This window comes from Neoarius graeffei, chromosome 2 (assembly GCF_027579695.1).
Source record: "Neoarius graeffei isolate fNeoGra1 chromosome 2, fNeoGra1.pri, whole genome shotgun sequence".
In the NCBI taxonomy this organism is placed as follows: Eukaryota; Metazoa; Chordata; class Actinopteri; order Siluriformes; family Ariidae; genus Neoarius; species Neoarius graeffei.
This window is the reverse complement of record NC_083570.1, coordinates 39,858,639-39,930,727: the sequence shown is the minus strand read 5'-3', so window position 1 is coordinate 39,930,727 and position 72,089 is coordinate 39,858,639. Positions and strand designations below refer to the sequence as shown.

At 44.5% G+C, this 72,089-nt stretch overlaps 2 protein-coding genes across 4 annotated transcripts; one reads left to right on the top strand and one right to left on the bottom strand.

Annotated features, from left to right (window-relative positions):
- The first annotated feature begins 16,324 nt into the window (after positions 1-16,324).
- On the top strand, positions 16,325-17,112 carry LOC132872681 (spermatogenesis-associated protein 45-like). Its single transcript, XM_060907662.1, has 2 exons — positions 16,325-16,562; positions 16,957-17,112. The coding sequence occupies exons 1-2, from the start codon at positions 16,331-16,333 to the stop codon at positions 16,974-16,976; spliced, it is 252 nt and encodes an 83-aa protein (XP_060763645.1). The 5' UTR covers positions 16,325-16,330; the 3' UTR covers positions 16,977-17,112.
- Positions 17,113-30,285: 13,173 nt separating this feature from the next.
- On the bottom strand, positions 30,286-48,085 carry nsl1 (NSL1 component of MIS12 kinetochore complex). 3 transcript variants are annotated; one of them, XM_060907641.1, is made up of 7 exons: positions 47,875-48,085; positions 46,275-46,356; positions 45,872-46,002; positions 42,683-42,737; positions 42,515-42,582; positions 31,057-31,291; positions 30,286-30,631 (listed from the first exon to the last, which is right to left on the bottom strand). In XM_060907641.1, the coding sequence occupies exons 1-6, from the start codon at positions 48,061-48,063 to the stop codon at positions 31,058-31,060; spliced, it is 759 nt and encodes a 252-aa protein (XP_060763624.1). In that variant the 5' UTR covers positions 48,064-48,085; the 3' UTR covers positions 30,286-30,631; position 31,057. The 3 variants fall into 3 exon arrangements, with proteins under 3 accessions (XP_060763624.1, XP_060763616.1, XP_060763632.1); XM_060907633.1 differs by having other exon boundaries at positions 30,286-31,291; XM_060907649.1 differs by lacking the exons at positions 30,286-30,631; positions 31,057-31,291; positions 42,515-42,582; positions 42,683-42,737 and adding an exon at positions 45,120-45,344.
- Positions 48,086-72,089: the final 24,004 nt, after the last annotated feature.

Sequence of the window (72,089 nt, the reverse complement as noted above, 5' to 3'; positions counted from 1 at the left end):
TAAAGCGGCTACAGATAATGAGATGATATATATATATATATATCTCATCTCATTATCTCTAGCCGCTTTATCCTTCTACAGGGTCGCAGGCAAGCTGGAGCCTATCCCAGCTGACTACGGGCGAAAGGCGGGGTACACCCTGGACAAGTCGCCAGGTCATCACAGGGCTGACACATAGACACAGACAACCATTCACACCTACGGTCAATTTAGAGTCACCAGTTAACCTAACCTGCATGTCTTTGGACTGTGGGGGAAACCGGAGCACCAAAGTTTACACATTATCATCACGCACAGAAATTGCAAAACTGCAAAACTAGTTTTAAAACCACTAAGTTCCAACTGTTAAACATAGCGAGAGGCTGGGCTACGTGTGTGTGTGTAAAGTGTAAACCAGTGCATCCTGACTTTCTAACTATGCCTGTGTGTTGCGTGAGCGGCAGTCAGTCAACAACTCTTCGCAAAGTTTCCTTATGAAACAATATGCTCGCTGAAATTATGGCAGGGAACGCCAGATTAAACATTAAAACTGCCTTCTGAGCACTGTATCTACAGGCTGCCACCGAAAGAAGGAGGCTACCAGAAAGGCATCTCTACTCCGTATGATTTTACTTTCACTACGACATTACTTTGAACAGACTATCAAAAAATTGCAAGGTGATATGATAAAGTAAGGCACAGTTTACTTACAGTCGTTTTTTTTTTTGAAAAAATGATGCAATCGTTTTCTGCCTTTTGGCACCCTTCATCATGCCATGTTGGGGTCCTGAACTAGGAGGCGCTGTCCCCGAGATGCCTGTCAAACTTGTTGTGGGTAACCATAGCAACCAAGCTCGAGCTCGCAACCTGTGCAGTCTGCGCAGTTGCAACTACGTCTGTACTGCTGTGCACCTCAATAAACCCAATGGTAATTAGTCTTTTGATTTTTCCGTGAGGTTTGCCTTATGCAAAGAAAGACAGCATAGACGTTTTTTCCTCCCTATAAGTGGGGGGGACCGAACAAGGTGAATTTAAATCTGGGTGGGACGAATCCCCCCCGTCCCCCCCTCTATCTGCGCCCGTGTTTCTGTATGTTGAACTAAAGTGGCTTAGTTACTGAGAAGAGATGTTTTCCACATGCTGTAATCGCTTTTCTGTGGCCTTGGTGGTAATGAGCAGGGTGCTTGAGTTCATCCTAACTACGCATCTTCTCATGATGTACAACCCCGATTCCAAAAAAGTTGGGACAAAGTACAAATTGTAAATAAAAATGGACTGCAATAATTTACAAATCTCAAAAACTGATATTGTATTCACAGTAGAACACAGAGAACATAGCAAATGTCGAAAGTGAGACATTTTGAAATTTCATGCCAAATATTGGCTCATTTGAAATTTCATGACAGCAACACATCTCAAAAAAGTTGGGACAGGGGCAATAAGAGGCTGGAAAAGTTAAAGGTACAAAAAAGGAACAGCTGGAGGACCAAATTGCAACTCATTAGGTCAATTGGCAATAGGTCATTAACATCTCATCTCATCTCATTATCTCTAGCCGCTTTATCCTTCTACAGGGTCGCAGGCAAGCTGGAGCCTATCCCAGCTGACTACGGGCGAAAGGCGGGGTACACCCTGGACAAGTCGCCAGGTCATCACAGGGCTGACACATAGACACAGACAACCATTCACACTCACATTCACACCTACGGTCAATTTAGAGTCACCAGTTAACCTAACCTGCATGTCTTTGGACTGTGGGGGAAACCGGAGCACCCGGAGGAAACCCACGCGGACACGGGGAGAACATGCAAACTCCGCACAGAAAGGCCCTCGCCGGCCCCGGGGCTCGAACCCAGGACCTTCTTGCTGTGAGGCGACAGCGCTAACCACTACACCACCGTGCCGTCCCGGTCATTAACATGACTGGGTATAAAAAGAGCATCTTGGAGTGGCAGTGGCTCTCAGAAGTAAAGATGGGAAGAGGATCACCAATCCCCCTAATTCTGCGCCGACAAATAGTGGAGCAATATCAGAAAGGAGTTCAACAGTGTAAAATTGCAAAGAGTTTGAACATATCATCATCTACAGTGCATAATATCATCAAAAGATTCAGAGAATCTGGAAGAATCTCTGTGCGTAAGGGTCAAGGCCAGAAAACCATACTGGGTGCCCGTGATCTTCGGGCCCTTAGACGGCACTGCATCACATACAGGCATGCTTCTGTATTGGAAATCACAAAATGGGCTCAGGAATATTTCCAGAGAACATTTTCTGTGAACAGGCGGCACGGTGGTGTAGTGGTTAGCGCTGTCGCCTCACAGCAAGAAGGTCCTGGGTTCGAGCCCCGGGGCCGGCGAGGGCCTTTCTGTGTGGAGTTTGCATGTTCTCCCCGTGTCCGCGTGGGTTTCCTCCGGGTGCTCCGGTTTCCCCCACAGTCCAAAGACATGCAGGTTAGGTTAACTGGGGACTCTAAATTGACCGTAGGTGTGAATGTGAGTGTGAATGGTTGTCTGTGTCTATGTGTCAGCCCTGTGATGACCTGGCGACTTGTCCAGGGTGTACCCCGCCTTTCGCCCGTAGTCAGCTGGGATAGGCTCCAGCTTGCCTGCGACCCTGTAGAAGGATAAAGCGGCTAGAGATAATGAGATGAGATGAGATTTTCTGTGAACACAATTCACCGTGCCATCCGCCGTTGTCAGCTAAAACTCTATAGTTCAAAGAAGAAGCCGTATCTAAACATGATCCAGAAGCGCAGACGTCTTCTCTGGGCCAAGGCTCATTTAAAATGGACTGTGGCAAAGTGGAAAACTGTTCTGTGGTCAGACGAATCAAAATTTGAAGTTCTTTATGGAAATCAGGGACGCCGTGTCATTCGGACTAAAGAGGAGAAGGACGACCCAAGTTGTTATCAGCGCTCAGTTCAGAAGCCTGCATCTCTGATCGTATGGGGTTGCATTAGTGCGTGTGACATGGGCAGCTTACACATCTGGAAAGACACCATCAATGCTGAAAGGTATATCCAGGTTCTAGAGCAACATATGCTCCCATCCAGACGACGTCTCTTTCAGGGAAGACCTTGCATTTTCCAACATGACAATGCCAAACCACATACTGCATCAATTACAGCATCATGGCTGCATAGAAGAAGGGTCCGGGTACTGAACTTGCCAGCCTGCAGTCCAGATCTTTCACCCATAGAAAACATTTGGCGCATCATAAAACGGAAGATATGACAAAAAAGACCTAAGACAGTCGAGCAACTAGAATCCTACATTAGACAAGAATGGGTTAACATTCCTATCCCTAAACTTGAGCAACTTGTCTCCTCAGTCCCCAGACGTTTACAGACTGTTGTAAAGAGAAAAGGGGATGTCTCACAGTGGTAAACATGGCCTTGTCCCAACTTTTTTGAGATGTGTTGTTGTCATGAAATTTAAAATCACCTAATTTTTCTCTTTAAATGATACATTTTCTCAGTTTAAACATTTGATATGTCATCTATGTTCTATTCTGAATAAAATATGGAATTTTGAAACTTCCCCATCATTGCATTCCATTTTTATTTACAATTTGTACTTTGTCCCAATTTTTTTGGAATCGGGGTTGTAACTACCTTTCCTGACCTCGGTGGTGATTAGCAGGGAGCTTGAGCTCTCCCTAACTCGCATCCGCCTGCACATACCAGAGCACGCCAGGTGCATGCTTTAACAAAGCTTCATAGAAAATCTTGAGCCAATCACCTGAAGACACAAGCAGTGAGCGAATGCTTTCAGAGTATAATAGATAACATTCCTAAAACACAACTCAGAGTGCGCGTACTCTCTGCATCATCAGAAGTGGTGTCTTCTTTTATTCTTCTCTTTCCTTTCCTATTTTATATATCTGTTATATGATCTACTATAATAAATGACTGAAAAGACAACTGTTAGCGTTCTGAAGTGTTTATTAGAAATTTCCATTACAATTTGGCATCCCTGGGTGGGCCCTATGCATCTGATCCTTGGACAACGGAACACTGCCAAGGCTACGGTGCAGAGCTGTGAACTCGGACGAGAGACCAGACCGTCAGAGCTCACCGAACCAGTAAGTGATAACTTTGCATTCTTGTGTAAAGAAATTAGTGGAAACAGTATTTAAAGAATGATACAAGAAATGGACAGAGATTTGTCCTAGTATTTAAAAAATGATATAAGAGATGGGGCGGCGTAGTGGTTAGCGCTGTCGCCTCACAGCAAGAAGGTCCGGGTTCGAGCCCCGTGGCCGGCGAGGGCCTTTCTGTGTGGAGTTTGCATGTTCTCCCCGTGTCCGCGTGGGTTTCCTCCGGGTGCTCCGGTTTCCCCCACAGTCCAAAGACATGCAGATTAGGTTAACTGGTGACTCTAAATTGACCCTAGGTGTGAATGTGAGTGTGAATGGTTGTCTGTGTCTATGTGTCAGCCCTGTGATGACCTGGCGACTTGTCCAGGGTGTACCCCGCCTTTCGCCCGTAGTCAGCTGGGATAGGCTCCAGCTTGCCTGCGACCCTGTAGAAGGATAAAGCGGCTAGAGATGAGATGAGTATTTAAAGAATGATACAAGAAATGGACAGAGATTTGTCCTAGTATTTAAAAAATGATATAAGAGATGGGGCGGCGTAGTGGTTAGCGCTGTCGCCTCACAGCAAGAAGGTCCGGGTTCGAGCCCCGTGGCCGGCGAGGGCCTTTCTGTGTGGAGTTTGCATGTTGTCCGCGTGGGTTTCCTCCGGGTGCTCCGGTTTCCCCCACAGTCCAAAGACATGCAGGTTAGGTTAACTGGTGACTCTAAATTGACCGTGAGTGTGAATGGTTGTCTGTAGGGGTCGACTGATAATCGGCCGGGCCGATATTCTGCATTTTTAGGGTTATCGGTATCGGCCATAATTTCCACTGATATGCCGATAACATGCCTTTTTGTAGCCATTTCGTTCCTAACGTGACTGTCACTGCACGTCCTTTCCTGCACTCGCCTCTCTGAGTTCAAGAACACGGTCCCGCCCACCACAACATCTGATTTGTTTAGCACAAGAGATATAGCCAATCAACACGTGTAGCTAAACGCTGTGAACTGTTTCAAGGCGGCCGTACGGGCACTCGGGCAGAAGCAGATCCCACTTCAAGGTAAGGACACGCTGCTTTTGCCGCAATAAGTCACAAACACACAAGTTGCAAAAGCACAACATCATTATATGTTTACATTCTTCATCTACTACTCGTTAAAATTGTCCATTTGCATCTGTGTAGCCAGGCAAACTTAGCTTACGGAAGGAAGCACTTGAATTAGCCTACAACCAACTAGTCTCGCTGAAACTACATGTAATGTAGTAAGCAGTCCCCAGCATAACGCAGGCTGCAGTCATTTTTAAATCCCCGTCTGGAAACGTTGTGAATGTGTCAGTAGTTCTACTCGAACAGTAGAATGACAGCCATACAGAGAGGTGGTGAAGGGAAGGTGAAATAAAACGTAGTGTTTGTGTTCTGTAGGCTACCGCAAGCCTACTGGCTATTTGTTATGGTGATGAGTAAACTTCATGACATGACTCGTGCTCAAAAAGCAGGAATCATACGTCACCACCGTGCCGCCCTCATTAATCAACATCTTTAATAAAACAGCACAGGTCTATAAAGATCTCAGAATTACGAATCGTTTATACATGAAAGAATTAGGAAACTCAGCCAAGCAAAGAAGTTTGATGGACAAATACTTTTAAGCACAATTCATTTCTCTCCTGCACTTTTATTTCCAGAATGAATTCAACATGTTAATTATACAGACATACATATACACACAAAAAGTTTGTACACCCCTACTCTACTCATTCATAGGTTTTTCGGCACGATAGCGTAAGTGGTTAGCATGGTCGCCTCACAGCAAGAAGATTCTGGGTTCAAGCCCAGCAGCCAGCGGGGGCCTTTCGTGTGCAGTTTGCATGTTCTCCCTGTGTCCGGGTGCTCCAATTTCCCCCAAAGTCCAAAGACATGCGGTTAGGTTAACATGAGATGGCCTTGGGCTGAGGTGCCCTTGAGTGAGGCACCTAACTACCAACTGCTCCCCGGGCACTGTTGGCATGGCTGCCCTCTGCTCTGGGTATGTGTGTGTGCTCATTGCTCACGTGCGTGTTCACTGCTTCAGATGGGTTAAATGCAGAGAGGAATTTCACAAGCGTATAATGAATAAAGTTGTTGTTGTTCTATTTTCTACATTGTAGAACAAAACTGAAGATGTCAAAGCTATGAAATAACGTGGAGCGTATATGGAATTATGTGGTAAACAAAAAAAAGATGTGAAACTCCCCCCAAAATGTTTTATATTTAATTTATATTTTAATTTGTACTAGGGGCGGCACGGTGGTGTAGTGGTTAGCGCTGTCGCCTCACAGCAAGAAGGTCCTGGGTTCGAGCCCCGGGGCCGGCGAGGGCCTTTCTGTGTGGAGTTTGCATGTTCTCCCCGTGTCCACGTGGGTTTCCTCCGGGTGCTCCGGTTTCCCCCACAGTCCAAAGACATGCAGGTTAGGTTAACTGGTGACTCTAAATTGACCGTAGGTGTGAATGGTTGTCTGTGTCTATGTGTCAGCCCTGTGATGACCTGGCGACTTGTCCAGGGTGTACCCCGCCTTTCGCCCGTGGTCAGCTGGGATGGGCTCCAGCTTGCCTGCGACCCTGTAGAAGGATAAAGCGGCTAGAGATAATGAGATGAGATGAATTTGTACTAGCAGTGCTGGTGCAAATTGTTACACTCACTCAGGATCATATTATTATAACATTTTGAAGATGCATTTATTTAAGTTAGCTTTTATAAATAAGATTTTATAAGACTTATTTTATCTTTTTTCTATATTATCATAGTTTTAGCCCATTTTTTTATATATGACTGTATATTTTTAGTTTTTAATTAGTAGATATTGTTTTATAGTTGTGTTATAGTTAATCTTTGTGATGTGCAGGTGATCATATATTCATGGAGCCTGCGCACTATAAATGTAAAATTATTATAATTAAATTATTACTGTTTTTTAAGGACACTATTTCTCCTTCAGTTTTCAACCAATCACCAAATTTCACATGAAGAATACCTCTGGACTGAATTACATTGCTATGACTTTTGGTGCTGATCTGGATCACTGATCCGGAATGATCCATGAAAAACAGGATTTTTTTTTAAATCAATCAATCACTTATAACTCTGTCACTTTTCATGATTTTGTTCAGGGCGGCAGGGCGCAACTTTTCCTCACCAAACGTCATTCTCTATCTCTTACCGTTCCGGATCTATAGGGTACGGGGACCAGACGTCCCGGTTTGTAACAGCTAGTGCAAATCACTGTGACTTTAGTCACAGTCTCTATCTAGTTTAGATTCTTGAAAGCATCCAGCGTTTACCTTGACACTTTGCACACTATTGGCACATTGTTAAATATATCATGCATCTTATTCCTACATCTCTAAATACACCTGTTATATAATTAAATTACAGTCTATTTAAAATTAAATGACAAAAAGTAGTAAATTCTGTTAAACTTAACTGTAGCTGCTTGCTCATGTTATCTTTTTAAAAAGTGTGAGCATAATAAATGTGGCACGATTGTATTAATTAGGTGATACAAATAAATCATGCACATGCTTCACAGTGTTGTAACCTTGACACTTGTGTTATATATTAATGAATACAGAGTGCAAAACAGAACACGAGGAACATCAGAGTGTCAGGGCGTAGATGATTAAATAATACTGGATGGCGTTGAGTGGTATATCAGATATATTCCATTCAGCTAGCATGATATTGAATGAGTTGAAGATGGGTAGCTGAATGGAATATATCTGATATACCATGAAAAAAAAACCCAGCCAATATTATTATTATTATACATTCCTTTTGGGTGTTCAACACATCTTTCTCTTTCAAAATTCTCTCAAAATTTTCCGTATTTAACAAAGCAAACTTGGCGGCCATGTTTGTTTACAAATTGTCACAGTCGCTTGCTAGCGTGGAAGTTTTACATCTCCGATGTGTGACGTCATGTCTTGACAACCATGCACTATCGTAAACCATATTCAACGCTCATTCTCCACTGGGTAGAGTGACGTAATACACGTAGGATAAGCGATATGCTAACAATATTGCATGCTGTTGAACCAAATGAATGAAACCTGCTAGAAGGGAATATAATATGTTTTTATTCCATCGAAAAAGTGTCCTGGATGTATGATAATACAGTTTAGCCTAGATCTAGATGGCACAGACAAGGCAGCACAAACACACCTCTATAATATCCAGAATAACCAGTTCACAGAGGCTATGGTCACGGAAGGTTTTTGTGAGGTGGGAGGAACTCGGAGGACATTGAGGAAACCCATACAGACAGAACGTGAGCTCAGGATACTGGATATTTCAGCATCAGAGTCGAGAATAAGTCTTGGGCATGTTTCTTTTCTAGAATGCATAAAGCTGACAAGCTATAAGGTGTGTACCTACTGACAATTTTTCATTCTCTAGGATCCTCGCAATCCAGTAAAGATGTGGAATTTTTCAAATCATACATGGCTGAAAAATAAGTCGCCTTTGTGTGCAAGGGAGCCATTGAGAATTTTTCACGTACTAATATTTTCAGACTTAAGACTATGGAATAACCCTCGACAGCATGGCCGTTAAGTGTGGGGTTTTTTGTTTGAAAAATGACCTTTTCCCCACTCTTTGGCTGTTATACACTAAAGTGCGCTTTGCCAAGCATTTCAGATGAGCCAAGGCCAAAGAAAGTTCCTCTTCGAGCAAACAGGAGCTGCATTCTTGTGGTTTAGAGAGTGCGTGTGTGTGGGTGAGGGGGCACTAGAAGAAGGAAACATGCGTCTGGCGTGAATAGAAGCCATAAATACTGTATGTGAATGCATATCACTTAGGTGTGTCGAACTGTAGGCTCACCTGTATAGTCTAGATGCGTACCGTTGATTTCTTTTTTCCCCTTTTACACCTATACAGCATCTGAGATGACTGATTGGGCGGTAGATGCAGCTGCTATTTACATTAACAGTAACTATAGTGATTACATCCATCCACTTGCCTGTAAATTGGCCCTTGAGTGGAGCAGCAATTTCTCCTTGTACAAACGTATGTGGGTTTTTTTTCCCCTTTAAAAGGGGAATCCCTCCCAACCTGCTTAACAGATTTCCACATGGAAGCCACCCAACCTACGGTACTCAACGGTTAGCTTATACGGCTTGGCTTTCGGTCCCGTAACACCTGGCAATGTCATCAGGAATCTTTATTAGCCTTACAGGACTGTATCCATGAGCAGCTAATGGAATTTCTGACATGCAGCCTGAGCAACAGGATTAACGGACCGCTCCACGTGAACACTGCCGTCCCTCATGAGCATCCAACTGTAGGCTTGCTTGACTTAAAATAACAACAAAAACACGCTTTTATTATTCCCTGACCAAGCCACAGTAAAAGAACTGAGAAAAATCATAAACCCGTTTAAGTTGGAGAACTGACAAGAATGTGCTGAGAGCTTTGGCGATATCAACAGCCTTTTTAGTTTTTTAGTGCTCACAACGGATTTCAAAGTCTCATTTGTAGCAGTGATTTACATGTCAGTAAAACGAAATGACTTCATTAGGATTTCTCACCGTTTCATACATCTATTATGAATTCAAAAAAAAAAAAAACCACAGCAGATACATTACTGATGTCTCTATGGACATTAAAGTGCATTGGAACGTTACACCAAAAGTGCTCACTTTTTTTTTTTTAAATACAGATTAAAATCAAATCTCACTTATGACTAGCATTAATGACATCATGCTAACTGGTGGATTTTTTTCTCCATTAATTTGTTTGAGCTCCGTTTCAAGAGTGCCGATATTTCTCATAGCGACGCCAAGATGTTTCACTCCACTCGTCTGTGTCCTGCATGGAAAATTCCACTTCCTAGTTCGAAACGGTTACTAGCGTTAGCATCATTATCAGCGAACGTGTCAAATGATACTTTTCAGCAATGTAACTTCTCATCTCATCTCATTATCTCTAGCCGCTTTATCCTGTTCTACAGGGATAGGCAAGCTGGAGCCTATCCCAGCTGACTACGGGCAAAAGGCGGGGTACACCCTGGACAAGTCGCCAAGTCATCACAGGGCTGACACATAGACAAAGACAACCATTCACACTCACATTCACACCTACGGTCAATTTAGAGTCACCAGTTAACCTAACCTGCATGTTTTTGGACATGCAGGTTCCACCCCTCCTAGAACTGCCACCTTATTGTGGTGGAGGGGTTTGTGTGCTTGAATGATCCTAGGAGCTATGTTGTCGGGGGCATTATGCCCCTGTCCAGAGGGGCTGTACTCTTCACTTCTCTGGAGTTGCCCATGGTGAGCGGCGCCAGGCTGGTGTGGGCTTGCTTATAACTCCCCAGCTCAGCCGCCATGTGTTGGAGTTTACCCCAGTGAACGAGAGAGTCACCTCTCTGAGCCTTCGGGTCGGGGAGAGGGATCTTGCTGTTGTTTGTGCCTACGGGCCGAATAGCAGTATAGAGTATCCAGCCTTCTTGGAGTCCCTGGGAGAGATACTGAGAGGTGCTCAGACTGGAGACCCCATTGTTCTACTGGGGGACTTTAACGCTCACGTGGGCGACGACAGTGACACCTGGAGGGGCATGATTGGGAGGAACAGCCTCCCCGATCTGAACCCGAGTGGCGCTTTGTTATTGGACTTCTGTGCTAGTCACAGTTTGTCCATAACAAACACCATGTTCGAGCATAGGGGTGCCCATAAATGCACGTGGCACCAGGACACCTTAGGTCGGAGGTCAATGATTGACTTTGTTGTCGTTTCATCTGATCTCCGGCCCTATGTCTTGGACACTCAGCTGAAGAGAGGGGCTGAGCTGTCAACTGATCACCACCTGGTGGTGTGTTGGATCCGCTGGCGGAGGAGGAAGCCGGACAGACCTGGCAGGCCCAAACGTATGGTGAGGGTCTGCTAGGAATGTCTGGCCAAGCACTCTGTTGGGGAGGTCTTTAACTCCTACCTCCAGGAGAGTTTCTCCCAGCTTCCGAGGGAGGCGGGGGACATTGAGTCTGAGTGGACCATGTTCTCTGCCTCCATTGTTGGCGTGGCTGTTCGGAGCTGTGGCCGCAAGGTCTCCGGTGCCTGTCGTGGCAGCAATCCCCGAACCTGGTGGTGGACACCAGAAGTAAGCAATGCCATCAAGCTGAAGGAGTCCTATCAGGCCATGTTGGCCTCCGGGACTCCTGAGGCAGCTGACTGGTATTGGCAGGCCAGGCATGCCACAGCTCGGGCAGTTGCGGAGGCAAAAACTCGGAACTGGGAGGAGTTCAGTGAGGCCATAGAGGAGGACTATCGGTCGGCCTCGAGGAAATTCTGGTAAACCATCCGGTGCCTCAGGAGGGGGAAGCAGTACTCTGCCAACACTTTACAGTGCGGGTGGGGAGCTGTTGACCTCAACTGGGGATATTGGCAGGCGGTGGAAGGAATACTTCGAGGATCTCCTCAATCCCACCATCACAACTTCCACTGAGGAAGTGGAGGCTGATGACTCAGAGGTGGACTCGTCCATTACACAAGCCGAAGTCACTGAGATGATCTGCAAGCTCCTCGGTGGCAAGGCACCGGGGGTGGATGAGATCAGCCCTGAGTATTTCAAGTCTCTGGATGTTGTGGGGCTTTCTTGGCTGACATGCCTCTGCAACATCGCATGGCGGTTGGGGACAGTGCCTCTGGAGTACCAGACCGGGGTGGTGGTCCCTCTTTTTAAGAAAGGGGACCAGAAAGTGTGCTCCAATTATAGGGGAATCACACTTCTCAGCCTCCCCGGGAAGGTTTACTACAGGGTACTGGAGAGGAGAATTCGGGCAATAGTCGAACCTCGGATCCGGGAGGAACAATGCGGTTTTCATCCTGGTCGTGGAACACTGGACCAGCTCTATACCCTTCATAGGGTGCTCAAGGGTTCATGGGAGTTTGCCCAACCAGTCCACATGTGCTTTGTGGATCTGGAGAAGGCATTTGACCGCGTCCCTCATGGTATCCTGTGGGGGGTGCTTCGGGAGTATGGGGTTCGGGGCTCTTTGCTAAGGGCTGTCCGGTCCCTGTACAAACGGAGCAGGAGTCTGGTTCGCATTGCCGGCAGTAAGTCAGACCTGTTCCCAGTGCATGTTGGACTCCGGCAGGGCTGCCCTTTGTCACTGGTTCTGTTCATAATTTTTATGGACAGAATTTCTAGGTGCAGCCAGGGGCCGGAGGGAATCTTGTTTGGGAACCACAGGATTTCATCTCTGCTTCTTGCAGATGATGTTGTCCTGTTGGCTTCTTCAAATCAAGACCTTCAGCATGCACTGGGGCGGTTTGCAGTCAAGTGTGAAGCAGCTGGGATGAGAATCAGCACCTCCAAGTCCAAAAACATTTATCTTGGTCTCATCACTCCAGAGTATAGAGTCCCAGTAGTCTTCATCTTTGTCAGCATGGGCCCTGGCAAACTCTAGGCAGGCTTTTTTGTGCCTGGGCTTTAGGAGAGGCTTCTTTCGTGGACAGCATCCATGCATGCCATTCCCCTGCAGTGTACGCCGTATTGGGTCATGGGAAATAGTCACCCCAGTTTGGCTTTCTACTTCTTTAGATAACTGCAGTGAACTTGCATGCTGATTTTCTTCAACCCTTCTCATCAGAAGACACTCCTGTCAAGGTATTAACTTCCATGGACGACCTGGACGTCTCTGTGAGATGGTTGCAGTTCCATCTTTCTTAAATTGTTGTACCACTTTTGCTACAGTATTCTGACTGATAAAGCTTTGCTGATCTTCTTGTAGCCTTCACCTTTGTGGTGTAAAGAAATTATTTTCTTTGGGGAATTCTGAAGAGACAAGTTGAGCATCACTCTCCATCCAGTCACTAAAAGAGGTCATTGTTGAAGAATGGAAAAAGATTGATGTTGCAAAATGTCGCCAACTTGTTCATTCCATGCCTAGAAGACTTGGTGCTGTCATTAAAAATCATGGAGGCCATACAAAGTACTAGATGTAGTAGTTTTTGTTGGGGGTGTCCTCATTTTTGCACCACCCTAATTTGAGTAAAACTGAAAAAAAATGTGTAATATAAGTTATATTATTAACCTTACTTTTTCCCATTATAAGTTAAACAGATGTTATATTAAACTTTGTCTTGTCAACATTTTGGAAATTGTTTGTGTTCATTGAGATATTGTTTAAAATGGTACTTTTCAAAGGGGGTGTACTCATTTACGCTGAGCACTGTAATCCATGTATGACGAGACTGAATGGAATAACTGGTTTATTCTACCCACATTCAATGGATTTTGAGAAAGAGCATTTTTATTTTTAATTCTGCAAATGTGATAACTAAAAACTTTATACAAAACGTCTGACAAAATCATTTCCGCTAAGGATGTAAACAAACCGGCGAAATGACAGGAGCAATTTGTGGAAAATACTATGATAATTCTTGGGGTGGGGGGGGAGAGATGTTCTTATTATGAAATACTTTTATTCCATATTTTGTGGGGGGTTTTTTTGGGGGGGGTATTTTCGAGTAGAGTTTTTATTTCGGCCTCGGTTGGTTCAGCAACACGCTCCACCATTTTGTTTTTCTCTACTCACGGTATATGAGCTGATAACCTAGTAGTAGAGTAGCCAATCAGAGCGCGCAACTGCTCATATCTAGTGAATGTGGATAGAATTTAATAAATAAATAAATAATAATAAGCCATCACACTCAAGGTCGTGCTGTTGTACTGAATATCCGCACGGCTGTGATTAACTACAGCACTCGCTCTGCGACCAAATCACAGCCATGCTGATATTCAGTAAAACAGCGCTCCATATCATATTGCTTCTACAATATTCACTGCTGGCAAAAATTACATCATTGGCCGACCCGTCTCTCTAAACATCCATGCACTTGAATACAGATCATCTTCGCTAAAACTTTAAACTTCAATACACTAACAAACCAAATCCTTCTGGACTGAATTCACGACTTTGTTTAGTTTGCTCTAACAAACATAACAACAGGGATGTTGTCTCGAGAATTAAAACACTTTGAAGTTGATTATTTCACAATAAAACCACAAACCAAAAAGTGTTTTAATCTTCTTATGCCATGGTGATTTGCCAATGATTACATTTTAAAAAGTAATTAAAGAGCGTACTTCATACCTTTCTATGCAAACAAAACAGCCACAAAACAAGTTAGTCCCTGTTAAGATTTACATCACAGCAGTTAGAAACAGTTCCATCATCAGGCTCTTTTTTTTTTTTGTCTTAGAAAACAAAAACACCACATCATGCCATGTTACCATGAGAACACTTGTGTTATTTTCTGTGTATGTACACTACCGTTCAAAAGTTTGGGGTCACCCAGACAATTTTGTGTTTTCCATGAAAAGTCACACTTTTATTTACCACCATAAGTTGTAAAATGAATAGAAAATATAGTCAAGACATTTTTCTGGTCATTTTGAGCATTTAATCGACCCCACAAATGTGATGCTCCAGAAACTCAATCTGCTCAAAGGAAGGTCAGTTTTATAGCTTCTCTAAAGAGCTCAACTGTTTTCAGCTGTGCTAACATGATTGTACAAGGGTTTTCTAATCATCCATTAGCCTTCTGAGGCTACATCCACACGACAACGGCAACGAGATTTTTTTTTTTTAAATATCGCATCCACATGGGCAATGGATCAGTAAAATTTCAGGTACATATGGCAACGCAACGCTTGCTGAAAACGATGCAATACACATGCCACACCTCTAGGGGCGCTGTAAGACGGTCCCTTCGGAGACACCAGAACAATAGAAGAAATAAGGACGCATGCGCATAAACTATTATGCGCGAGACTTCATATTAGCCACAAAGTCAGGAAAATCTGTTCGTAAAATTACATTATAATGACCAAATACAATGAAAAGTATTTTTCCAGTCTCACCTGTGAAAGGTAATCCCATGTGATCTCGTTTGGACGGCAAACCTGTTGGTACAGTTAAACGCAGCTAATCTTTATTCTCCGCTTTGAACTATCCAATATGGCGGCGAGGATGACGTATGATTCTACGCGGAAGGCGGCGTCTTTAATGGTCCGGAATAAATTGAATGCTACACGTTGATGGATTAATTTGTTGTTTCTCACTTGTGAAAGGTAATCCCATGTGATCTCGTTTGGACGGTAAACCTGTTGGTACAGTTAAACGCAGCACATGAATCTTTATTCTCCGCTTTGACCTATCCAATATGGCGGCGAGGATGACGTATGATTCTACGCGGAAGGCGGCGTCTTTAATGGTCCGGAATAAATTGAATGCTACACGTTGATGGATTAATTTGCTCTTCTACGCCCTTTTTGAGGAATGTATTGTAGGACTTAAACCAATATCTGAAGAGGTGAGATCGCTCCTTTTTTTCCCTATTTTTGCTGGCGGGATTGACTCTGCCCTAAGGGCAGAGTCTCTCTCTCTCTCTCTCTCTCTCTCACTTTGCACCATTACACGATAAATATTCACAGTGAAAATATTTTGTAAGCGCGTTTCATGAACCAAGTTATAGGATTTGTTGACAACTCGCATCGAGTTCGTTACACTTCTACCCGGCGTGAAGCACTCACAGTCATGTGGTTGTGACGTCATCGTAAACAAATCCGTTCTACTCATCCAGACGACTTCACAACGGCAACGTTGCCAGATCTTTCCACTCTGGAACCCATTCTCAAAAAGATTGCGTTTTGGGCACCCAAAACACCGGTGCCATGTGGACGCCAGGCCTAAACGATAAGCAATTGTATCGGAGTCACCTGAATCCGTTGCCGTGTGGACAGGGCCTCAGTCATCCTGTAGGTGTTTGGGTCACTGGAGGCCGGGTGTGAATGGTGTTAGCAGCCTAGAGGGTCGTTAGGGTGATCTGTGGGCCGTTGGCTCTCTCTGCCATTATTACAGTACAGGACTCCAATGACCCACAGATCACCCTTGCTTGTTTGTGAAGTGATCTGATGGACTTTAAGACAATCTTGTTTGCCTGTGACCAACATGACATACAGTAGTGGAAATAAGAGAAAATCATTGCATTCAAGTAGTCTATGTCTGAGGATGCATCAACTGTCAGCTAGTTCGTAATATATCTAAAATTAGACATATTAGAAGTTTTGATTTTCACTTAAACCAAACATTTCTACCCCACACCAGCTGAGCACTGGGGTGTTCTGTTATTCAAATGAACTCATTTGTTTGAGCGTTGCCAGGGAGGTCGAGTATCGGGTTACCGTTGTCAAGGCAACTAGAAATTCAAAGCGAGCCGGTTTTGCACTGACTGAAAAATGGCAAAGCTGAAACAGGAGCAGCTACACGAGTTAAATATGCGCAGAGAAACGTGGTGTTGTGTAGAAGTGAAAGGCAGGATCTGGGATCGTCCTGAAAGGAGACATTTTGCTTGTCAGCACCGAAACACCTGCGACTTCAGCGCCATACTGACGGTGAAACCCGAAGAGCGATCTTCCTGGATGACCAGCCAGGCGAGTTATCGCGAGAAGAGGCACGTTAACGAGAGCTGTAAGCTGAAAGGCCTGATGTTAAACTGATGTTAGCATTCCCAGTTAAAACATGTAAACACTATTGTTTAATATAGGTTTTATTTTCATTAATAACTCATACAGACCATGATTCACTAATACAGACTTTATTTATGCACAACACAGTTCACAAAGTGCCGATTTGTAGAAGATTTTCCTTTTTAACCTATTCCATTCCCCTGGGGTTTTACAGAACAAACACATCACAAAATTTAACATAATTAATATGAACAAATGAACATAATTAAGGGACATTAAAGGATCAAGAGGACTACTGCTCTACCACTGAGCAGCTTATGGAAAAAACTTTATCTGTCTGGTCCCTTTTTTTCCCTAAAATATATATATATATATTTTTTTTATTTCCCTTACAGATGAATCTCATTTCATGTGAACAACTTCAATCAAGCTCATCTCTTCCAAAACATATGACAATGCTGCAGTAAATGCATGTAGCTACCATTTGAATGAGTGTTTGGAGAAATTCTTTGTGACATTATAATGGTTTGTGTCCTATGAAGTGATGTTGAATATCTGTACAATCCAAAACACTGAAAAAAATTCAAGGATCAAAATAAAATATGTTCAACAAAATCAAATAGTGACATCAATAATGACAGGTTAATATTCGTTTTCTTTACACCCCTGTTAATATGTATAGGGTGAGCCATCAGTGTTTCTAGCTACTGAAAAGACCAGGGGCGAAATCAAGCTTTCCTGGGGCTTGTATTTTTAAGGATGATTGGCATAGATAGGTTGGCAAGGTTATATCTAACGTTTCAAGAAATATTATCAGCCACACACATTCAAAAGTTATGACATCTTTATGACTGATTTTTGCACTGCTCTTTTTAAATGTATGTAGTTCACTTCAGTTTCTTTCTCATTATTATTAAGTTATTATCAACACCCATAATGTCTCAGGAAACTGAGGCATGCGTCAATTGAGTATTAAAATTTATCATCAGTTTAATAAAAATATAATTTTTCACTCGCATATCTCTCCTTTAGGACCACAAAGACAAATTTGAAGCTACATTGTTATATTACTACATTCAAAATCCCAGATGACATCCTATCTCACAAAACTATGATCATATAAATATGTCTTCCAAGTTTCTCTCACACACTGTCATGGTGCAGGCACTTACGGATGTATGCGCAGAAGAGTGACAAGGAGCAAACAGTAACAGAGCCAAAACGAGAGACGAGACTCAGAGTCGTAGAACTAGCGAGGGTCAGGCGATCGGCAAACAGCATTAAGGGGGAAAGACAAAGAGCGAAAACGGAAAATAGAGAAGCAAGAGTCGGAAGAACGAGAGTCAGTCAGAAACCAACAAGGCTTGGTATGAACTGATATAGGCAGAACAATACTTTGCCATGGAGTGGTGTGAGAGAGAGGTTTATATAAGTAGGGGCACTAATTGGAATGATGAGCGACAGCCGAGTTCAATAATCGGGAGACAAAGGGTGCTGTGAGTTCTGGGGAGTGTAGTCCACAGTGTCCATGTTTGTAGTTTTGTCATGCTCCGCCCCGGACATCCACTCTGGAGATTATGGATCTCTCATGCCAGTGCTGATCCGGATCCGGGACAGGAATTCCTTCTCCCCTGAACTCACGCCCTGGTTTTCACTATGGTGAATAAATAGGCCGTTCTCTGACTCTGTTTTTGCCAGAACGTCTCGTTTGTTTTCCCTAGCCATTTCTGTGCCTTAATGCTTTTTCATGTTTTTTTTTTCTCTCCAGTGTTTTTCCCTTGTTCATGTGTTTTTGCACTAGGTTTTCTCATTTATGGCTTTTTGCACTAGTGTTTTTTTCTTGTTCATGTTTTTTTGCACTTGTTTTTTTCTTGTCCTTGTCTGCCTCGTTTGTTTTGTCAAGTTTTTGTCTCCTTTTTTACATGGACTATTTTTGCTACTTTTTCCCTGGATTAAAACCACCTCATTTATTGGATTACTGTCTGAGTTGTGTTCTGCTTTTGGATCCTATTTCATCACACCTCCACCACCCCTAACAGTACATTCTGGCCAACATGGATCCAGCAGAACTGACCCATCTGAGAACGGCTATACAGCAGCAAGGGACTCTCCTCGGGACCCACCAACAAGACCTACAACAAATTACCCAGAACCTCGCCACCCTGTCCAACGCACTCAACCTTCTCACCACGCAGATGCAGCACTGTCAAGCCATGCCTACCCCTGCTCAGCCGTCTCCGACTTCAGCTCCTGCCACCACCTTTCTCCACAAACCGAGACTTCCAGCGCCTCAGCCCTACAATGGAGAACCAGGTACTTGCAGATCGTTTTTGTCTCAATGTTCATTGATCCTAGAACTGCAACCTCTGGCCTTCCCCACAGAATGCTCCCGGGTAGCATATACAATAACGCTCCTCACTGGCAAGGCCAGAGAGTGGGGAACAATGGTCTGGGATGCCAATGCACCCTTTTGTTCCAGTTTCAAGGATTTTTCCAAGGAGATGAGGCAAACTTTTGACCGCTCTCTGTCCGGCTGTCCACTGCCAAGCGTCTGGGAATCCCACTACTTGCTCTTGACGTCTGTCTCACTGTCCTGACACTCAATGGCACTGGCTTGACCAACATCACCCATCTTACCGCCCCACTCACCCTAAAGATTTCTGGTAACCACTCAGAAACCATCCAGCTTCACATCATGAACAACCCCCACGGACCCATCATCCTAGGATTACCATGGTTAATGCAGCACAACCCCCACCTTAACTGGGCTGACAATACCATCCTAGGCTGGAGCCAGTCCTGCCTAGCTTCCTGTCTGAACTCCGCTCTGCCTCCTGCCAAACCACCGCAGCCTTCAGCCAGCGACTTCCCAACCTCTCTCACATGCCTTTGGAATATCTGGATCTCAAACTTGTTTTCAGCAAGATCCGAGCAGTGTCCCTCCCTCCTCACAGACCCTATGACTGTGGAATCAACCTCCTACCCGGGACAGCGCCACCCAAAGGACGACTCTACTCTCCCTCTCTTCCGTCAAAAGGCAAGCCATGGAGAAGTACATCTCCAAATCTTTGGCAGCTGGGATCATCCGTCCTTCCTCTTCCCCAGCAGGGGTGGGATTCTTCTTCGTGGAAAAGAAGGACAAGTCACTCCGCCCCTGTATTGACTATCAGGGTCTCAATGCCATCACAGTCAAGAACCGCTACCCACTACCACTCATGACCACGGCCTTTGAACTACTCCAGGGAGCCAAGGTATTCACCAAGCTAGATCTACGCAATGCATACCATCTCATCAGGATCAGGGAGGGGGATGAGTGGAAGACGGCCTTTAACACCACCACTGGTCACTACGAGTAGCTCGTGGTCCTTTTTGGCCTGACCAACGCACCCACAGTCTTCCAGGCACTCATTAACAACGTCTTAAGGGACTTCCTAAACATCTTCATTTTCGTGTACCTGGATGACATCCTGATCTTCTCCCGCTCCCTGGAGGAACATCGAGGTCATGTCCGGCAGGTCCTCCAGCCCCTGTTAGAGAACAAGTTGTTCGTCAAGGCGGAAAAGAGCGAACTTCACCAGAGCTCTGTCTCGTTTCTGGGATTCATCATCTCCCTGGCAAGGATCCAGATGGACTCCCTCAAGCTCAAGGCAGTTGCTGATTAGCCCACCCCATCTTCGAGACGAGAGCTCCAGCACTTCCTAGGATTTGCCAACTTCTACAGGCGCTTCATTCGCAACTTCAGCACGGTGACTGGACCTCCCTCAGCCCTGACCTCGACCAAGACCCAATTCAAGTGGGGGGAGGAAACAGAGAAAGCCTTTTCCATGCTCAAGCACAGGTTTACCACAGCACCCATTCTCACCATACCCGATCCTACCAAGCAGTTTATTGTCAAGGTTGACACTTCCGAGTCAGGGGTCGGAGCTATACTATCCCAAAGGGCCAGTGACGACAAGGTCCACCCATGCTCCTTATTCTCCCGCTGGCTATCCCCAGCCGAACGGAATTACGGCATCGGTGACCAAGAATTACTGGCTGTTAAACTAGCCTTGGAGGAGTGGAGACACTGGCTCAAGGGATCGGAGTTCCTCTTCCTAGTCTGGACCAACCATAAGAATCTGGAGTACCTCAAGTCCACCAAATGCCTTAATTCCCGTCAAGCCCGTTGGTCTCTCTTCTTCTCCCGGTTCAACTTCACGGTCTCCTACCGCCCAGGCTCCAAAAACGTCAAACCCGATGCCCTGTCCAGGATGTTCTCTTCCCACTAAGAGGAGTCTAAGCCACCTGAAACGATCCTTCCTCCACGCTGCCTCGTGGGAGCTGCCATTCTAGAGGTTGAGACACTCATGCAGAAGGCCCTGGAGCAGGACCCCGGTGAAGGTAACCCCAACAACATTCCTCCTAACCATCTGTTTGTTCCCTGTCCAGTGCAAACCCAGGTGCTGCAGTGGGGTCATGGCTCCAAGCTGGCCTGTCATCCGGGAGCCGCCCGAACCCTGGCACTCATTCAGCAGCGCTTCTGGTGGCCATCCATCAAGGAGGATGTCCAGGAGTTCGTGGCAGCCTGCAACACATGCTCCCAGAACAAGACAACCAATCAACCCCCTGCCGGCTTGCTAAGACCCTTCCCGACTCCACATCGACCTTGGTCTCACATCGCCCTGGACTTCGTCACAGGACTCCCCAACTCAGGTGGCAACACATGCATCCTCACTGTCATTGACTGTTTCTCCAAGACCATCCATTTCATTCCTCTGCCCAAGCTCCCCTCAGCCAAAGAAACTGCAAAATTACTCGTCCACCACGTTTTCCGCCTTCATGGACTACCCACCAACATCATTTCTGACCGGGGTCCTCAGTTCACTGCCCAGTTCTGGAGGGCTTTCTGCAAACTCATCGGAGCCACCTGTAGTCTCACCTCAGGCTTCCACCCACAGACCAACGGCCAGGCAGAACAGGCGAACCAGGCTTTGGAGGTTGCACTCAGGTGCATGGCGTCCAGGGATGCCAGTTCTTGAAGTAAGTACCTACCCTGGATCGAGTACGATCATAACGCTCTTCCTTCATCTGCCACAGGTCTCTCGCCCTTCCAGTGCTCCCTAGGTTACCAACCACCACTCTTCCCCAACCAAGAGGAGGAGGTCGCCGTACCCTCAGCCCAGATCTTCATATGCCACTACAGGAGGACATGGGCATTGGCCCGGAGAAGACTCATTCACTTCGCCCTAGCATCCAAGAGGCAGGCTGACAAACACCGCTCTAAGGCGCCCACTTACCGGGTGGGGCAATGAGACATGCTCTCCACATGCCATATGCCACTCAGAACTGTCTCCCGCAAGCTGGCTCCCAGGTACCTAGGACCCTTCCTCATCAAAAAGGTAATCAACCCATGTTCCGTCAGACTGGCACTACCACTCACCATGCGACGCATCCACCCCATGTTCCACGTGTCACAGCTTAAACCTCTGGTCTCTAGTTCCTTGCTCCCACCCTCCAAACCCCCTCCTCCTCTCAGGCTCATCGATGGCGGTAAGGCCTACACAGTCAAGAAACTGCTGAAGGTGCGGCGGCGAGGCAGAGGACTCCAGTACCTGGTGGACTGGGAAGGTTACGGTCCCAAGGAGAGAAGTTGGGTTCCCGCCAGGTTCATCTTGGACCCAACCCTCATCTCTGACTTACACCGGCAACACCCCGACACTCTTCCTAAAGCGGCTTCTTGTTCATGTTTTTTTGCACTAGTGTTTTTCTTGTCCTTGTCTGCCTTGTTTGTTTTGTCAAGTTTTTGTCTCCTTTTTCCCCTGGATTAAAACCACCTCATTTATTGGATTACTGTCTGAGTTGTGTTCTGCTTTTGGATCCTATTTCACCACATCTCCACCACCCCTAACAAGTTTGGACAGTTTCAGCGAGTTTACTGACACACACACATAAATATAATCTTCTCCAATGCATCCAGGCTCAGTGGCCTGCAGCAGCTCATTTGTGATGTCTGGACAACACAGTTTTATGTTGACATTAATATTCCGTAGCAAAACAAAAAATTTTTATCCCAATATGTGAGTAATATGCCAAAGGCTGGCTATGGGATGGTCGGCTGGTTGGTGCTACATGTAGCATTAAACCATATGATTAAATTATATCAGAGCAACTATTGGTGTCTACATGAACACACATTGTTGTTGACCTGATAAATAAACTTAGTCGGGGCAAATAGACCCCCACTGTAGATATTCATTAAACCACTGGAACTTCTGAGCTCGCCTGCACACTAATCATACAGACCCTACGCTGTAAATTCAACAAAACCAGGCTACACGAAGTGGGTTTTGTGCATTAACATAATCTGATAGGTTACATTGTTGAGACATTCTATATATACACCCACGGTCGATGACTTACCATCTGTTTTCATCTTGAAAAATCCAACAGTAGTTGATTGTTTTTTGAAGAAGTCTTCCAACCAGTTCTGAATGTTCTTCTTCTGTTGGTGGTTACTAACATTTTGAATGTGCACCATGCAGTGCTCAATTATGTCCCCCATCACCGCTTCCCCCATGTTCCCCCCTCTATCTTCGGATGTTGCAAGTCAAGTTCTGATCTGTTTAAGTCAGTTGTCTTCTATTAATCTCTTCCTTTTTTTGAGGGCGACAATACCCAGGGCTAGGCTCAAAATACCCGGGGCTATAGCCCCGAGTCATGGGCCTAACAACACCACCAGGGTGAGCCAATAGGGTTAAGGGCCTTGTACAAGGGCCTGATGGTGGCAGCTTGGTGGTGCTGGGGCTTGCAGCCTTGACCCACTGATCAGTAACCCAGAGTTGTGGAAATTTTGCCGTTAATTAAAATACGTCGCTCCACGAATTTTTCAGTGCATGCTGTCACTATTCTGTCAGTTTTTCAGCATGAGTAAATGTTTGTGAAAGTGACTTAGTATTGACTTTACACTGTACAATTTACAGTCTGTTGCACACACATCGTCATCACACATCGTCAAAGAAATATTTGGTCCTAAGTTGAAGCCAACAGTCTTACTAATGTGCCAATGATAAAGTTCTAGCAGTTTTTTTTTTCTGTAATACTTGATGAGATTGAAGAATACAAAGCAAGAAATCTGAGATGATTCCTCTGGGCAGAAGGTCGCCAGATCCTCCAGGGTCCTACATATTGAATTAAGGGTGTGAAACAGCTACACAAAAGCCTGAACACTGATTTACGTATTTGTCTTTATGAAGACGCCATGGTGTCTTGGCTGGGAGTGCGTACTTGGTGGCTATGGTGTCCTTGGAAGCACAGCAAGAATTCCTTGTTTAAAGGAAGAGATGTTTTATTGAACAGACATGGTAAACAGATCTGTTCAAAAGCGGCCAAAATCTCTTGGCTTGGCTCCATGAATGAAGATCAGGTTGTCTGTGTTGACTGCAGCCCTCATGGTCAGCGACTAGGGCAAACCAGTGGCAAGGGTTGATGTGGAAAGTATTGAGAGATACTTTGAGAAGGTCTTTGGAACAATAATATCCCGCCATACCTAAGAATCTTCAGAGACATGTTTTGTTTTAGGGACTACAAACCAAGTGATAGCCTGTACCTTGGTATCAAGGGGCTTAACCCTACTGTGGCCAACATTTTTTCCAAGGTACCAGATTACACTGTAGTCATTTATCTACATTTATCTAGATTTAACACGAGCATCATATAGTCAGCTGAACACCTTTTCTAACAAGTGCAGGTGATTGTGTCAGAATAAACATCATCATCATCCAGGTGCACAATTTGGTATAATCCCAGAGTACACAGTTCATTAGCCTTTGAAAGATAGCAGAGGCATTTGGGGGCCAAAAGCCATGACCATGTACTGGAGAAAGCTGTCTGGCATGCCAAAAAATGGAAATCTCAAAGCTACGTAGAACCTGAAAGTACCCTTTAAGCAGGTCAACTTCTGTCAGTTTTTGCACCATCTACGCAGTATTCCATTCAGGGAAGAGGAAAAGCAATAATTTTTCAATAACCAGGACAAAAATGAAACAAAGAATCAGGCTTCAGCACTAACAAACATAGAGAACACCACATTCTATGACTAGGAACGACCAGGCCACGTTTGACAAGTTTCTGCACATATAAAGTGAGAGGGCCTTTCAATTTCATAAAATCGGTGAAATTTAGTTCCCTCTGAAATTTGGTCATTGTGATATATATATATATATATATATATTTATTTATTTTTGTAATATCTAAAAAAAACAACAGGAGATTCTGTGGCTGGGAACTTATTTAATTTGAGCTGATTCCCGAGCATGAAATGTGCATGAAATCACTCGCTTTGCGCAGTCAAGCAGACAGAGGAAGTCCATGTACACATGCACAGATTTACATTCTTCTTCTTCTTTATCTTTTGGGTTTTACAGCAGCTGGCATCCACAGTAGGGCTGCACGATTCTGGAAAAAATGTGAATCACAATTTTTTTGCTGAGAATTGAGATCAAGATTCTTTGGCACGATTTTTTATACAAAATGTTTATTGCACTATTTATTGCACAAAACAAAAAAAAAACATTCAAATGGTCATTCAAGTAGAGTATCAAACGTTTGAACAATAGGCTTGTTAGCAGGAGCTGCAGGAACTTTGCTTTGGCAGAGGTACAGTAGTAGTAGCAAAAAAAAATGTAGATATGTGGCTGATTTTTATCATTTATTATTATTATTATTATTATTATTGTGACTTTATAAAGGAACTTACCTATTGCCAGATGGAGTCGATGTCCAAAACACTGGAGCCTGGTCCAATCGTTGAGGGAGATGGCTTTTACTATGTTTTGACCATTGTCTGTTGTGATGCAGGTCAATTTATCCTTGTTCAGACTCCAAGATGCGAGGGCATCTTTTAATCCCTGTTCTAGGGCCTCGCCTGTATGGTCTTTGGGGAAAAAAGCTGTCTGTAAGCACCAACTTTTGATAGTGAAATCAGGCGCTATAAAATGAACCGTCAGGCTCAAATACGGTTCCATGGTCCGACTGGACCATAAATCAGACGTAGCGGAAAAATGATAGATTTCCCGCAATTCTGCCTCGACCACTGCCCGCTGTTTATTGTACATATCGGGGAGTGCAACGTTTGAAAAGAAGTTGCGGGAGGGGATAGAGTACCGTTTGTCGGGAGTGTTTATCACCTTCCGAAATCCCTCATGTTGTACAGTGTTTATCAGTGCCATATCTTTTGCCAGGTGATATGTGATAGCTGCTGTGATCTCCTTGTGTCTACTGGAGTTTGGTGGGTATGGTGTTGCATTGTACAAGGTCCTGGTTATTGTCATCTGTTTGTTTCTTGCCTTGTACGGCTTCATCATACTCTACTTTGTGGTGATGTTTCAGGTGATTGTAGAGATTAGTGGTGTTGCCGTGCGGTGCTGCAACGAGGGCAGAACACACTTTGCAATGCACCTCAGACTGTTTGTCATCGTCTGGCTTAAACCCAAAATACTTCCACACCGCCGAATGCGAACCCTTTTTGGGCATGAGCTCGATTCGGGTCTTTGGGTGACTCTCGCCACTACCACCTGGGGTTTCTTCGCAAGCCATTTCTTCTGCTTTTCTCCCTCACTGTTTCCACACACTCAACTGCAGGCGGGCTTCCTCCACTGACTGAATCACGTGTTGTAAAGACGCTTTACCATAGGTCGAGGGAGGACTCAGCGGCAGTGCTGCCTTTAGGGGCGCTTGTAAAAATCCGGGAAGAAATGGGAGCATTTGTTTGTGATGCCGCTCGTGAAATAAAATGCTTAAGAATCATTGTGTTTCGAAATGAGATCACGTGTATGTGTGAATCGAGATCGCGATTTTTTTAACGATTTATCGTGCAGCCCTAATCCACAGTGTTGCATTACTGCCATCTACAGGTTTACCTTGACTGTGCAGTGACAGATACATCATTCTGTCGCTAAACATACAGCTGATCACACCGAGGTGCTAGCTGAGCGCCAATATTTTTTAGTTTGGTCCTGCATTTCCTTTCAAGTCGAGTCAAGTCAAGTCAACTTTATTGTCAAATGTGCTATACATGCTCGACATACAACACAGATGAAATTTCAGTCCTCTCTGACCCACGGTGCAAACAGGCAATGCAATAAATAAAAATAGAACAATTGAAATAAACAATATAAACAGTATAAACACTCTAGATAAGAAATAGACATAGACTAAACACTCACAGGTAGGCAGGTAGGTATATATATATATATAAATATTGGGGCGGCACGGTGGTGTAGTGGTTAGCGCTGTCGCCTCACAGCAAGAAGGTCCTGGGTTCGAGCCCCGGGGCCGGCGAGGGCCTTTCTGTGCGGAGTTTGCATGTTCTCCCCGTGTCTGCGTGGGTTTCCTCCGGGTGCTCCGGTTTCCCCCACAGTCCAAAGACATGCAGGTTAGGCTAACTGGTGACTCTAAATTGACCGTAGGTGTGAATGTGAGTGTGAATGGTTGTCTGTGTCTATGTGTCAGCCCTGTGATGACCTGGCGACTTGTCCAGGGTGTACCCCGCCTTTCGCCCATAGTCAGCTGGGATAGGCTCCAGCTTGCCTGCGACCCTGTAGAAGGATAAAGCGGCTAGAGATAATGAGATGAGATGAGACATATAAATTGGAACAAAAGGACATAAAATAAACAGTCAAGGGCACTTGAAGTATAGCAGGTAAACATGAAATAAGCAGTATAAACAATAAACTAATAGCTGTTAAGGTGAGGTAGTGCAGAATAGTGCAAATGAGCGAGGTAAAGTGAAATGTGCAGTCCCTGAGTTCAGTGTGTGAATGAATGTTGAGAGTATGTGTGTGTGTGTGTGTTGGGGGGGAACTGTGAGGGTGACATGATGTCAGATGCTGAAGAGGGGGCAGGGGGGTGTACGGGCAGAATCTGTGGCAGGGGGCAGAAGGGGGAGGAGTGGCAGAACAGGGAGGGAGTTGAGCCTCCTGACCGCCTGATGAAAGAAACTGTCCTTGAGCCTGCTGGTTTTGGCTCAGAGACTCCGCAGTCTCCTCCCCGACAGCAGCAGGCTGAAGAGGCTGTGAGATGGGCGGGTGGGGTCACCTGCAATCCTGATGGCTTTGCGGGTGAGGCGGGAGTTATAGATATCCATAAGAGAAGGGAGAGAGACACCAATGATCCTCTCAGCTGCTCTCACGATGCGCTGCAGAGTCTTGCAGCAGGACACGGTGCAGGAGCCATACCACACGGTGATGCAGCTGGTCAGGATGTTTTCGATGGTACCTCTGTAGAATGTGTGCATGATGGGGGCCAGGGCTCTTGCTCTCCTCAGTTTGCAGAGGAAGTACAGACGCTGTTGGGCTTTTTTGGCCAGTTATGTGTTGTTGTTGCTCCAGGACAGGTCTTCCTTCACAACATAATGTCTTTTCTTCTCGCTTTCCGTTACTGTAGTCGTTCTTTCCAGTTTCATTCGCGTCCTCCATTTTCCTCTCTTGTTTCAAATTTGTATCCCACACTCATCTCATCTCATTATCTCTAGCCGCTTTATCCTGTTCTACAGGGTCGCAGGCAAGCTGGAGCCTATCCCAGCTGACTACGGGCGAAAGGCGGGGTACACCCTGGACAAGTCGCCAGGTCATCACAGGGCTGACACATAGACACAGACAACCATTCACACTCACATTCACACCTACGGTCAATTTAGAGTCACCAGTTAACCTAACCTGCATGTCTTTGGACTGTGGGGGAAACCCACGCGGACATGGGAAGAACATGCAAACTCCACACAGAAAGGCCCTCGCCGGCCACGGGGCTCGAACCCGGACCTCCTTGCTGTGAGGCGACAGCGCTAACCACTACACCACCGTGCCGCCCTGTATCCCATGCTGCCTTGTGCAAACAGGGAAAGCCCACCACGTGATGCATGACATAGTATCTTGTATTGCGTCATGGTGAAGCAAGAAAAACTAGCGGAGAATTTAGGGCCACATGGCCTTAAATTCATTAATTGTTCTTTAAAACTGGAAGTCTGTGATTCGAATTCAGTAGCTTTCGGTCCACTAAACAAAAACAATTAGGTATCAGGGAAAATTCTTTTTATGACCTAAACTTGAAAAATCTGAAAGGCAGTCTACCTTTAAAAAGGGATATTGTTGGATCAGAGAATGGTCACCTATATTGTTATCATGTTCAGGTTACATAATGCGAGAGGGAACATCTGAAAACAGTGACTGAGGAATTTCTCAATTAATAACCCTGTTCAAATTACAGGATTTTTTATATTAAAAAATTAATCTTGCATAAATTAAAATTCAAAATTCTCTCAAAAAGTTCTGGGTTTGAGCCCCATGGCCGATGGGGGCCTTTCTGCGTGGAGTTTGCATGTTCTCCCTGTGTCTGTATGGGTTTCCTCCGGGTGTTCCAGTTTCCCCCACAGTACAAAGACATGCAGGTTAGGCTAACTGGTGGCTCTAAATTGACCGTAGGTGTGAATGTGTGCATGAATGGCTGTTTGTCTTTATGTGTCAGCCCTGCAATGATCTGGTGACTTGTCCAGGGTGTACCCCGCCTCTCCCCCATAGTCAGCTGGGATAGGCTCCAGCTTGCCTGCAATCCTGCACAGGATAAGTGGTTACGGATCATAGATGGATGGATTTTATCGTAAAAAGATGCAACAAGCACTTTTTTTTTAAATAAAGATGTTAGAAATCAATGGCTTTTTTAAAATATAAAAGCACTATCTTTTTGTGCTGTATATTGCATGGATTTGTTTTTATATTAAAAGTGACGTAAATATTAGGACATATAAAACCTGAAACTGATGTGAAAATGTACTTTGTGTGTGATATTGTGTAATATTTCTTAAAATATTACACCCAAAATCTTTAATTTGGAATGTTTTTTTCCCCCCACTACTCTTAATAAGTTACCTGTTGTATACAGTACATTGCTGTTTTCAAATTGTACTTGTAAAAATCCTGGGTTTTATTTACAAAGAAGATTCAAAGGGGTTGAAAATCAATCAGGGCTTTGCCCTCTATTCCTCCCCTGTCACAAATCAAATAAACTAAACAGTAGGCTAGCCCTGCGATGACCTGGCAACGTGTTCAGGGTGTACCCCGCCTCTCACCCATAGTCAGCAGGGATAGGCTCCAGCTTCCCCACAACCCTGTACAGGATAAGCGGTTACGGATAATGAATGGATGGATGGATAAACAGTAGGCTGATAAATAATTAACTGATATGATAACTCTAAGTTGTGTTTAAAAAAACAGCAGTACATTATCACTAACCTGATGAACCACTTATTAGTAGTGATATTTCTGCATGGCTCATTCATTGAAATGGAAGTGTTCAAAATCATAGCAGTGTGGAGTTTGAGAGAATTCATTCATTTTGTGAAAAAAAAGTGCCATGAATTGCCCTTTATTAAGAAAGAAAAGAAGCAAATGTTTCATACATTATTATAAAATATATTTCCTTCTGAACTATTAAGCAAAATGGGCCGTTCCAAACATTGTTCAGAGAGTTGATTTGATCAATCAACTTTTTAGAGAGGGGAAAACATCAAAAGAAGTACAGCAAATTATAGAATGCTCAGCTTAAAAAAATAAAATAAAAATAAAGCCTAATTCGTCCAATAGAGTGTTGTTGGATGAATTAGGGTTTATTTGTTTTGTTTAAATGGACAAACGTTTGAGAAAGAATGTGTCTTAATACATCCATTTAGGAAGAGCATCAATTACCACAGAAAATTATTTTCGTAACTTTTAATACAAAAGAGATCCATAGCACCCACATACACGCTGAACATTCAGTTTGAAAGCCATGACATTAATATCGAGTTATTCCCAGTTATGATAAGTTCCACTCTTCTGGGAAAGCCTTCCACTAGATTTTGGGGTGTGGCTGTGTTCATTCAGTTCAGCTACAAGTGCATTAATGAGAACAGGCACTGATGTTGAGTGAAGAGGCTCCAGTGGGGTTGAGTTCAGTCAGGGCTCTGTCCAGGACACTCGAGTTCTTCCAGTCCAACCTTAACACAGCATGGAGTTTGCTTTGTGCACAGGTGCACTGTCATGCCGGAACAGGTTTCGGTTTCTTAGTTTCAAAACAAAATGGTAATGTTACCACATACAAAGATATTTTATACAATTGTGTGCTTCAGACTTTGTAGAAAAATCACACACAGGCATGATGGTCAGGGGTGCACTTACTTTTGGCTATTTAGTGTATATCTGCAGTGAGTGTTAGGCGAGATGAGTAAATTAGGCATATATTTTGAGGAATGGAAGGAAACTAAGGAAAGAATCAACAGGAAACCCCATCTAAACAGAGTGAAACGTTTTCAGCCATCTTCTAGATACAAATATCGGCACATGACCAGCTCCACCTGAGAAACCAATCAGCTTTGAAGTGATTATGAAACCAAGAGAAGGTTAGTTTAGAACTTTTATAGACATGTTTACAGACCAGTAAAACACACCGCAAAAGAACAAGCCATACAAAACACCACACATGCACACCTTATTGCTCTTGAATGGGTGGAGTCATAGGAGCATATTGCATGCTGTATTCTCTCTCAGACGCAGCCCTTTTGATGGAGTGTCTGTTAGCAGACTCCTCGCTGCTGCACCGGACTTCAGAATGTTTTCCATCACAACAGAACACATCTCCGTAGGCCTCCAGAGTCTCAGCTGACGGCTGTGTGTTCAGCACCTGGTGAAGACCTTCTGCCATCTGCTTCACGTCTTTCAGAGACTGCAAACCAAAGGACAGACACAAATTTGCTTCATTGTATGTTTTATACAACACCATTATGCCACTTAATTCATAAACTAGAGATGAAAGTGGAGCAAAGAAAAAAAATCCTGAACTTTTGAAAGTCAAACTAAGATGGGGGGGAGGCCCCCCGAAAAATTTTTAATAACAACATGCAAAACCCTGCATTCTAGTGCATTTTAGTACTTATTTTCACTAAAACAAGTTAGAACTTTTAAGCCTTTTTCTTTCATGTACATTAATGATTAACATGTCAAAAATATCAAATTTAATTCCCCTAGTTAATGAGTAATTTTCAGGAGTGCATTTAGAAAACGCGGTGATTTTCCTGGCTACACAGTTCATTACTTTGAAAAAAAAAATCAGACAGTTGAAGGTGTGAGGGAAATTTAATGGATGAACATTACTATTCTCTGTGTTTCTGCATGTTGAGCTAAAGTGACTTAGTTACTGAGAAGAGATGATTTTCCACATGCTGTAATCGCTTTTCTGTGGCCTTGGTGATAAGCAGGGTGCCCGAGTTCTCCATAACTATGCATCCGCCTGCACATACCAGAGCACGCCAGATGCACGCTTTAACAAAGCTTCATAGAAAACCTTGAGCCAATCACGTGAAAATGCAAGCAGTAAGCGAATGCCTTTAGAGTGTAATAGATAACAGCCACTAAAACACAACTCAGAGCGCGTACTCTCGGCATCATCAGAAGTGGTGTCTTCTTCTATTATTCTCTTTCCTTTCCTATTTTATATATCTTTATATGATCTACTATAATAAATGACTGAAAAGACAACTGCTAAGCGTTCTGAAGTGTTTATTAGAAATTTCCATTACAAAGGTAAACTCAGCAAAATCCCAAAACAGTACTGTTAAAAAGTAAAGGTCTGCTAGAGTTTCTAAAGCTTTCAGGTTTCAACGTTGGGGACAATGAGCCTCGTTTATCAATCTTTTAGTAGAGTTGTGTGTTTGCATAAGCTAAAGTGAACTAAACATTTCAGATTCATATTTATGCGAGTTGAAGCCAATTGTTTACATTAGTTCGTATTGTCTGTAAATTTAAACACACCAATGAAAACCAAATTTCTCATGTAAATCAGGGGCATAGCTAGGATTTTTCAGTGTGTGTGTGTGTGTGTGTGTGTGTGTGTGTCACGCACTGACTGGCAGGCTGAGTACATAACAAAAAATAAATTACCATTGCTAGTTTTAGGCAGCTTTGAAACCGGCTCTTCCACTATTGCGGTTCCTTCCACGTTTTCTTGATGTTGTGTTCTAGAAACGGCACTAAAACTTAGCTTCGAAGCCACAAAATGCAACTTTGGTGGTATCCATGTCATCCTCAAGCTCGGGTCCTCTACCAGAGGCCTGGGAGTTTGAGGGTTCTGCGCAGCATCTTCAATGTTCCTAGGACTGCGCTCTTCTGGACTGAGGCTTCAGATGTTGTTCCTGGGATTTGCTGGAGCCACTCTCCCAGTTTGGGGGTTACTGCCCCAAGTGCCCCCACTACCACAGGGACCACGCAACCCTTGACCTTCCACATCCGTTCCAGCTGCTCTTTCAACCCTTGATACTTCTCAAGTTTCTCATGTTCCTTCTTCCTGATGTTGGCGTCAGCTGGGATCGCTACATCTATCACCACCACCCTCTTCTGCTCTTTGTCCACCACCACTATGTCCGGTTGGTTAGCCAGGATCTGTTTGTCAGTCTGGAAGCTGAAGTCCCACAGAACCTTGGCCCTGTTGTTCTCAGCCACCTTCTGTGGTATGGCCCATTGGGACTTGGGTACTTCTATTCCATACTGGTTGCAGATGTTCCTGTATACTATCCCAGCCACTTGGTTATGCCTCTCCATGTACGCTGATCCAGCTAGCATCTTACACCCTACTACTATGTGCTGGACTGTTTCAGGGGCTTCTTTGCACAGTCTGCATCTTGGGTCTGATCTACTCTGGTAGATCCTGGCCTCTATGGCTCTTGTGCTTATGGCCTGTTCTTGTGCTGCCATGATTAGTGCCTCTGTGCTGTCTGTCAGTCCTGCATTATCCAGCCACTGGTAGGATTTCTTGATATCAGCCACTTCCTCTATCTGACGGTGGTACATGCCATGTAGGGGTTTGTCCCTCCAGGTTGTCTGTTCCTCCTCCTCCTCTGCACTCTCATCAGGGTTCTGCTGCCTGAGACATTCACTTAGCAGTTCATCCTTTGGGGCCATCTTTCTGATGTATTCTCAGATTTTCGATGTTTCATCCTGGACCGTGGTCTTGACGCTCACTAGCCCTCGGCCTCCCTCTTTCCACTTAGTGTATAGTCTCAGGGTGCTGGACTTGGGGTGGAACCCTCCATGCATGGTGAGGAGCTTTCTAGTCTTGATATCTGTGGCTTCTATCTCCTTCTTTGGCCAGTTTATGATACCAGCGGGGTATCTGATGACTGGTAGTGCGTACATGTTGATGGCTCGGACCTTGTTCTTACCATTCAGCTGACTTTTCAGGACCTGCCTTACTCTCTGGAGGTATTTGGCTGTGGTTGACTTCCTTGTGGCCTCTTCATGGTTTCCGTTAGCCTGTGGGATGCCAAGGTACTTGTAGCTGTCTTGGATATCACCTATGTTGCCCTCTGGTAGGTCAATCCCCTCAGTCCGGATCATCTTGCCTCTCTTTGAGACCATCCGGCCACACTTGTCCAATCCGAATGACATCCCTACGTCATCGCTGTAGATCCGGGTGGTGTGGATCAGCGAGTCTATTTCTCGCTCGTTCCTGGCATACAGCTTGATGTCATCCATGTAGAGCAGGTGGCTGATTGTTGCCCCACTACGGAATCAGTACCCGTAGCCGCTCTTCGTAATGATCTGACTGAAGGGGTTCAGGCCTATGCAGAACAGCAGTGGTGATAGCGCATCTCCTTGGTATATGCCGCACTTGATGTTGACTTGGGCAATGGGTTTTGAGTTGGCCTCTAGGGTTGTCTTCCACATTTCCATTGAGTTCTGGATGAAGGTCCTTAGGTTCCTGTTGATCTTATACAATTCCAGACATTCCAGTATCCATGTGTGTGGCATTGAGTCGTAGGCTTTCTTGTAGTCAATCCAGGCAGTGCACAGGTTGGTCTGTCTCTTCTTACAGTCTCGGGCGACTGTTCTATCGACCAGTAGCTGGTGCTTGGCTCCTCTGGTGTTACTGCCAATTCCTTTCTGTGCCTCGCTCATGTATTGAGCCACATGCTTACTCATTTTTGCCGCAATGATGCCTGACAGGGCCTTCCATGTTGTGCAGTGACAGGTAATTGGATGGGATGGGTCCCTTCTGGGGGTCCTTCATGATTAGGACTGTCCTGCCTTGGGTTAGCCATTCTGGGTGGGTCCCATCCCTCAGCAGCTGGTTCATCTGTGCTGCTAGGCGTTCATGGAGTGCAGTTAGCTTCTTCAGCCAGTACGTATGGATCATATCGGGGCCTGGTGCTGTCCAGCTCTTCATCTTTGACACTCTTTCTTGGACATCTGCCATTGAGATGGTTACTGGTTCTTGTTCTGGGAGGTTGCTGTGGTCAGCTCTTAGGTCCACTAACCATTGGGCATCGGTGTTGTGTGATGCCTTTCTTTCCAGTATTTTTCCACCTCAGCTCTTGGTGGGTCTGACCAGTTGTTGTTTCCCTGCCACTGAGAGTACACCTTGGCTGGTTCAGTGGAGAACAGCTTGTTTATTCTCCTGGCCTCTCCCTCCTTGGTGTATCTCTTCAATCGGGTGGCCAGAGCTGTTAGTCGCTGTTTGGTAGTTTCGAGTGCCTCTGGTATGGAGAGTGAGTTGTACTTCCTGGGTGCCCCTTTATTCACCATGTTCCCTTTCTGTAGTTCAGCTAGCTGGCTAACTTCTCTCCGTGCTGCCTTTATCTTGGCCTCTAATCGTCTTTTCCATGGTGGATACTGTTTGTTATGTCCCGAGCCCACCTTGTGTCCAAGCATCTCCATGATTGTGGGGATGATGATGATGACCTGTCTTCCTGGCTCCCCCTTGCCGTAGCATCGTTGTTGTATTTCATTAATCTCTAGTTGTGATAGTAGATTTCGATTACGGATGTTGGAACACTGGGCTAACTGTTAGCCTTGATTGTGGGTTTCGAAGTATCCAATGGTCCCACATTCGCTGCATGTATCCCCTCTCTCTGGGACTGCTTGTATAGTAGCATTCCAGCAATTCCGTATTTTCTGTCCTCGTCAATCAATGTCTTGTTCCAGTAGCCCACTTCATCAGTTTGCCCTGGTTCCCTAGCAACTGACGCAGACCTTGTTGACCCGGGCGACATCTGAGCCGGTATGACTATCAGTTATGAAGGAGGAAAGGTTTGCTTGTTTTGACATGGCGAATTATTAACACAAGAGGAAATACTTGCAATTCGCAACTAAAAAGACTGCAGCTACACTGGCAGCTTGAACATGCTTTCTAGTGTGATCGTGTTGCGCTTGCGTGCAATTCCATGTAAATGTCAACCTCACCATGCAAAAATAAAGCAACATGTAATACATCAAAACCACTCCCAGAGATATCACCTAGGCCTGTATTTTACAGATGTGAATAAGTTGAACCAATTTGTAACCAACCTAATGTGTCACTGTCAGTCTTTCTTTCTTATAATGTAAAACCCAAGCTAAAATCAACTTTGATCATGTACAATTCTATATTATTGCCACAAGCCACAGAAATGTATGCTAAAATCCACAAAACAATAGCCATCCTAAATATTATTTAAGAACTTTGATAGTTTTAGCTAATATTTAGAGAGTTTTTCAAAGGGTTATGGTGGTTAAATTGCTGATTTTCTAAACATATGCCATGTCTATTTCAGACGCGTCACATCCATAACGGAATTTCGTCACATCCATAACACTGACTTTTCCTTCCGAAACTCTGCATGAAATACAAAATATTTTAAACAAAGATTTTTTAATATTCACCTTGGATCCCTCTATCAAATGGATATCTCCATTTCGACATTAGGTTTACAATTTCACAGAGTTTGATAAAAATGTACAGTCACCCAAGAAAAGTGATACTTTTTCTGTCACGTCCATAACGCATCTTTTATTGGCGTTTTCTGGCATGCCCTAGATGTACTATGGGAATTGTTCTTGTTCTATCACTTCTCCAGTATGGTACAGCCTTAAAATATGCAACACCTGTTTAAATACTGGGAGACAATAAAACATGCATTGGGTCATTTGTTGCCATTTTGAGTTCAAGTGTCACGTCCATAACGCTGGAATTGCTAGTGCGTGCGCCTAACGAGCTCCGGCAGGCATGCCGTTAACAAAGAACACCTGTCTTTAATCAATGAACTATGTTTGGGCTATTTAAGGACTGCGCCCATGCAAGGACGATGCGAAGTATTACGCCGCGTCTAGGAACGCAAAAAATCCGAAAAATAAATTTCTCCATTCGGGAAACCGGAGATTTTCAAGAGTTTTGTCAAATATCCGGATTTCCAGGTAAATCCGGAAGACTTTCATCTATAATAAACTCATCAATCCTGTAGAGAGAGACAGAGCACAGTGCATAGAGTATAGACCCCTTGCGCGTAACATCACGCATCACGTCAGGCATTGCGTGATAATTACACCTGGGGGTCAAACAGACACCGTCTTTCGTGTAAACAAGGCTTTATCTGTCTTCAATATGGCTCATTTTTGCACCTGGTTGTTCAAATAGAGGAAAAGATAAAAGGAATTACCGTCTCACCGCTATCAAGAAAAATTTTAACAAAGAGAAACAAATGCTTCAAGAACAACGAAGAAATGAGAGGTTAAAGAGAATACGAGGAGAGGAGCTAAACCTGAAAACTCCAGAGAAATTCGTGATTGTATTTAAAATGTATTAAAAAAATAGAAAGTCAGAAGTGAGTATGGAAGAGTTTGCTTAAGAATCTCATTTTATTTTTTTCTGCTTGCATTGGAGTTAGCTTCTTCATGAAAGTGTTTGATTTTTCTTAAAGGTGCAGCAGCTTCCTTATTCAACATGGTAAACCCAGATTGGTTTCAAACAACTTGGACATAACTCGGTAAAAAACCCAACAAGGAGTGACATGCACGATATATCCTGAAAGAACAGAAAAGATTAAAAGATTAAGAGCAGAGAGAGCTGAAGCTTTCTGTTATCAGAGGAACTCATTCCTGTGTAAAATGTCACCAGGGAGTCAGAGTGCAGTAATGAACCGACAGTTTGAGAGAGTTCTACACAAACACATTGAACTTTACAACAGCTGCACACATGTGAAATGGAAATAAATCAACTAAGGCAGGAAAAACTACTTTGGATAAAATTGTTACTGTCCGTTACACACTGATCAACCTGTGTGACTCAGCTGTGCCTTTTGAATCGAGAATAAATGAAGAGGATAAAGCAGCTAGAGATAATGAGATGAAATGAGAACTGAACATTAACTGTTTATTTAAATTATCATCACAAGGGTGATTTGTATGACTATAGCTACAACTGGAATGTGCTGGTTCTGTTAGTGTTTGTAATTACTGTACCATCCACTATTCGATAAAATAAAATCTTACAATATTGTTTGAAAGTCTAGAGGAAGATATTTTGTCATTTTACAAATAACACTTCAGATATTGTTTTAACAATAATAAGCATCACTGTATAAACGATAGAGTGTAAATAGCTGTGTAAGTAGATGTCCTTGGGGTTGTTAGACATGGAGGGGTGGGAATAAGATCTAGCCCACAGTTCAGGTCGGAGTCCTTTGAGAGTAAATACTTTAGCTTTCGCAACATTCTGTTCCCAAAAGCTGATGTCGGGAAAAAGCCTTTACACAAAAGATTTTCTTGCTTTTGTAGTTTTTTTTTTTTAAAATAAAACTGTTCTTCCGTGTCCGGACTCTTCGGGAAAAAGAAGGTATATTCCAACATGTAGCTAACGCTTGGTCACAAATCTGCACCGTCACTCCAGTCATTTTGAGGAATTTTGTATGGATCATAACTGCTAATAAACTAATTTCCACATATCTGTAATTCGCTTCTTTCTGACTAAGATTAGCCAAGTAATCCAATAGGAGAGCTATTTTTAGCTGTAGTTTTCTTCGGACAACAGCAACAGACGCCGCACATCTTTGCTTGGCTTCAGTATGTGAACAGTATGTAAACAAAGTTTGCTTGTCCCCCAGGTAGCGACGGTTGCTAATGTAAATGTGACGTCAGTGCAAGGGGTCTATAGCCAAACAATCCCAGGGACCCATTAAAAAATTGATTGTCATCCTCTCTCTAATATATGACTGTTGTTTCTTTTCCCCTTTGTTCATTGTATATTGTTATAATATATTGGGAATGTTTTTTTTTCTCATTTATCCTTTTATGTCGTGTCAGTTTGTCATGTCTAGATATTTGTATTATTATGTTGTGTACGGTTACTTTATGTATTCTGTTTTTTGCATCAATAAAAAAAAAAAAAAATCCCAGGGACCCGCTGAAGGTGCTGCAGCACACCCTACTGTCAAGACTGAGTTACTGCATCTGCTACCAAATCTGAAGAAAGTTGCAGTGTACAGTTGTGCTCAGGCGTTTACTTACACACACGAATATCATGGCAATATCAGACTTAATGAGTTCTCTGAACTGTTCCTTTTCTCTCACATTTTAATTTGAAAATCAACACAGGGTCAAAATTAAACATACAGCACACTTAATACTTGGTTACAATGTCCCTTACAAGGTTTCATCTTGATCAGATGCTTTTGGTCACCACCAACAAGCTTCTGGCAGATTTCTGGTTGGATGTTTGCCTGCTGCTCTAGGCAGAATTGGTAGAGTTCAATTAAATGTGCGCATTTCCTGGCACAGACCTGACTTTTAACCACAGTCCATATATTTTCAACAGGGTTGAGGTCAGGATTTGTTTTGAGCTTAATGTCACTCTGCTTTATCCATTTCACAACCAGCTTTGAGGTGTGTTTGGGATCGTTGTCCTGTTGGAAAACCCAACTGAGTACAAGTTGATGGCTTGAGGTTCATCTCATCTCATTATCTGTAGCCGCTTTATCCTGTTCTACAGGGTCTCAGGCAAGCTGGAGCCTATCCCAGCTGACTACGGGCGAAAGGCGGGGTACACCCTGGACAAGTCGCCAGGTCATCACAGGGCTGACACATAGACACAGACAACCATTCACACTCACACTCACACCTACGGTCAATTTAGAGTCACCAGTTAACCTAACCTGCATGTCTTTGGACTGTGGGGGAAACCGGAGCACCCGGAGGAAACCCACGCGGACACGGGGAGAACATGCAAACTCCGCACAGAAAGGCCCTCGCTGGCCACGGGGCTCGAACCCGGACCTTCTTGCTGTGAAGCGACAGCGTTAACCACTACACCACCGTGCCGCCCTGACTTGAGGTTATGCTGAAGAATTTTGAGATTCATTATTCCATCCACTTTGTGCAATATACCAGTTCCGCTGGCAGCAAAACAGCCCCAGAGCATGATACTACCATCATCATGCTTTACAGGTGGTAGTGTTCCTCTGCTCATCGTGACCAAACAACTCAATCTTTGTCTCATCTGACCATAAAACTTTCCTCCAGAAGGCTTTTTTTGTCCATGTGGTCAGCTGCAAACCTGAATTGACCTTGAAGGTGTTGCTTTTAGAGCATGGGCTTCTTTCTTGGATGGGAACCTCTCAGTCCATGGTGATCTAAAATTTGCTTGACTGTACACAGTAACGCTGGTGTTCCAGCAGCTTCCAGTTCATGGCAGGACTGCATCTTGGTGGTTTCTGGGTTGTTCCTGAACATGCAAATCAATTACCTCTCAGCTGAGGGTGACAATTTGGGTCTTCTTTCAGAAAAAAGTGACTTGGCAAAGTGGCTACACCTCCCAATAATTTATACTTGCATAAATTGTTTGAACCAATTATGTTAAAATCTGCAGTTGTTTAGAAATAGCTCCAAGAGACTTCCCTGTGTTGTGTAACTCTGATCCTCTTTCTCAGAACTGCACTGAGCTCCTTGGACTTTTCCATTGTATTGTGCACTGGTCAAAACAATGAGTGCTATCAAACAAACTATGTTGTGCACAGAGATGCTACTAGCTGTAGTCAATCATCACTAACAGGAAGTTAAGAGGCCAAGACCTTGGCAAGTTACGACTTTCTGGAACTGTCAGCACCACTGAGGTAATAATAATCTAAATGGGGGTATGTAATTTTTTTTTTAACCTGAACGTATAATTTTGACCCTGTGCTGATTTCCGTAAACCCTAAATAAATTAAAACTCGTGCACCAAGTTCTTGCTTTTTTCTATTAAACATGCATGTTGTACAATCGGTCTACCACAGAAAAAGAACCGCTCAAAGAGATCACCGAAAGCCCAATATTGCCATGATGTTCATGTACGTGTATGTAAACTTCTGGCTGCAACTGTATGAGATTCTGTGCATTAATATGTTCAGAGTAAAGAGTAAACACTGGCAGCTGGGAGGATGATCAGGGATAAGCACAGGACAGTGTTTATGATTACAGCAGCAACTCTAAGAAGCTTACAGTGGTGCTTGAAAGTTTGTGAACCCTTTAGAATTTTCTATATTTCTGCATAAATATGACCTAAAACATCATCAGATTTTCACACAGGCCCTAAAAGTAGATAAAGAGAACCCAGTTAAACAAATGAGACAAAAATATTATACTTGGTCATTTATTATTTATTGAGGAAAATGATCCAATAATACATATCTGTGAGTGGCAAAAGTATGTGAACCTCTAGGATTAGCAGTTAATTTGAAGGTGAAATTTGAGTCAGGTGTTTTCAATCAATGGGATGACAGTCAGGTGTGAGTGGGTACCCTGTTTTATTTAAAGAACAGGGATCTATCAAAGTCTGATCTTCACAACACATGTTTGTGGAAGTGTATCATGACACGAACAAAGGAGATTTCTGAGGACCTCAGAAAAAGCGTTGTTGATGCTCATCAGGCTGGAAAAGGTTACAAAACCATCTCTAAAGAGTTTGGACTCCACCAATCCAGAGTCAGACAGATTGTGTACAAATGCCGGAAATTCAAGACCATTGTTACCCTCCCCAGGAGCGGTCAACCAACAAAGATCACCCCAAGAACAAGACATGTAATCGTCGGCAAGGTCACAAAGGACCCCAGGGTAACTTCTGAGCAACTGAAGGCCTCTCTCACATTGGCTAATGTTCATGAGTCCACCATCAGGAGAACACTGAACAACAATGGTGTGCATGGCAGGGTTGCAAGGAGAAAGCCACTGCTCTCCAAAAAAAACATTGCTGCTCATCTGCAGTTTGCTAAAGATCACGTGGACAAGCCAGAAGGCTATTGGAAAAATGTTTTGTGGACGGATGAGACCAAAATAGAACTTTTTGGTTTAAATGAGAAGCGTTATGTTTGGAGAAAGGAAAACACTGCATTCCAGCATAAGAACCTTATCCCATCTGTGAAACATGGTGGTGGTAGTATCATGGTTTGGGCCTGTTTTGCTGCATCTGGGCCAGGATGGCTTGCCACCATTGATGGAACAATGAATTCTGAATTGTACCAGCAAATTCTAAAGGAAAATGTCAGGACATCTGTCCATGAACTGAATCTCAAGAGAAGGTGGGTCATGCAGCAAGACAACGACCCTAAGCACACAAATCGTTCTACCAAAGAATGGTTAAAGAAGAATAAAGTTAATGTTTTGGAATGGCCAAGTCAAAGTCCTGATCTTAATCCAATCGAAATGTTGGGGAAGGAACTGAAGCGAGCAGTTCATGTGAGGAAACCCACCAACATCCCAGAGTTGAAGCTGTTCTGTACGGAGGAACGGGCTAAAATTCCTCCAAGCCGGTGTGCAGGACTGATCAACAGTTACCGGAAACGTTTAGTTGCAGTTATTGCTGCACAAGGGGGTCACACCAGATACTGAAAGCAAAGGCTCACATACTTTTGCCATTCACAGATATGTAATATTGGATCATTTTCCTCAATAAATAAATGTCCAAGTATAATATTTTTGTCTCATTTGTTTAACTGGGTTCTCTTTATCTACTTTTAGGACTTGTGTGAAAATCTGATGATGTTTTAGGTCATATTTATGTAGAAATATAGAAAATTCTAAAGGGTTCACAAACTTTCAAGCACTGTTGTAAAGTGCTGCCTGATTTTCTTGTATGTTAAATGTATATATGGGCACGAGTGCTGCGTACCTTCATGACTGTAGACGCTTGTGTGAACATCCTGGGTGCAGCAGCAGAAACACTGCTCATTACGGTGTCTGCAGAGGAACAGATTCTGCATGAATAGCCAAGAATGCTTTTTTTTCATGTGGTTGGAACGAACAGCATCAAGAATTGTGAAACGAAGTGAACACTTACCCTGAACAGGATCTCGCTTCACTTCTTGTGGCTTCACTGCAGTTTCAAACAAACTCTAAAACAAACATGAACAATATGTTAGACTGTGGAGTAAATTTTCTGTTTCCCCTTCAATAAGGATTTGCAAGCAGGCAACAAGACTAAATGAGAGAGAGATGTTGTTAAAGAAGCTTCATGAATATACACCAGCGAAATGTGGGAAATGAGGAATTTTGACAGACAAGTCTGAAATGTTGTCTGTCCATCCAAATTCCAGCCTGTCTGAATGATGGGCCAAAGGCCTGGAACAATGCAGTCGGGGGTCCAGAGCCCACCTTAGGGCCCTGGAAGCTGAAGGGCTTTAGATGCCTGGAGATGTCCTCTCAGCTATTTCCAGGCACATTATTATCTCGCCCGCGATGGAGTAAGCAGGGCGAGGTATTGTAATCAGTGCAGTTTGTTTGTGTGTGTCTTTTAACAATCCAGTGTCTAGACGGTTGCATCGATTGACTTCAAATTTTCAGGGTAGGTGGGCAACGGTCTGTAGATTATCTGATTAAATTTTGGGGGTAATTGAGTCAAGGTGAAGGTCACTGGAAAGGTCAACCTTCTGGTCAAAATAACATTTTCCGTTATAACTCAAAAACGGTTGCCGATAGACAAATTTTTACTATTATGAGCATATTGGAACTCCCATATGGCCTTTCATTTGGCACCATGATCTTTGACCTTGAAAAGTCAAACTCAAGGTCACAGATTTTCAGAGGGCTGTAACTTGAAAACGGTTGATGGTCGACAGATATTTACCATTATCAACTTATAGGAAGTGCCATTTGGGCTTTCATTTGGCACCATGACCTTTGACCTTGAACGACACTGAAATGTCAAATTCAAGGTCATGGATTTTCATAGAACTATAACCTGACAGCTGATGATTGAGAAATATTACCATTATCTACATATAGGTATAAAATAAGTGCTGCCAGGTGAGGTTTGGTTTGCCTGGCAACACTTCTTGTAATCTTCAAAGGCCAAATTGCACTAAACGTTAGTTGCTAATCACACTACAAATTAAATATAAATTTACAAGAAAATGTCCGAAGACTCAAGAAAAACATGCTTAAAGTTCTACCCAAGAAAACAGTAGCACACGCAGGTCAGTTCCATGTCGAGAAAAAAGTATGGGGGGCCAAGGATGTTCCAGTTGGTTACAACTTACTGGTCCTCATATATAGGTACTTTAATAACACTCATGAAACAGTCAACAATGACTATTTTTTTATACTATGTTTATATTAAGTCGATAAGAAATTTAGTAATTTGCAATACAGCTATTCTTACATTATAGAGTTAAAGTTTTGAGTACGAGATTCCAAGCAACTTTGGAAACAAAATGACTTTTAAAATGACTCAAAACTCGACATGGTAACATCATTTGGCATTCAGACTAAAATCTGCTGGACTAGAACTTAGAAAATAGAAGAAAATAAAAAACTATTAAAATATAAAATCTACATCCTCCAAAGCATATGACTGTCATTCTTCTTATGAATGAAAAAAATGCACATAATAAAAACCACTGATTGGGAGTTTGGCAATTAACATAACGTACTGCAGTTTCATGTAAACTGAACTCAATCACTTGATTGGATTAATCAATCAGATACTATCAATCCTAAAACACTAGTTCAACTGCATCGTGCAATAAAAACAACAGTGAATACTGAGTGTATTATTATTGTCTTATTTAGTGGGCCACTCGTGGAGAGGGAGGTGCCTGTAAATTTTAGCAGGGCTAGGACCTTTGGTGGCAGAGTTATGAATTTTTAGATCCCCACGCGCATGGCTGGAGCCAGGGTTCGTGCTAAAGTTTTCCACGAGCCGCACTCACTCCTGATGTCAGATCAGGCCTTACCTGGGCTCATTCGAAAGGTCTCGGGGAGGAGGATGTGCCTGCAAAGTTTGGTGGGGCTGGGACTTTGGGTGGCCGAGTTATGAATTTTTAAAGGCTGGCTCAAGCCAAGGCTCGTGTTAAAGTTTTTCAGAGGCTCTGGGGCGAATAGAGGGCCAAGCCGTGGTCATACTGGGCCGTGCCTGGGTTGGTTCGAAAGGGCTCGAGGAGAGGGACGTGTCTGTAAATTTTGGCAGGGCTGAGACCATCGGTGGCCAAGTTATACATTTTTAAAGTCGGGCCCGCAGGAGCCCCCATTATGACATAATGTATTCACCCAGTGTAACGTTTGGAAGAAAATTAGAAGTACGGGTAGTCGTCGACTTACGACTGCGTTTGGTTACGACTGACCGGTCGTAAACCAATCTGGTCGTAAGTCAGCCTATGTTAAATGAACGCAAGTAAATTGTGATGTGTAATGATATTGTAATCATCTTAGTCTTATTTTATCAACATTTTCTTATTTCATTACCATGGCTCATTATTTGGTTTAAGTCAAACACTGCGTACAGTACAATTCATTTAATATGTGCAAAACAAAAAATACGAAATACAGGCATGAAAAATAGAAAACATTTTAGTTTGAAACTGGCGAGAGGCTGGATGCTGGGCGATGCCAAGAGCTGGGGCGGAAACTGTCGTACGCTCAGCTGGGAAACACTCGCCAGTCGTAACCAGACGGTCGTAAAGTCGATTGCTCATAAGTTGCATAGGTCGTAAGTCGACGACTACCTGTAAATTAGACCAATATCTTTACAATTTTTTCATGGGCCATCTGGTTTGATGCTTTGGAAATACAAACAGACACATGCGAAAATTACCAGTAAACATCCACTGGTCCGGCCTTATTTCCCACACTGCCAGTGTTGTCTGAGACACTCTCTCTACCCCAGACAAACTGTATCTGCATACCCCCCCCCCAAAAAAAAAAAATCCAACAACAACACTTTCACTTACTCTCTGGTTTCTCATAACAAAAAGATCTCTCTCAAAAAACATTTAATCCATAACACACAAAGATTTTACTACGAGCACGCACACAGACAGTTTTTCTCCATCAGGCAGAGGATTACACGTTCTGAAATAATAAGAATTTTAAGAAGCCCTTTACCATTCTTTAAATAATAAAACACACCAGATAGATAAACACACACACACACACACACACACACCATCCATGGACATTTTAGATCTTAAATGTTCAGAGATTACGTGTTATTCCTGGTTTCCTAATTTATAAAAACAGCAAGTTGACGAACCATAAGTTTGCGTTCAGCTTTCAGGGACCGTACAAAATACGGCAGAATTTTCTTTGGGTAAACGCTGCGTTTCCAACTGGTCTGGACAATCTTCTCATCCAGCAGGTCATCCATTATGCTGCACTCGTAATCTAGAGAAGGATCAGAACTCAGCACACAGACAGTACACAACAACACCTCAGACAACCTTCAAAACGATGGGCTGGGAATCATTTATCATTGTAACAAAAAAGGGTTGTTGTTTTAAATCCCAGACCCCACTGTGTTAAGTCATGCTGTAGACAGAGCAACTATAATTCTGCTCAACATCTAAGTATTTATAGCACTTTATAACTAAGCTAATACCCTTGTTAATACAGTCACTGTGAGCAGGACACTTATTAGGGGGCTTTTATAATCCCACCTTCACAGTTCTCTTCTGCTGCTGCTTCATCCCAGGAGAAACCTCCAACAGAGATGTTCTCCTGCACTGCAACCTCAAAATTCTAACAACAACAAAAAAAGAAATCTAATTACTGTTATATCTAGAGTGTTTATACTGTTTATATTGTCTGTTTGAGTGTTTAGTCTGTGTGTAGTTCTTATCTAGTGTTGACACTGTTTATATTGTCTGAGTGTTTAGTCCATGTCTTGTTCTTATCTAGTGTTTATACTGTTTATTTATACTGTTTATATTGTTTGTCTGAGTGTTTAGTCTATGTCTAGTTCCTACCTAGAGTATCTAGAGCATTTATACGGTTTATATTGTTGTTTGTTTTTTTTCAATTATTCTATTTTTATTTATTGCATTGCCTGTTTGCACCGTGGGTCAGAGAGGACTGATATTTCATCTGTGCTGTATGTCGAGCATGTATAGCATATTTGACAATAAAGTTGACTTGACTTATATAAAAAGTATACCTCCACTTTCTGTAATAATAATAATAATAATAGGGCGGCACGGTGGTGTAGTGGTTAGCGCTGTCGCCTCACAGCAAGAAGGTCCGGGTTCGAGCCCCGTGGCCGGCGAGGGCCTTTCTGTGCGGAGTTTGCATGTTGTCCGCGTGGGTTTCCTCCGGGTGCTCCGGTTTCCCCCACAGTCCAAAGACATGCAGGTTAGGTTAACTGGTGACTCTAAATTGACCGTAGGTGTGAATGTGAGTGTGAATGGTTGTCTGTGTCTATGTGTCAGCCCTGTGATGACCTGGCAACTTGTCCAGGGTGTACCCCGCCTTTCGCCCGTAGTCAGCTGGGATAGGCTCCAGCTTGCCTGCGACCCTGTAGAAGGATAAAGCGGCTAGAGATAATGAGATGAATGAGATAATAATAATAATAATAATAATAATAATAAAGCCTTGCACTTCTTCTTCTTTCGGTTTTATGGCGGTTGGCAACTAGCTTCAATGGTGCATTACCGCTACCAGTTGGACTGGGGTGTGATACTTGAGTTAAAAAAAAAAAACTAAATTATTTTAATTAGACCTGTGTTCCTTAAGAAATTAAATACATATTTGAAGCAGATATCGCCTGTACTTCTTTGCAGAATGTCCTCCAAGTTTAACACTAATTGTTTCCCTTGCAACTGTAAAATTGATCTTTGTCTTTCTTCCTGGTATTTAGGACATTGCAAAATAACATGCTCTGTAGACTCTGGGCTGCCACAGAAATCACATTTTCCATCTGCATGCTTTTTTATCATCACCAAAGAACTATTTAATCTTGTGTGTCCAAACCTCATTCTCGAAAAAGCATCCTCCTCTTCCTTACTTCTGTTGGTGTTTCTGCTCTTTCCCACTTGGTTCTGGATATTATAAAACTGTCTCCCAGTCTGGCCATTTTCCCTTAACTATGTTTTTAATCATACTTTTAATTTCTGCCTTGCTGTAAGCGACTTCGATATCTATGCTGGGATTTGCAGCTGCTTGTTTAGCGCACTTATCTGCCATCTCATTCCCTACAACTCCTATATGAGCTGCTACCCATACAAGAGTTATCTTCACTCCTGTAAAAAGCCTCGCACTTACCAACAGCATTTCTTGCAACATCTTTTCCACATCGCTTTCATTCAGTTCCGGTTGACGCTCGAGCAACTTTATGAGCAAACTTTTATATTTTGTCAGCTGATGAGTGACCATTCTCTTCGATTTGACATTGACTCTGAAATCTTGCTGTTTCTCCGCTGTTGATATCGAAACTCCATTTCGATCCGCCATCTTCTCGCGCCAACTTTTCAAAACAACCAACAAGCGGAAGTAGAAACGATCGTGGAATTGACCCGGAAGCGAAATCACTGAGCTCTATGGCGCGCTCATAGGCTCGTCAGAGTGAAGCCATCTGGCCGCCATCTTACCACTCGCATCGCGTGGATTTGGCTTAAATCGTCCTGTCCGATCAAATTTGCCCCAAGAAAAGTATCTCCTGACTCCCCCCCCTTCATTACCTCCTCTTATTTTTTCAACTTTACCCACATTCCTTACATGATGATGATAGTTTATTTCGAACATGTAAATAAACAATGAATAAATAAGCAGATAACAAGAAAAGCAAAACATCATTTGCAACAAGAACACGTAAAAAGCCACTAAATTAGAAAATAAACCTTAAATAATATAGGTAATAATAATAATATATCAAAACAAAAGAAAACAAGACAAAAATACAAACAAGGACACACGAAGCAGTTTTGGGTTTAGCCTACATGTCCAAAAAGGAGTGGGCTGAGGTAAAAACTTAAATATATTTACATATACATTACATATGTTTATAGTACTCCGCTTCACTGTTATTGTTTTTTTTTTCCCTTTTCCAGTTCAGTCTCTGATCATTTTTTTGAACTGCTCTTTTACTACTGTAATTATTTTTAGGGAGATTATTTCAGTTTTTCTGTTATACAGTGTATCTTTCTATTTTGTATAGTCTTTCTTTCTTTCTATTATAATATCAACACAAAGGCTGTACACTACTTCCTTTCTATTTTGGACAGTTGTTGAAACAGGATTATTTTTCTCATGTTATTTGCTGGCGTGGGGCGGCACGGTAGTGTAGTGGTTAGCGCTGTCGCCTCACAGCAAGAAGGTCTGGGTTCGAGCCCCGTGTCCGGTGAGGGCCTTTCTGTGCGGAGTTTGCATGTTCTCCCCGTGTCCGCGTGGGTTTCCTCCGGGTGCTCCGGTTTCCCCCACAGTCCAAAGACATGCAGGTTAGGTTAACTGGTGACTCTAAATTGACCGTAGGTGTGAATGTGAGTGTGAATGGCTGTCTGTGTCTATGTGTCAGCCCTGTGATGACCTGGTGACTTGTCCAGGGTGTACCCCGCCTTTCGCCTGTAGTCAGCTGGGATAGGCTCCAGCTTGCCTGCGACCCTGTAGAACAGGATAAAGCGGCTACAGATAATGAGATGAGATTACATATTTGCCAGCGGCACGGAGGTGTAGTGGTTAGCGATGTCGCCTCACAGCAAGAAGGTCCGGGTTCGAGCCCCGTGGCCGGCAAGGGCCTTTCTGTACAGAGTTTGCATGTTCTCCCCATGTCTGTGTGCGTTTCCTCCGGGTGCTCCGGTTTCCCCCACAGTCCAAAGACATGCAGGTTAGGTTAACTGGTGACTCTAAATTGACTGTAGGTGTGAATGTGAGTGTGAATGGTTGTCTGTGTCTATGTGTCAGCCCTGTGATGGCCTGGCGACTTGTCCAGGGTGTACCCCGCCTTTCGCCCGTAGTCAGCTGGGATAGGCTCCAGCTTGCCTGCGACCCTGTAGAACAGGATAAAGCGGCTACAGATAATGAGATGAGATGTTATTTGCCATTTTCACTTCATGACCCATCATTTTTGGGTCCTTTATTTATTTATTGACAAAAACATTTGAAATACATCCAGCATTGAATCAGAAAGCTATAACAACTGCAAAATGCCTATACAGTATAATCCTATGAGGCAAACATCCCCCTCAAAGCAAAACTTGTTTTAACCACAGACAGGCTCATGATGTTATTATAAATGTCTGACAACATGGAAAGGATCTCTACAGAGATACACCTGTGTCTGATCACCTCAATAATTGTAAAGAAACTGTATAAAATGACTATTTCATTCAGTGCCTGTAGTACGGTTATCACATGGGGCTGTTTTCTGATGTTTACAAAAGGAGAAGTCACACAGAACTTGTGAAGAAGTCTATGAATGAGCGTCTGATGACATGGAAAGGATGTTTGCCCCATAATATTACAACGTATAGCCGTTTCACTGTTGCTATTGTGATCTAACTCAGTACTGGAAAAGTGAAAAGTTGGATCGCAAAAGATTTTCCCATCTTTGGGGAAAATAGGGCCCTGGTGAAAAAAATCCTGACGTTTTCTTTTTAAGTCTTTTTTTCTATGTATTTTAAGTTTAAATCAGTTAATATCATGTCAGGAGTATTAGAGATATTACTTATAGGAAAACAGTCTTTTTGTTGTGCAAGACAAGTCAGGCTGATTTACTTCAGGAAACCCATTCTTGTGAATCTACTGAAGCATATTGGTGCCACACACAAAAAAAAAAGACAATGAAAAAAAAATAAGTATTATGCAATAAAATGAAAAGTTTATTGTCATGTTTATTTTATTTGTAACTGCTTATCCCTTGCGGGGTCACGGGGGGGCAAGCTGGAGCCTATCCCAGCTGACCATGGGCGAGAGGCAGGGTACACCCTGGACAAGTCGCCAGCTCATTGCAGGGCTGACACACACAGAGACACAAACAACCATTCATACTCACGGTCAATTTAGAGCCACCAATTAACCTAACCTGCATATCTTTGGACTGTGGGAGGAAACCCACGCAGACACGAGGAGAACATGCAAATTCCACACAGAAAGGCCCTCGTCAACCATTGGGTTTGAAGTCAGAACCTTCTTGCTGTGAGGCGACAGTGAACAACCTCCTCCTAAACATCAGCAAGACAAAGGAGCTGATTGTGGACTTCTGCACAAAGCAGGGGAAGAACTACAAGCCCCTCAACATCAACGGGACCCCAGTGGAGAGAATGGATAGCTTTTGGTACCTGGGTGTTCACATCACACAAGACCTGTCATGGTCTTGCCACATCAGTGTTCTGGTTAAGAAGGCCCACCAGCGTCTTTTCTACCTAAGACGTCTCAGAGACTTCCGTCTTCCACCAAGGATGCTGAGGAACTTTTATTCCTGCACCATCGAGAACATCCTGACAGGAAATATCTCCACTTGGTTTGGGAATAGCACCAAGCAGGACAGACAGGCTCTCCAGGGAGTGGTGCGATCAGCTGAGCACATCATCCACACCGAGCTCCCTGACCTGGAATCTATTTACATCAAGCACTGCTGGACCAAGGCCAGGAAGATAATGAAAGACCTCAGCCATTCCAGCTATGGACTGTTCTCTCTGTTGAGGTCAGGGAAGAACTTTTGCTCCTTTAAGGTCAACATGGAGAGAATGAGGAGATGCTTCTTTCCTCAGGCCATTCAGGCTCTTAATCAGGACAATAACAATAATGAACAATAAAGGAGAACAACGGACAACCACTAGGTATTGTCACCATGTCACCCTCATTCCCCCCATCTCTGACACCTCTTACACCTCTTCATGTAATTCCATCTAACTAAAGTGCAATATATACAGCACATTTCTATAGCAATTGTACCTCTTTGTGCAACCTAATTATAGTGCAATATACATTTCAATATATTAGGTACAGTGCGATATATTTCAAGTTTTTTTAGGGCACTATATATGTATACATATTCTCTATATTGTGTATATTCTGCAGAGTACTCTACCATCACATTTACATATTTTTTTATTCTATTTATTACATTCTATTTTATCCCCTTTCTTTTTTACTCCCCCCACCAAAAAACAAACAAACAAACAAACAAAAAAAAAAAAACACGATCTTCATGACCTATGGAGCATTGCAATAAGTATTTCACTGCATGTCATACTCTGTATGATTGTGTCTGTGACAAATAAATTTGAATTTATTCCAAATTTATTTCAAATTTATTTAGGGGGAGCCATGGCCAAATGGTTAAGAAGCAGCTTTGGGACCAAAAGGTTGCCAGTGCGATTCCCTGGACCAGCAGGAATGGCTGAAGTGCCCTTGACCAAGGCATCTAACCCCCAACCGTTCCCCAGGCTGCTCTGGGTATCCTGTACAGATAAGTGTCTGCTAAATGCCTGTAATGTAATGTAATGAATTTGAACTGTGATGTAGTGGTTAGCACTGTCGCCTCACAGCAAGAAGGTTCTGGGTTTGAGCCCAGTGGTTGATGGGGGTTTCCTCCAGGTGCTCCAGTTTACCCCACAGTCCAAAGACATGCAGGTTAGGTAAATTGGTTGCTCTAAATTGACTGTAGATGTGGGTGTGAATGGTTGTAATGATCTGGTGACTTGTCCAGGGTGTACCCTGCCTCTTGCCCATAGTCAGTTGGGATAGGCTCCAGCTTGCCTGCAACCCTGTACAGGATAAGCGGTTATGGATAATGGATGGGTGGGTGGACTTTGGTAAAGTTGGAAATATATTCACAAATTCAAACTTCCCGGATCAATAACTCTTAAGCGAAACGTTGTTAAAACACAATAGTCACCTCTTTCCTACTGTACCAAGGTAGTCAATGAGCTACAACCTAATTTTAATCAAAACGAGTCGTTCTCTGAGCTGGACAAATAACACTGGTCTCTGTGTGCCTTCTAAAAAGTGCAAGACCGAAAAGAGATGCTACGAAAATATTCAGTAACTTCACTCTTATTCACCGTAGTGTCAGTAAAATCACTGCACACCTCAACAGTCTCCTGCTGGTTAAACTGCAACAGTTTTTTTTTTTTTTTTTGGGGGGGGGGTGATTTTGCATAATTTTGGGGAATTTTTATTGAGAAAAATATGCAATAATTTCATTTCACTTTTATACACTGTAGTGTCACCAAAATCACTAACAGGAGACTGTTGATGCGTGCACTGATTTTGGTGACACTACAGTGAATAAGGGTGAAGTTATCGAATATTTTTGTAGCATCTCTTTTCAGTCTTGTACTTTTTAGACTGTCCCTGCACACTCGTCTCACAGCCGACTGCACACAATGTCAAGAGTAGTCAAGTCAGTTTATTTGTACAGTGCTTTTCACAACAGACATTGTCGCAAAGCAGCTTTACAGAAAAATAAAGATTTCAAACTTATGACCTAATAAATTTCTCTCTGTAGCTACAGTGGCAAGGAAAAACTCCCTGAAACATCATGAGGAAGAAACCTTGAGAGGAACCAGACTCAAAAGGGAACTCCTCCTCATCTGGGTGATAACAGGTAGTGTAATTATAAATAACTCACTTCTAGAAGTGTGTCATATGTAGTCACAAAGTACAACTGTGTAACCAGGAAATTCATTATAGTTTTAGCATGAAGTCTATTTTGTTGATGTTATCAACCGATCATTGATGGAGACTTGAGTGTAAAACTGTTCATGACACCTGCAGTCCTAAAGTTATCATGTCATTTGTAGTCCTAAACCATCATAACAAAACTGCAAGAGTCCAGAGCATCTTCTAACTGTCCGTATGAGGCCGTCCACCACAGGAGCAATGTGATGGGACTCCGAAAGCAGTAGGGCATCAGGCAGTTCTGAAGAGCAGGAGAGGCCAGCCTCACTGTTATCTCAGGATAATCTTTGTTGAATTAAATTTTTATAAAGCCATTATTGTTAGGGTTTTGCTGGGATGCGAACCTAGGTCGCTGGTGTGATAATCCAGCAAACCCCCACTAGGCCACCAGGGGAATGACTCAAGTGCAGAGGCGTGAGATGGAATAATCCAAAAAACGCTCAGAAGATGAAGGGAAAAATAAAATAGCCAAAAGTTCAAAGTCAAATAAAAAAGCCAAAAAAACAGAAAAGAAAAGGCAAAAATACCAACGCTCAGAAGATCCAAAAAACAGTAAATACCAAGTCCAAAAAGTCCAAAAAGAAAAGCAATGTGCAAAACCAAAAAGACAAAGGCAAGGAACATGGAACAGAGGTAACTGGAGCTAAACATAACAGCACAAAGACTCCGTGACAAGAGGACTGAACTCAGGGGTATAAATACACAAACTAATTAAGGACAGGGCGGGGCAGGAAACAGGCAATAAGACAAAAACAAAACACAGAACACAGTGGTGACCTCTAGAGGCCAAAACAAACATGACCAGAAAAGGAAATAACAGCGGCCTCTAGAGGCCAAAACAGTCACAGTCCTAACAGGATCCCCCCCCAGGAGCGTCTCCTGACGTTCCCAGGACGATCAGGATGGGCCAAATGGAAGTCCCGACAAAGTTCTTTGTCTAGTATGTCCCAAGCTGGGACCCAGCAGCGCTCCTCAGGGCCATAGCCCTCCCAGTCCACAAGATATTGGAGACCCCCGCGAACCTGGCGGGAGTCCAGCAGGCGGCACACGGTGAAAACAGTCTGACCCTGGAAGATGCAGGGGGGCGGGGGGTTCCTAGGGGCAGGGGCATACATGAACGTCAGTACGGGCCACAACAGGGAAACATGGAATGTGGGGTTAATCCTTAGTGTACGTGGTAACTGGAGCCGGTAGGAGACAGGGTTAACTCTGCGTACAACCTTGAAGGGGCCAATGTAGCGAGGAGCAAGCTTGCGGTTCTCCACCCACAGCGGAAGGTCCTTGGTGGACAGCCAAACCCGCTGCCCAGGGCGGAAAGTGTGGGCAGGTCTCCTATGGCGGTTGGCCTGAGTCTGGTTGGTACTGGAGGTCTGGATGAGTGTCCTCCTGACCTTGCTCCAGGTCTTGTGATACCGTCTCACGTATTGGTTGACCGAGGGCACCCCAGTGTCCTCCTCCTGGTCCGGGAACAGAGGTGGCTGGAACCCGAATTGGCACTGGAACGGCGACAGCTTGGTGGCCGATGACTGCAGGGTGTTGTGGGCATACTCAGCCCATGCCAGCCAGGTGCTCCACGATGTCGGGTTATCCATAGCCAGGCCTCGCAGGGTGGTTTCCAGGTCTTGGTTGAGCCTCTCCGTCTGGCCATTGGACTGGGGGTGGAACCCAGAGGAGAGGCTGGCAGTGGCCCCGATGACCTTGCAGAAGCCGTACCACACTCGGGAGGAGAACTGGGGCCCCCAGTCAGAGACGATGTCCTGTGGAAGACCAAAGACTCGGAAGACGTGATTAAATAGCAATTTAGCAGTGTCAAGGGCAGAAGGGAGTTTGCACAGTGGTATAAAGCGGCAGGCCTTGGAGAATCTGTCCACAATGACCAAAATGACAGTGTTACCTTGAGACTCAGGGAGACCCGTGATGAAGTCGACCGCCACGTGGGACCAGGGACGCCGGGGAATAGGCAGCGGATGCAGGAGACCCTGGGGACGCTGTCGCGGGTTCTTGGTTCTGGTGCAGACCTCACAGGACAGGACGAATGACCTTACTTCCTTCTCCATGTTAGGCCACCAGAAGCGTCTTTTCAGGAAGTCCAGGGTCCTCCGAGCTCCCGGGTGGGCGGTGAGAGGGGAAGAGTGACCCCACTGGAGAACCTTGGCCCGGGCTTGACGAGGGACGTACAGGAGGCCCGGTGGCCCCGTCCCAGGATCAGGGTCCCGGCGTTGAGCTTGTCGAACGGTCTCCTCAATACCCCAGCGGACAGGAGCCACAATCTGGGATACAGGGATGATAGGCCCAACTTCACTCTCCCTGTTGTTGGGTGAGAACAGCCTGGAGAGTGCATCCAGTTTGGTGTTCTTAGAGCCCGGGCGGTATGATAGGGTGAAATTGAAACGGCTGAAAAACAAAGCCCACCTAGCCTGTCGTGGGTTCAGCCTCTTGGCTTGCTGGAGGTACTCCAGGTTCTTATGGTCCGTCCACACCAGGAATGGATGTTGCGCTCCCTCCAGCCAGTGCCTCCACTCCTCAAGGGCTCGTTTAACCGCTGGCAGTTCCCGATCCCCCATATCATAGCGGGACTCCGCAGGGCTCAGGCAGTGGGAGAAGTAAGCGCAGGGGTGCAGCTTCCCTTCCGAGCATTGAGAGAGCACCGCGCCGACACCACTGTCCAAGGCGTCCACCTCCACGATGAATGGTTGGGAGGTGTCCGGGAGAACCAGAATAGGTGCCATGCAAAAGCGGTGTTTGAGGTCATTAAATGCCTTTTCCGCCTGAGGGGACCAGACATAGGAACCACCAGTCCTTTTGGTGAGGTCTGACATAGGTGCTGCTACGGAGCTGAAGTTCCTGATGAACTTGCGGTAGAAGTTAGCGAATCCTAAGAACCGCTGAACCTCCTTAATGGACTTGGGAGTAGGCCAGTCCCAGACGGCCAGGGTCTTGGCTGGGTCCATTTGGAGTTGCCCCGTTCATATGATAAATCCCAGGAAGGAGACCTCGGGGACATGAAACTCGCATTTCTGGGCTTTAGCAAACAGATTATTCTGTAAAAGTGTCTGGAGGACTTGGCGGACATGGTGGCGGTGCTCCTGTAAGGTCTTGGAGAATATCAGGATGTCGCCGAGGTAGACGAAAACGTATTGATTAATCATATTCCTCAAGACGTTGTTGATAAGGGCCTGAAAAACAGCTGGTGCATTGGTGAGTCCGAAGGGCATGACCTGGTACTCGTAGTGCCCTGACGGGGTGTTAAAGGCGGTCTTCCACTTGTCTCCCTGTCGGATACAGACGAGATGGTATGCGTTCCGTAAGTCCAACTTGGTGAAGATGGTGGCGCCTTGGAGCAGGTCGAATGCTGTGGACATCAGCGGAAGGGGATAGCAGTTGCGCACGGTGAGCTTGTTCAGGCCCCTATAATCAATACATGGCCGGAGCCCCCATCCTTCTTGCCGACAAAGAAGAAGCCGGCACCAGCGGGTGAGGTGGAGGGTCGAATGAACCCAGAGGCCAAGGCCTCCTTGATGTACTCTTCCATGGCCTTACGTTCTGGCTGAGAGAGGGAGAACAGTCGGCCCCGAGGAGGAGTAGTCCCAGGGAGCAAGTCGATAGCACAGTCGTAGGTGCGGTGCGGGGGAAGAACGGCAGCCCTGCTCTTGCTGAAGACCTCTTTGAGTTCCCAGTACTCTGTGGGAACTTGAGATAACTCGGTGAGGTCAGGAGGCTCGGCAGGAGACACAGGAGAGCTAGAGAGCAGACAAGAGGCATGGCATGCAGGGCCCCATTCCACAACCTGGCTTGTTACCCAGTCTATGCAAGGGTTGTGGCGAGTAAGCCAAGGAAGGCCTAGAATAACTGGGAACTCAGGTGAATGAATAAGGTGCAGGGATATTTCTTCTTTGTGACCTTGAGACTGGAGAAAGACTGGAGAAGTAACTTGAGTGATTCTTCCATCACCTAAAGCTTGGCCATCCAGGGCAGACACAGACAGTGGGACTTCAAGAGGCGCAGTCGGGACATTGATGCTTTGGGCGAAGTGGATATCCATAAAGTTTCCAGCTGCCCCTGAGTCTAACAAGGCTTGACAAGAGTGGACGGACTCACCCCAGGAAATGGAGACCGGGATGTAGATTCCTTGGCCAGGGAGTCCGGGAGAGAGGGTAGGCCCCGTCACAACCCTCCCTCGGCTGGATGGGGCGGTCCTTTTCCCGAGAGCTCGGGACATGATGCTCGGAAGTGATCAGGCTTGCCACAGTAGATGCAGCACTTGTCCCTCCTTCTGTGCTCCCTCTCGGTTGCGGAGAGACGAGTACGGCCAACTTGCATGGAGGAGGAAGACGGGCTCCAGGTAGAGGCAGGGAGGCCGGGGAGGCTCAGGACTTGGCGGCGTTCTCTCATCCTGTTGTCAAGACGAGTAGAATGTGAGATCAGAGTTTCGAGGTCACTTGGGCATCCGATAGAAGCCAGACCGTCTTTGATGGGGTCAGACAGACCATGGTGGAAGGCTGACACCAGGGCAGTCTCGTTCCATCCACTTACTGCTGCTAGCGTCCGGAACGAGATGGCGTAGTCTGTGACGCGTCTCCCTTGCTGGATGGACATGAGCTTTCTGGCTGCGTCTTTACTGATGTCTGCTTGATCGAAGACACGAAGCATCTCCTCAGTAAACAACTGGAAATCAGAGCACTCAGGTCCCTGTCTCTGCCAGATAGCAGTGGCCCAGGCTCGCCCCTTACCAGCTAACAAAGTTATCACAAAGGCAATCTTGTGGCGATCCGTAGTGTAGGTGGTAGGCTGAAGCTCAAAGGTGAGTTGGCACTGGGTAAGGAACTCCCGACACTCACTGTGCTTGCCGTCATGCCTCTGTGGTGCAGGAAGGCTGGGTTCGCGAGGTGAAGAAGGCAGCATGGCAGGAGGCACTGGAGCAGGAGCGGATGATGGAGCAGGAGCAGAATCAGGCAGAGGAGATGGGGGCAGAGAAGTCAGCTGTGCCAGGGTTTTCCCAATCTGCTGAAGCAGTACCTCGTGGTGAGCAAGGGTCTCACGTTGGCTTGCGAGAGTCCGTCCATGAGTGTCCATGGTGGATCCGAGGCGTGTTAACGCAGCCATCATTCCCTGAAGGTTGGCTGGGTAGACAGATGAAGAAGCCTCTGCTGAGTCGGTCATGATGGAGTCTTTCTGTTAGGGTTTTGCTGGGATGCGAACCTGGTTCGCTGGTGTGATAATCCAGCAAACCCCCACTAGGCCACCAGGGGAATGACTCAAGTGCAGAGGTGTGAGACGGAAGTAGAAAAGTATCAAAAAGTTTATTTACAATATTTACAGTCCCAAAAAATATAATCCAAAAAACGCTCAGAAGATGAAGGGAAAAATAAAATAGCCAAAAGTTCAAAGTCAAATAAAAAAGCCAAAATACCAGAAAAGAAAAGGCAAAAATACCAACGCTCAGAAGATCCAAAAAACAGTAAATACCAAGTCCAAAAAGTCCAAAAAGAAAAGCAATGTGCAAAACCAAAAAGACAAAGGCAAGGAACACGGAACAGAGGTAACTGGAGCTAAACATAACAGCACAAAGACTCCGTGACAAGAGGGCTGAACTCAGGGGTATAAATACACAAACTAATTAAGGACAGGGCGGGGCAGGAAACAGGCAATAAGACAAAAACAAAAAACAGAACACAGTGGTGACCTCTAGAGGCCAAAACAAACATGACCAGAAAAGGAAATAACAGCGGCCTCTAGAGGCCAAAACAGTCACAGTCCTAACAATTATAAAGCCATCTGGATACCAGCTAACCTGGGCCCTGTACTACGAACGGAGGTTAACCTACCCAGAAGTAACCCAGGGTTCCCCCGCTAAACCGGGGTTGACAAAACCTGGTTATCTTGTTTGGGGTTAAACGGTACTATGACGCCAGTTATGAAGTGGATTTGTTGAACCTGTGTTAACCTAATCAGGGTTAATGCGCGTTCACGTTAAAGGGGAGGTTATCAGCGCAAATCCCCACTGTTCACAATGGCACGGTCGCCGTACTTCACGGAGGAAGAATGCGCTGTCATAATGCAAAGCTACGAGGAGTTCAAAACAACATTAAGAGCAAAATCTAACACAGCGGCTGCCAATAAGGAGCGGCAAGCATGTTGGCAACGAATTGCCGATCGGGTAAATGCGCAAGTACATTCTCCCTTCTATATGTTCCAGAACAGAAGTATAGGATGAGAGAAAGCTTCATGATCAATCACAAGTCACAGAAAATGGTCCTTCGACGTGGCCCCAGTCATATATAGCTTGTTTAATGTCCGAAAAATCCTGAATAAAATTTGGTATGGTAAATTCATGGAGTAGCCTACTTAAGCTGATATGTGCACAGAGTCACATGAATTAGGATGACTGACTGTTCAGTCCCTTTGACTAAGTTGGTGTATGTCCTGTGAACATTTCAGAGGCAACAGCAGTGCCAAACGCACCTGGCAACAGGTGAAAATGAAATATAAAAACATCATTCATAATGGTGTGTGTGTGTGGTTCTTTTTCTGTACTGTGTTTCAGATGAAAAAGCTTTTGCCCAAGGACAAGAAGTAGGCTAAACAGCATTTGCCTTTTATTTATTCAGGTTTTATCTGTTTGCCTAAGAGTTCAAATTGTTTTGTATATAGTTTATAAGGTAGTTGTGTGATATTAATGATAATATTGTGGGGAAACTACTTTGCACGGACGTTCATTTAATTTATTCTATCGTAATTTTGTTTGTTCTATTTTTGTGTATTTTATTTATTTATCTGTTTGTCTAGTTGTATCTATTTTTCTAATAATATATTTTTTGCATTAAGTTTTTTTCCTATTAAAATAATCGTGTTCTTGTTATAACTTTATCTATTTATCTGACTGTTTAGTTGTATCTATTTGTTACAATTTCAATATTTTTAATATAGAAAGTTTTTTTCTATTAAAATGTTCTTGTGTGATAACTAGTTCTTGTGTTATATTTATTGTAGTTGTATCTATTTTGTATCTCAGACTTAAATATTTTTGTAAAACAAGTGTTTTTCTATAAAATATTCTTGCGTTCTTGATAACTATGTTCTTGAGTGGGTTCTTTTTTTTTTTTTTTACAGAAAAGCCGTTCTGCATGGACATTCATTGAAGCCCTCATTGTTTTTTAATGGTTATTTATGAGCGTTTAGGGGTTACAATAATGTAAGTCTAGGTTGCTTTATATAAAAGGTATGTCCAGAAATATTGATGTCACTGTCTAAGCAGAGGGATCTGGCTTCTTTAGACGCTGTCTTCTTAAAACTGAATAAATATTTAAAAAGAGCCAAATGAGCCAGTCTTTTGAACGGCTCTTTTCAAAGAACGGATCACAAAGATGCGGATCCCATCAAAGAGCCATAAATCCCATCTCTAATCTGCGCTCCGATATCGCACGGGTCATCCAGGTACGCTGGCATTGTCTCTATAGGAAATGTCGGTGGAGAGGTGGTGTTTAAAAAGGGTGTGGTTAATCGGAAACCTCAGGTTAACCAAGAACATAACCTGAGACGAGCAGGTTTGAGATGCAGTGTAAGTTGCCATGGCAGCATACCTCGGTTTGAACAGAGCCAACTTTCGTAGTATGGGTTAATCGGGAAGTTACGCTGCACGTGATCAAGTTACTCTCGAAGTTACCCTGGTAAGCCAGAAAACCCGCTTCGTAGTACAGGGCCCTGGTGCTACAATGGAGGAGAGTGCTTTGTTTTGGATGATGAACTGGCTTTTGCAACAGAATTTGAACATTTTTTTGGAACATTTTTACCTGGCTCCCTTTTAGACCAACATATTATTGTTTTAAATAGTACATGTTTGTGTGCTTACTTACGTATTCATTTATGCATCTATCTATCTATGCATGTTGCTTTTGATATAAATTCAGAGTAGATCGCAAACTGGTGATCATAATTACAATCTAGTAATATACAGTGGTGCTTGAAAGTTTGTGAACCCTTTAGAATTTTCTATATTTCTGCATAAATATGACCTAAAACATCATCAGATTTTCACACAAGTCCTAAAAGTAGATAAAGAGAACCCAGTTAAACAAATGAGACAAAAATATTATACTTGGTCATTTATTTATTGAGGAAAATGATCCAATATTACATATCTGTGGGTGACAAAAGGATGTGAACCTTTGCTTTCAGTATCTGGTGTGACCCCCTTGTGGAGCAATAACTGCAACTAAACATTTCCGGTAACTGTTGATCAGTCCTGCACACCGGCTTGGAGGAATTTTAGCCCATTCCTCCGTACAGAACAGCTTCAACTCATCGTGGGGAGGGTAACAATGGTCTTGAATTTCCGCCATTTGTACACAATCTGTCTGACTGTGGATTGGTGGAGTCCAAAGTCTTTAGAGATGGTTTTGTAACCTTTTCCAGCCTGATGAGCATCAACAACGCTTTTTCTGAGGTCCTCAGAAATCTCCTTTGTTCATACCATGATACACTTCCACAAACATGTGTTGTGAAGATCAGACTTTGATAGATCCCTGTTCTTTAAATAAAACAGGGTGCCCACTCACACCTGATTGTCATCCCATTAATTGAAAACACCTGACTCTAATTTCACCTTCAAATTATCTGCTAATCCTAGAGGTTCACATACTTTTGCCACTCACAGATATGTAATATTGGATGATTTTTCTCAATAAATAAATGATCAAATATAATGTTTTTGTCTCATTTGTTTAACTGGGTTCTCTTTATCTACTTTTAGGACTTGTGTGAAAATCTGATGATGTTTTCTGTCATATTAATGAGAAATATAGAAAATTCTAAAGGGTTCACAAACTTTCAAGCACCACTGTGTTTTATATATATATATATATATATATATATATATATATATATATATATATATATATATATATATATATATATCTGTGTGTAGTATAAATATAAATAAATATGATGATAATATAAATATAAAAGATAATATTGTACAAAAGTACTTCGTGCAAAATGCAAGTAAACAAATACCTGTATCAAAAAAAAAAATTAACAGGACAAAGACAACAGGACAACAGAGGACTAGTTAGATTATGACATCATAAAAGGGTTGAGTTCTTACTCTAAAAGCTGTTGAAAAAGATTCCTCTAAAATACTTGAAAATGCTCTGGTGGACATATCAATAAAGAGCCAAAAAAAAGGTAAAAATTCTCTCTCTCTCTCTCTCTGATATTATCTGTTACTCTGATAATCCAGATGATGGCGCTGTTGAATAACTCATTCATTTCATTATCCTCCATGCAAAGGTTTTTTTTTTAATTCACAAAGAGAAATTTGCTAAATCCCTACCTAAGTTCTCACCTTTTCTCCAAGAACTGAATTCACTACTTAAATCACTCAGTTTATTCAACAACAACAACAACAACGAGACTAAGAAGCTCGTGAAACATGATGGATTTTTTTTCCCACATGAATCCTCTGAATAAATATGTTAATATTTGTAGCCTATATACAGTAGGCAATGTGTACTCCTGCTTTATTTTTTTTTAAATATCCTTTTAATATTTCTCATATACATTTCTGTCTTTACTTTATCCCTAAATGTGCGCTAATGTTCCCCTGAATGTTTGTGTTTTAACCTTTAATATGCAGAATCCTTGTGTTTACATGAACACAGTGAACTTGAATCTAATTATAGACAGATTATTGGGGTTCATGTAAACATGGTTTATAGGTTCCATTTTGTCAAGTTCTAATATTTCATTCATTCATTCATAGTATGGGTTAATCGGGAAGTTACGCTGCACGTGATCAAGTTACTCTCGAAGTTACCCTGGTAAGCCAGAAAACCCGCTTCGTAGTACAGGGCCCTGTTCTTTATTTTCTGCCCCGCCTAGTTTCTTAATTACCTTGGGTATTTATACTTCCTCAGTTTGGTCTCTAGCTACTGAGTCTTTGTTCTGTTTATGGCTAGTTTCCCCTGTTCCGTGTACCTTTGCCTGTGTGCTTGTGTTTTTGGGACTTTGCTTTCTTGGGACTTTTTGGACTGTTTATTTGCCATTTTGTATCTTCTGAGCGTTGGGATTTTTGCCTCTTCTTTTCTTGTTTTGGATTCTTGGACTTTGAACTTTTGGATGTTTTGTTTTTCCTTGTATCTCCTGTAAGTTTGGATTTTACTTTTGTGGATTTTTTTTTTTGGACTTTTCTGATCTTCTGAGTGTTGGCAATAAACTGTTTTTTTGTACTCTACTTTCATCCCACTCCTCTGCCCTTGAGTCATTCCCCTGGTGGCCTAGTGGGGGTTTGCTGGATTACCACACCAGCGACCTGGGTTCAAGTCCTAGCAAAACCTACCACAGCTTTAACTTTGTGGCTGATGTCTTGAAATGTTGCTTCAATATATCCACATTTTCTTTCCTCATGACGCCGTCTATTTTGTGAAGTGCACCAGTCCCTTCTGCAGCAAAGCAGCCCCACAACATGATGCTGCCCCCATACTTCACGGTTGGGATGGTGTTCTGAGGCTTGCAAGTTTCCCCCTTTCTCGTTGTGGCAGCGTGGGCGTGGCCAAGCAGTAGTCTGTGAATGGAGGGCGGGGTTGGGGAAGGTAAGTGGCTAAGTCATTCCACCTGCTGTCAATTAATGTGTGTGTGTGTGTGTGTGTCTCTGTTTGTTACAGGGACGGAGCATAAAAGGAGAGACAGAGCAGAGAAAGGGAGCTTTCTCCCCAACCACAATGCATGTGTGAGTGAGTGATGAGAGGAAGCAAGCAAGCTGAAAAGCCTGAATAAAAAGTATTCGTATAAATATCAACTCTTGCCTGCCATGCTTCTGTGCTCCACCCACATCCGGAAGTGTTACAGTGGTGCCGAAACCCGGGAGCACAGAAGAGAACCACTCCATGGAGTCCCCGCCATTTGAAGAGCTCATCCTTGCCCTCACTACCGCCCAGCAGAACCAGCATCAAGTGCTGATCACCCTCCAAAAGGAGCAGGAGCAATGCTTCGAAGCCTTGATGCTGGCCCAGCAGGAAGATCACCAGGCGTTCCGGCACCGGCTCACATCAGCAGGGGCGTCAACCACTGCTGCCGCCACCCTCACAAAGATGGGACCGCAGGACGATCCGGAAGTGTTCCTCGCTCTTTTCAAGCAAGCAGCTGAGGCGTGGGGGTGGCCGCAGGAGCAGCGCGTGGCGCACCTTCTCCTGCTCCTGACTGGCGAGGCACAGCTCGCAGCACAGCAGTTACCTGCTGACAGCCGGCTGGTCTACGCGGACCTAACGAAAGCCATCCTGCAGCGGCTCGGCCGCTCCCCGGAGCAACATCACCAGCGCTTCCGGGCGCTGGCATTGGAGGAAGTCGGCCAGCCGTTTGCATTCGGCCAGCAACTCTGGGACACCTGCCAGTGGTGGCTGAGGGCGGAAAACCGTGACGCCGACGAGATCATCGATCTGGTGGCACTAGAGCAGTTTATCTTCTGACTTCCGGAAGGAATGGCGGAATGGGTCCAGTGTCTTTACCCAGCATCGCTGGAGCGAGCCATCGAGCTGGCGGAGGACCATCTGGAGGCAGCTCCGACGGCAAGCAGACGAGGTGTCTCCCCTCGCTTCTCTTCTCTCTCTCTTTTCTCCCCCTGTCTCTCGCCCCCTCCCCACCCCGTTCCCCTGCCACGGAGGCGGCGGCTGGCTCCTCCCCAGCCGGCCCGTCACACCCGTGGTGTCCTCCCCTCTCCCTCTCCTGTGTCTGTGTTGTCTCCCTCTCAGGTGAATGACACCCATAGCACCAGTGCAGAGGGAAAGCCTGGGCCGGTGTGCTGGCGCGGCGGGGAATCGGAGCATCTCCAAGGTCAGAGCTCCTGAAGGGAGGTGGGTGCTGTAATCCAGATCCCCGATGCGCCAGAAACCGCCCCCGATTGGGCCGGAACGTATCACATACCAGTGAGTATTCAAGGGGCTACATATCACGCTTTGGTGGATTCCGGTTGTAATCAGACCTCAATTCACCAACGCCTGGTGCAAGGTGAGGCATTGGGGGGAGCACAAGCGGTGAAAGTGTTGTGTGTACATGGAGATGTTCACCATTACCCTCTAGTGTCTGTCCAAATTCTATTCCGGGGCCAAATGCATAGAATAAAGGCGGTGGTTAGTCCCCGTCTCACCCACTCATTGATTTTGGGTACTGATTGGCCGGGATTTAAAAACCTAATGGAATATTTAAAACACAGTGGGTCCTGCACTAATAGGTCATGGGAAGATCCCGGTGTGGTGTTGACTGGAGAAGCTGTCGCAGAGCTGTCTACGTCAACACCACATCAGAGTGAGGAGCAGCCTGCTCCTCCTCCCTCTCTCGGGGATTCCCTTGGGGATTTCCTGTTAGAGCAGTCGCGAGACGAGACTCTGCGGCATGTGTTTGACCAAGTGAGAGTAATCGATGGTCAAACTCTTCAGCCAAGCGCAGTACCGACCTTCCCCTATTTTGCCATTATTAAAGATAGATTGTACCGAGTGACGCAGGACACTCAAACCAAGGAACAAATAATCCAGTTGTTAATCCCAAAGAGCCTTAGGGAACTCGTGTTCCATACGGCTCACTTTAATCCCATGGCTGGACACTTGGGGCAAGATAAAACACTAGCCCGAATAATGGCTCGGTTCTATTGGCCAGGGATTCGCGGGGATGTCTGTTGGTGGTGTGCGGCATGCCGTGAATGCCAATTAGTAAATCCCGAGGCCACTCCAAAAGTGCCTTTGTGCCATCTTCCTCTAATCGAGACCCCATTTGAGCGAATTGGGATGGATCTCGTCGGGCCATTAGATCAGTCAGCATGGGGATATCGCTTTATTTTAGCTCTAGTGGACTATGCAACGCAATATCCGGAAGCAGTGCCTCTCCGCAATATCTCAGCATGCAGTATTGCGGAAGCGCTCTTCCGCTTTATCTCCCGGGTCGGGATTCTGAAAGAAATCCTGACAGACCAAGGCACTTCGTTTATGTCATGCACACTGCACGAGCTGTATGGGTTACTGGGGATTTAAATCTATCCGCACCAGTGTCTATCACCCACAAACGGATGGCTTAGTAGAGCGATTTAACCAGACACTCAAAAACATAATCCGTAAACTCGTAAGTGAAGATGCGCGTAATTGGGATAAGTTACTCGAGCCCCTGTTGTTCGCAGTATGAGAGGTCCCGCAAGCCTCCACAGGGTTTTCTCTCTTCGAATTATTATATGGGCGTAAGCCACGTGGCATTCTGGACATGCTACGGGAAAATTGGGAGGAGGGACCTTCACCAAGTAAAAATTAAATTCAGTATGTTCTTGACCTGCACGCAAAACTCCACACCCTCACACACCTAACCCAGGAGAATTTACGGCAGGCACAAGAATGTCAAAGCCAGCTGTATGACAGGGGCACACGCCTTAGAGAGTTCATGCCGGGAGACAAAGTGCTCGTATTATTGCCCACGTCAAGTTCTAAATTAATCGCCAAGTGGCAAGGGCCCTTTGAGGTCACACGGTGAGTCGGGGACATCGACTATGAGGTGAAGCGAACGGATAGGGGTGGGGCACTGCAAATCTACCACCTCAACCTTTTAAAACGCTGGAATGAGGGGGTCCCCGTGGCATTGGCATCGGTAGTCCCAGAGAAGACGGAGCTGGGGCCGGAGGTAAAAAAGAATATCTCGGACCACTCTGGTCCCTTGTGGAGACCACCTCTCACTGGCCCAACTCATGGAGGTAGCCAAGTTGCAGAAGGAATTTTCCAATGTGTTCTCACCCTTTCCTGGTCGTACCCACCTCATAGAACACCACATCGAAACAACCCTGGGGGTGGTAGTGCATAGCCGCCCTTACCGCTTGCCCGAACACAAGAAAAAGGTGGTTCAGGATGAACTCAAGGCCATGCTCGAAATGGGCATAGTCGAGGAGTCCCACAGTGACTGGAGCAGCCCAGTGGTCCTGGTTCCCAAGACTGATGGGTCGGTCCGGTTCTGTGTGAACTATAGAAAGGTCAGCGCGGTGTCTAAATTTGATGCATACCCAATGCCTCGCATTGATGAGTTGTTTGATCGGTTAAGCGCTGCTCACTTTTATTCGACACTGGATCTAACAAAGGGATACTGGCAGATCCCCTTGACTCCTCTATCCCGAGAGAAAACGGCCTTTTCCACACCGTTTGGATTACACCAATTTGTCACGCTCCCTTTTGGGTTGTTTGGGGTGCCCGCTATGTTCCAGCGGCTTATGGACAGGGTCCTCCGCCCTCACGCTGCCTACGAGGCCGCCTATCTAGACGACATTGTAATCTACAGTAATGATTGGCCGCGGCACTTGGAACACCTGAGGGCTGTTCTAAAGTCGCTGAGGTGAGCGGGCCTCACAGCTAACCCAAAAAAGTGTGCGATTGGGCAGGTGGAAGTACGGTATCTGGGGTTCCACTTGGGCCATGGGCAGGTGCGTCCCCAAATTAACAAGACCGCAGTGATTGCGGCCTGCCCGAGGCCCAAGACCAAAAAGGAGATGAGACGGTTCTTGGGGCTGGCTGGCTATTATCGTAGGTTTCTACCTAATTATTCGGACGTCACCAGCCCACTAACCGATCTCACTAAAAAGGGGGCTCCAGATCCGGTCCAGTGGACGGAGCAGTGCCAACAGGCCTTCTCTGAGGTAAAAGCTGCACTGTGTGGGGGGGCCACTTTTACACTCCCCTGACTTTTCTCTCCCCTTTATTTTGCAGACCGATGCATCAGACAGAGGGCTGGGGGCCGTTTTGTCCCAGGAGGTGGAGGGCGAGGAACGCCCCGTGCTGTGCATCAGCTGGAAACTCTCGATGCGTGAAAGCAGGTACAGCACAATTGAGAAGGAGTGTCTCGCCATCAAGTGGGCGGTCCTCTGATACTACCTGCTGGGGCACCCTTTCACTCTCTGTTTGGACCACGTGCCCCTCCAGTGGCTCCACCGCATGAAGGATGCCAATGCGCAGATCACCCGTTGGTATCTTGCCCCTCCAGCCATTTAAGTTCAAGGTGATCCACAGGCCAGGGGCGCAGATGGTGGTGGCGGACTTCCTGTCCCGTCGGGGGGAGTCAGCTTCAGGCTGGACAGCTCCCCGGCCTGAGTCGGGTGGTGGGGGTATGTGGCAGCGGGGGCATGGCCAAGCAGCAGTCTGTGAATGGAGGGCGGGGTCGGGGAAGGTAAGTGGCTAAGTCATTCCACCTGCTGTCAATTAATGTGTGTGTGTGTCTCTGTTTGTTACAGGGACGGAGCATAAAAGGAGAGAGAGAGCAGAGAAAGGGAGCTCTCTCCCCAATCAGAATGCATGTGTATGTGTGTGAGTGATGAGAGGAAGCAAGTAAGCTGAAAAGCCCGAATAAAAAGTATTCATATAAATATCAGCTCTCGCCTGCCGTGCTTCTGTGCTCCACCCACATCAGGAAGTGTTACACTCGTCCAAGCATAACGATGATCATTATGACCAAACAGTTCCATTTTTGTTTAATCAGACCACAGGACATGTCTCCAGGAATTAAGATCTTTGTCCCTATGTGCAGCTGCAAACTGTAATCTGGCTTTTTTATGGTGGTTTTGGAGCAGTGGCTTTCTCCTTGCTGAGTGACCTTTCAGCTCATGTCGGTACAGAACTCGTTTTACTGTGGTTAATGATACACTCTTACCGGTTTCAGCCAGCATCTTTGCAAGGTCTTTTGCTGTTGTTCTGGGGTTCGTTTGCACTTTTCACACCAAAGTACATTCATCTCTGGGACACAGAAGCCATCTCCTTCCTGAGCGGTATGATGGCAGTGTGCTCCCATGGTGTTTATAATGGAGCTCCCAGCAGAGCACCATACCTAAGAAAAAATGGTAAACCCATCGAGTTGATTTTTTGTGGTTTGTCCATGTATGTGTAATAAAGTGTTAGTAATTACCAGTCATACACACCGCCTAGGCGGCACGGTGGTGTAGTGGTTAGCGCTGTCGCCTCACAGCAAGAAGGTCCTGGGTTCAAGCCCCGGGGCTGGCGGGGGCCTTTCTGTGTGGAGTTTGCATGTTCTCCCCGTGTCCGCGTGGGTTTCCTCCGGGTGCTCCGGTTTCCCCCACAGTCCAAAGACATGCAGGTTAGGTTAACTGGTGACTCTAGATTGACCGTAGGTGTGAATGTGAGTGTGAATGGTTGTCTGTGTCTATGTGTCAGCCCTGTGATGACCTGGCGACTTGTCCAGGGTGTACCCCGCCTTTCGCCCGTAGTCAGCTGGGATAGGCTCCAGCTTGCCTGCGACCCTGTAGAAGGATAAAGCGGCTAGAGATAATGAGATGAGATGAGAATGACACACCGCCTAGTGGTCAGAGTTAGTAATTACCTGTCATACACACCGCCTAGTGGCCAGTGTTAGTAATTACCAGTCGTACACACCGCCTAGTGGCCAGTGTTAGTAATTACCAGTCATACACACCGCCTAGTGGCCAGTGTTAGTAATTACCAGTCATACACACTGCCTAGTGGCCAGTGCTAGCCAGTAAAGAAATAAAACAAAAGAGACTGGCTATGATATAAGAAAATTCTACAACCCAGAAACAGATGGGAGCTCCGCTTTTAGGCAGTGCCTAAATCTATATATTACTTGCGTATTATTGTTTGAACAGATGAACGTAGGACCTTCAGGCATCTGGAAATTGTACCCAAGGATGAGCCAGACTTGTGAAGAAACTGCCACAATTCTATTCCTGATGTCTTGGTTGATTTCTTTTGATTTTCCCTTAAAGAGACCCTTGTGTTTGAAGGTGTGCGTTAAAATACATCCACAAGTGCAGGTGTGCTTCCAATTAACTCAAATGATGTCAAAGCCTATCAGAAGCTTCTAACGCCAAAACTTCATCATGTGGAATGCTCCAAGGTGTCTAAAGTCACAGTCAACTTAGTGTAGAAAGTAATTAAAAATTCTCTAAAAATTCTCTCTCTGATTATTCTGACATTTAAAAAAAAATTGGGAATTCTAACTGACAAACAGGAAAAGTTTCCTCAATTTTACTGTCAGACATGGAGGAAAAATGTTTGTCTTTTTCTAAACGGTGTGTTTTATATATATATATATATATATATATATATATATATATATATATATATAGTGCTGTTATTAATCTGAGTATAATAATCTCATCATCTCTAACCGCTTTATCCTGTTCTACAGGGTCGCAGGCAAGCTGGAGCCTATCCCAGCTGACTACAGGCAAAAGGCAGGGTACACCCTGGACAAGTCGCCAGGTCATCACAGGGCTGACACATAGACACAGACAACCATTCACTTTAAAGTCACCAGTTAACCTAACCTGCAGGTCTTTGGGGGAAACCAGAGCGCCCGGAGGAAACTCACGCGGACACAGGGAGAACATGCAAACTCCGCACAGAAAGGCCCTCGCCGGCCATGGGGCTCGAACCCGGACCTTCTTGCTGTGAGGCGACAGCGCTAACCACTACACCACCATGCCACCTGAGTATAATAATAGATCTCATCTCATCTCATCATCTCTAGACGCTTTATCCTGTTCTACAGGGTCACAGGCAAGCTGGAGCCTATCCCAGCTGACTACGGGCGAAAGGCGGGGTACACCCTGGACAAGTCGCCAGGTCATCACAGAGTATAATAATAATGTTTCTTATTTTTGAACATGCACAGTATATTCTTATCTTATAAACATATATCTTAAAGAAGACTTACAGTAGAAAACAGTGGAAAATAGAAAAATACAGAAGAAAGCTGTTCCTGAACATTTGCCATTTTCCTTTTTAGCACTTTCAGCTGTCAGGTCTTAATTCTGCTTTATTTATTATGTTTATTTTCTTATTATGTTCTTTTCTATCTTCTTGTTCTTTACATTTTTCTGCTTAACTTGTATAGTATATCAATTAATATATTTATTGTTATTGTATATTTTTATTTAGATAGTCATCTTGTGTGTGTCTGCTTATCTATCTATCTATCTATCTATCTATCTATCTATCTATCTATCTATCTATCTATCTATCTATCTATCGAAGAAGAAGCCTTTATTTGTCACATGCACACTCAAGCACAGTGAAATTCATCCTCTGCATTTAACCCATCTGAAGCAATGAACACACACACACACACATACATACCCAGAGCAGTAGGCAGCCATACTACAGTGCCTGGGGAGCAGTTAGGGGTTAGGTACCTGGCTCAAGGCCACCCCATGTTAACCTAACTGCATGTCTTTGAACTGTGGGGGAAACCGGAGCAAACCCACGCAGAACATGCAAACTCCACACAGAAAGGCCCCCATCCGACACTGGGCTTGAACCCAGAACCTTCTTGCTGTGAGGCGACAGTGCTAACCACTACACCACCGTGCCACCCTTGGTGGGCATATCATCTCATCTCATCTCATTATCTCTAGCCGCTTTATCCTGTTCTACAGGGTCGCAGGCAAGCTGGAGCCTATCCCAGCTGACTACGGGCGAAAGGCGGGGTACACCCTGGACAAGTCGCCAGGTCATCACAGGGCTGACACATAGACACAGACAACCATTCACACTCACATTCACACCTACGGTCAATTTAGAGCCACCAGTTAACCTAACCTGCATGTCTTTGGACTGTGGGGGAAACCGGAGCACCCGGAGGAAACCCACGCGGACACGGGGAGAACATGCAAACTCCACACAGAAAGGCCCCCGTCAGCCACTGGGCTTGAACCCAGAACCTTCTTGCTGTGAGGCGACAGCGCTAACCACTACACCACCGTGCCGCCTGGGCATATCATGAATGATTAAAATAAAGATCCAAAAAAAAAAATCTAAATTCTCTTTCTGATATTATCTGTTACTCTGATAATCCAGATGATGGCACTGTTGAAT

Coding starts and splice junctions, on each gene's coding strand:
- LOC132872681 (XM_060907662.1), top strand. CDS start 16,331: ATGGCAAAGCTGAAACAGGAGCAGCTACACGAGTTAAATATGCGCAGA. Junction 16,563..16,956: donor GAGGCACGTTAACGAGAGCT/GTAAGCTGAAAG, acceptor TTTCCCTTACAG/ATGAATCTCATTTCATGTGA.
- nsl1 (XM_060907633.1), bottom strand. CDS start 48,063: ATGGCGGATCGAAATGGAGTTTCGATATCAACAGCGGAGAAACAGCAA. Junction 46,357..47,874: donor TGTTGCAAGAAATGCTGTTG/GTAAGTGCGAGG, acceptor TGTTGTTGTTAG/AATTTTGAGGTTGCAGTGCA. Junction 42,583..42,682: donor GAAGCGAGATCCTGTTCAGG/GTAAGTGTTCAC, acceptor GTTCCTCTGCAG/ACACCGTAATGAGCAGTGTT.